Source organism: Onychostruthus taczanowskii, unplaced genomic scaffold (assembly GCF_017590055.1).
Source record: "Onychostruthus taczanowskii isolate IOZ18803 unplaced genomic scaffold, ASM1759005v1 scaffold8, whole genome shotgun sequence".
NCBI lineage: Eukaryota > Metazoa > Chordata > Aves > Passeriformes > Passeridae > Onychostruthus > Onychostruthus taczanowskii.
In genome coordinates this window covers 16,359,770-16,431,426 of record NW_024505892.1, presented here as the reverse complement: position 1 = coordinate 16,431,426, position 71,657 = coordinate 16,359,770, and the positions used below count along the sequence as shown (strand labels likewise).

At 41.5% G+C, this 71,657-nt stretch overlaps 2 protein-coding genes across 4 annotated transcripts in view; one reads left to right on the top strand and one right to left on the bottom strand.

Annotated features, from left to right (window-relative positions):
- HECA (hdc homolog, cell cycle regulator) overlaps positions 1–19,024 on the top strand; it is a 24,153-nt gene extending 5,129 nt beyond the window's left edge. The window contains exons 2-4 of the mRNA XM_041423707.1: positions 7,763–8,833; positions 11,952–12,106; positions 14,733–19,024. Of these exons, the coding sequence (XP_041279641.1) occupies positions 7,763–8,833; positions 11,952–12,106; positions 14,733–14,897 (1,391 nt within the window). The 3' untranslated portion in view covers positions 14,898–19,024. The remainder of the gene's footprint in view (positions 1–7,762; positions 8,834–11,951; positions 12,107–14,732) is intronic.
- A 10,757-nt stretch (positions 19,025–29,781) lies between these two features.
- Positions 29,782–64,448, bottom strand: TXLNB (taxilin beta). Of its 3 annotated transcripts, none has more exons than XM_041423802.1 (10): positions 64,286–64,448; positions 59,010–59,426; positions 56,993–57,084; positions 53,078–53,248; positions 47,356–47,550; positions 45,687–45,806; positions 40,613–40,687; positions 35,534–35,626; positions 34,880–34,975; positions 29,782–33,807 (listed from the first exon to the last, which is right to left on the bottom strand). In XM_041423802.1, exons 2-10 carry the CDS (start codon positions 59,410–59,412, stop codon positions 33,025–33,027), a joined length of 2,028 nt encoding a protein of 675 aa, XP_041279736.1. In that variant the 5' UTR covers positions 59,413–59,426; positions 64,286–64,448; the 3' UTR covers positions 29,782–33,024. The 3 variants fall into 3 exon arrangements, with proteins under 3 accessions (XP_041279736.1, XP_041279735.1, XP_041279737.1); XM_041423801.1 differs by lacking the exon at positions 64,286–64,448 and adding an exon at positions 61,093–61,151; XM_041423803.1 differs by lacking the exon at positions 64,286–64,448 and having other exon boundaries at positions 56,993–57,171; positions 59,010–59,145.
- Positions 64,449–71,657: the final 7,209 nt, after the last annotated feature.

Sequence of the window (71,657 nt, the reverse complement as noted above, 5' to 3'; positions counted from 1 at the left end):
ATGTTCAAAACACATTAAGGCCCACCAGTCTTGAGATAATCATTAATCTCTGCATTCACCATCAGAAGTCATCAGAAAAACCCACATGGTGCTGAGGAGTCTTCCTGGCTGGGCCATGATTGCTTGTGGCACAGAGAACCAATTGTCTTCTGACCTGGCTAAACCAAATCAGAGCTCACATAGGAGCATTGGGGGTGCATAGTTGTCCTGGTACTGATGCAGGTAGAGGCTTAGGTCTGTTCTCTGGGGATATTTCCAGTTGGATCCAGGTGTTACAGCACAAGCTAGGGCAAGATTTCTCCTATACAGAGAGGGTCTGTACATCCCAAGCAAAAGCCAAAGCTTTTGTTTGTGATTGTTTTCTGTATTTGAACAACACATATTAAATGGAAAGAAACTGGCTAAGTTGGCTAGATGATAATTGTACAGATGATGATGATTTCTACAAGACCATACGAATTCTCATGTTGGGTTTCAGCAACGTAGGCAGTAGGTTCAGCTTGGAGCACAGATGGCTGTGTAAACAGGCTGCAGAATTATTGTGCACATGTAAGTGCCTATCTTCCTTAGTTTGTACAGTTTCAGTCTTGATTTTCTGCTTTACTTTGGTGAGGTGATGGTTGAGCTGGGAGTGGGTGGTTGAATGAGAGCTGCAGATAACTGTATCACATGCTGGTAGCTGATTTCATAAACAGGCATTAGCTCAGACTGTGCTGTTAGTTAGAAGGTGTTAATGTGTCAGATATGAGTTAAGCCTTTATGATTTCCATGGTATCTTCCTGCTGCTGTGAAGTTGCTAGGTGTGTTTTTTTAATTTTTTTTTTTTTTTTATTGTGAAGAGATTGCCTTGGAGGTCAGGTGTGAAGTTAGCAAAAATGGAGCATGAAGATGCTTCTAGTAGCTAGTGAGCCCTCTGGGAGTCTCATCACCTAAATTCTCAGCTGAACCAGGGTTTAACAGCTCCAGATTACTGGAAATCTTTTCTAGGGGAAGGTGATCACTTCATGTTACTACTCACTTAATAGAATTAGTGACATCTTGCACATGGGTAAAGTGTGAGGGAACTGGGCTGCTTATGGCTTTGTTCTCCTTAAATCCCTTCTGAGTAGGTGTTGCCTGCGGCTGTGTGGTCCTTGGGGACAGGATTGAGCTCTGGATTGGCGCCTGTTGACAGTGTCAATATGTAGGTGCATAACAGATGTAAAGCTATCAGCCAGACTGACCAGCTCCTTATTGCAGTGACACTGCCTCTGTCTGTTGCTTACTGCAAATGGACTGCTGGCCTTGGCTTCTCTTTCCAAGAGCGTGAGGGAGTCTTACGGCACAGAAAAAACCTGTGATGAGAGCGGCTTACCAGGTACTTCTGTCCAGTCTTTTTCCCTTCCCTTCTGGAAGCTTTCGTCTTGATCATTCGGCAAAGATTGCTTAAGAAGTTTTGAAGAGATATCAGTCATCATCAGTGAGTGTTACCAGTATGAGCCCTGAGCTGAGCTGTTTTCAAAGACTTCTCTTTCTGTTTGTCAGCTGTTAGTTGTTGTTGCTGCACTGAAGATCCAAGCCTGCCTTTCGGATCAACTTGTGAAACGTTTTTTCTGATTACATTCTGCTGCTGCTCTTAGGCTTTTGGAAAAGTAGCCACTTATTTCTGTATTGCCATATTATTTGTGCTATTTAACCAGTTATGAGTATGACAATACCATTTTGTCACATCTTGGTAATCTTGGAATATTAGATTATATTACAAGGTTCTACAAAGCAAATACATCAGACACTTAATTCAAGTTTTCTCTTTCTCTCTTTTTTTGTTGTGGTAGTGGTTTATTTTCTACAGCTGCATTACAGTATTACTGCAGTAATATTGTATGACATCAATTAAAATAAAGCTATGCTGATGGCAGAGGAAATTCAGAAGATTCATGCAGATGGTTGGTAGGGAGTGGCCTTCGCCAGGAATGACTCAGCTCTGGTTCAGGCTGGCAGAGTGAACTGAACAATTCCTGGCTCTGTAAGGTTGTGAAGAGAGCAGTGTTCATGGGAAAGCAGGGTAGAGGTTAAAGTGCTTGGTTTGGAAGGTATGTGTCCCACAGGAGCCCTTCTGGCCTAGGTGATGTGCTGGCAGCCAGCATGTCCTTGGCACAGACAGAGAGATGCTAGAGTAACAGCAGACCAAGAGCAAGCCACAGTAAGTGTCTTGCAACCAATCCGGTGCCAAGACCTTTCCCTTTTATTGGGGATAATTTCTTTTTCCAGATCCCTCACAGCCTCCTGTTGCCTGACAGTTGTATTAAGATGACAGCAGGGCCGTCTCGTCCAGCCGCCACCGCGCTTCCCTCTCCCTCTGCCCCCGGCCTCACATGTTTAACACCTCCCCTGAGTTTCACCAGAGATGGCAAATCTGTGCAGTGAGCTGAAACCTATGCCGACGACTAGGGGAAATAATTATCTGTTTCTGTCCACTGACTGAAAAGCTGTGGTGCTTAACACAATGGATAATGTGGGAGCGTAGCAGGGGAAGAGCGAATTTTGCTTTAGGCACCTGCATTGAGGGCTTGGAACAAATGAGAGCAGTCACGAAACTGAAGCCATGGAATCATTGCATTTGGCTTGCTGGGTGCATCTTTGGTTTTATGATGGGTGTGCAAACAGAAGTAAACAACATTCTCCTTAATATACTTCACCAGAGGGGTGTTCCTCAGGCAGCTGTTGTTCTGCTGCTTTCATTTGGGTCACAAAATGGGAAGGATGGTCTTCATATACTGCCTTTCTTTTTTGTGAAAAGGTAGAACCAGTTCATGTGGGAGGATTTTTTTGTTGTTGTTGAAAGAAGTGTTTTTCAGATGTTTTGTTTCTATTCCTATTCCTGGCTTTTATGGATGTTTATAAACCTGAACAGAAAAAATGAGAAAAAGCCAGAAAAACCAATCCAGGTTCATTGCAGTCTTCTGTCATATTCTCATTTTCAAAAGAAAAATTAATTTTATGATGACTCTGTCAAACATAAAACACAACCTTGTTTAAACAGTGAGCTATCTTTGCACCAATGTACGTGTGTTTGGAATGTCGTATGTTATTTCTGTTTTAGAAGACATTTATGTACTGCTCCTTCCAACTATTTTCAAAATCACTGTTCCAAATCACTGCAGAGGGATATTGAGAAAACATTTATTTTTTTGTGTGGAAACATAATGTATTGAAAGAAGCAGCACGCGCTTGTAGTTGCAACTTGACAGCCTACGTTGAAGCTGTTCTGCTCTACAAAACTGCACACTGTCTTGTTTTGTTCTCTTTGGCTGTGAAACCCATCTTGAAACTGAGAGTTAAATAGAAATTCTTTTATTGTTATTTTGGCATTAGTTTGAAAGGAGTTGCTGGGAGATTAGATGTTGCTCTGATACCATGTAATCTTTCATTTTCCCTGAAGTTCAGTTTCATAGCTTTGGAAACCAGAAACTTGTTGAGTTGCTAGCTACTTGGAAGCAAATTATATTTAGGTGACAAACCAACTTGGGGTTGTAGGTGTGGATGGGCAGTTTGGCTGTGTAATTTCTATTTGCTTCCCATCATAATCTCTCTTGACAGTAATCATTAATAGAGTCATCATTAAACATAAGGACAATGATTCTAGCTCTGACCTTTTGAAGAATATCTTAAAATTTATTTCTAATTATGGGAAGTAAAAGGCCTTGATAACAAGAATTTTTAAAGTCTTATAATACTGAAAAAAGTGCTCTGTCTCATTTATAAAATGGTGATTAAATAACCCAGACCACTTTGAAGGGTGTGAATTGATGGGAAGAGCTCTTCACATTACCTAAAAGGAGGCTCCCATACTAATCTGAATGCTGTCTCTTTTGCTTCTAAGGCATATGTGTTGCCATGAACTGGGAAAATTGCACAAAAATTGCTGTTTTCTGTTTCTCATTTATTCTTTATGCAGGAACATGTGGCATGGTTATGTTTGGCAGGACACATGGGTACAGACAAGTCTGCAAGGGATGTTCGGTCCTGCACAGTCTGTTTTGTACAGATAATTTGAAATGTGTGGCAAAACCAAATGTTGGCTTGAGGTTTTTTTATGCTTTTCAGGTAGTGGAATTTTATGCTTTCTTATATACAGGAAAACTACAGAAAGCAACAGAATTTTCTACTGAGACAACTTAAATTAGCCATGCTGGACTTCTCAGTTTCTGTTGTGGAAATACTGCAGCAGCTTAATCAAGGCCTTCTCCAAACTGATAAATAGCAAATCTGCATCAGTGAAAGCAGGTGCTTTGACTAGCATGGCATAACCTGTGCAGTGGAGCGTGGCAACATGGCAGAGAGACCTCTTAGCTTTCTGGAGTATTTCCTATGCAGCTACAGCGACAGTAGTGAAGTGTCAGATGAGTCCCCAGAAGAGGTGAATAGACACCAGCTTCTCCTCTTAGCAATGATGTTTTCCAAAGCAATCTCAGTGCACCATTTAACAGTTTACTGGGGTCTTTTGTATGATGGAAAGCTGTTGTTAATTCTGTTGCTGTCTTCCAGCTGCTCTAGACGTGCTTTAGCTGTGGTGATGATGTGCCCAGCCAATTCACACTGTGTGGATAGCAGATCAGATGAGGGAAAGTGTGAAAACTTTGCAATCATCTAGTTAACTTAAATGTTGAATAAGACATCGCTGTCCAGAACTTGCAGCTTTGCCTTTTCTTGCCCATAGTTCCGCTGTGTGGGAAGTTCCTCAGGTAATCTGGTGTCTGTAAATTCTTAAGGAGAAACTGGAGAAGATCTTATTCCACAGTATTTCCATTGACTGACTAGGAAAAGGGGAAAAAAGTCTGTTGAAAGTTGCCTTTATTTTAGCCTCTAGACCCAGTACATGATCATAATTAAGTAATTGCAGACATAGTCTGTGGTGATAGTTTTTGTATTTCAGTCACTTATTTTATTAATTTCATTTTTTGTCCACATAGTGAAGAAGAGTCTGTAAACTTCTCAGGGAACTAGAGATCATGTGTTTTTGCGTACGAACTCAAAAATGTGTTCAAAGGGTGATCAAGGAAACACTTTCCTTTTTTAGTCAGGTAACCATGCTGGTATGGATGAACAAGTATAGTGTCTGTATTCAATTCTAGACTTGTCTGTGTAGTACTTTCTCAGCTGTCAGCTATAATTATACCTGCAACGCTTAGAACATTTACTCTCTGAAACACAGTGAGAGCATAAGTGGATTTTTGGCATGTTCTTTTTTTTTGCTACCTTCTTGTAATGGTGGAAAGAAATATCTACCAAAGTAGATGAATAAAGGAAATACATAGCTGAGAATTGTTCATATTGGTGCCTCTGTTACCTTGCCTCATAAATGACTTGTGACGATTTGCCTTTCATGGGTTCAGTTTAACTGGCCTCTCTGAGGTCAGTTGCACAAGGATGCTGTAATTGTGAGCTATAGTTTCAGACCTTAAATATGATGAAGGAAAGACTGACAACAAAGAAAAGCTTTTCACGCTTGCTGTGGTGGTGTGACTTTAATCGAAGTCTGGGAGAATGGGTGGGAAAACTCTGAAATGGTAAACTGACAGATTTTGTTTCAGAGCAGATAAGTTATTGCTCACTTCTTCTCTTGGCCAACAACATTATAGTAAATAATAGCAACATTGTATTTAATAATACTCAGTAAAAGAGTGGAGAAATGTTAGTCACTGGTAGCCAATACAATTGTTGCTTCTCAAAGACCTCTCCAAACTTGCATGTTTTTAGCGGGCTTTTCAGAGATGTGAGACAGCCAATAACAAAATATTTGTCACATTATAGAAGGAACTTCCAAAGAGTCTCTAGGGAAAGCCTCTCTTGTCTCTCTTCTTTACAATTTGGTAATTTGTTTTTAATGACTGAAAAGTCCATATTTTGAAATGAAATAGGCTTTTTCTTCTTCAAAGGAAAGCTTTTGGGAATGTGTTTTGCTTGCAATTTATAGGCCACTCCCTGAAGGAAAGGTATTGCAGAAGAATTCCTCTTGCAAGTGTGCCACTTTTGGCATTAGAAACAGAGACAGAGAAATTAAGTGAAGGATGTGGCATCTTCCAGGAAATGGCTCAGAAAAGTTTTTCTGTGTAATTTGTGCCTCTTTCTTTGGTATAAGTAAGTTTTAAGAACTTCAATAATCTTGAATTTACTGAGGATAGCTTTGAACATTCTGTTTGTTTATAGCCTTTTCCAAAAACTTGCTGGGAAAGGGACCAGTAGCACAGCAAAGATCTGTTGTTGCAGAGCATCTGATTTATGTATTACTGCTGTAGGACAGGTGATGATGGATAGTGTGTCTCATACTGAGAGTCAAAGTACATCTAGGAGCATAAAACCTCTCCTTCTACTGCAAATTATGTAGTGTTATTTGTGCAAGCAGTGATAAAAATGGGATTAAAAACAATGCAACAGAGTGGTGATTTTTTTACCTGTTCATCAGGTAGAAGTTTGAAGTCCTAAGGGGAAAAAATTTCAGTCATGGCAGTCTGTGTCCTCAAGGCTCAGTGCACCTCTGCCATAAATCCTGGGGCTCTGGTTGAGACTTCAGAGGAACTTCAGGAAGCTGATTGATGTGTTTTAGATAGGGTGAGGCAGCACTTGACCACGGAAGACCTGGAAGAAGCCTGCTAATATTTGAAAGCAGCCATACAGAGCTTAAAAGGCAGCCTGACTGCCCTGCTGGAGCAGCACTTCCTGATGAAGTCGAAGAATAGGAAGACAGAAATACAGAGGAGTATTTGTAATGCTTGAGTAAGCATCTGTGGTAGGGGTCAACCTGCTACAGCATATAAAAATTCTTACCAAAACTCCAGTAGAAAATTTCCAATCTCTTTTGAGCCTCTCAGCTGCAACAGAGCAGCCAGCAATGGGAATCATATGTAGTCTGTGGTACTTTGGTGAGGAACTGGAAAACGTCATTGGTTCATAAATGCAGAAAATTCTTTTGCAGAACATTTTTTTGTGTAGAAGCTGAGATTGTTGCTGTGAGATAATTGAAGTAAACTGTTCTTTGCTCAGGGATATAGCAAAGGTGCTACTTTGTTGATAAAATATCATGTTGCATTTGGATTTTTTTCACCTGTCTGTGCTGCAGACAGGCTTGTTTGGTTTGTGAAATTTAGCTATCCAGAAGGTCAGCGGTGGTGATATAGTCTGTATTTGCCTAAGCAATGTAATGAAGGCCCTGCTTTCTCTACTAGGAACATAAGCTCTTTGTCATGCTTTTCAAAGTTCTCGGCTCCCTCCTTCTCTCCCTAGCTGTTGTCTCTTGCTCAGTCCCCAAAAAAGAAATTTATTTTCCCTCAGGAAAGATCAATTCCTGCCTCTCCCCGTGATTGCAAAGCTGGGCTTACTTGCTTACTTACTTGTATTGCTTACTTGCTTTTCAAACAGGCATCTCTGTGTGTTCTCCCCATGTTGCCTCTCAGGCTTCAAAGCAGCTCTCCAGAAACATTCCCAATGCTTTCTCCTTGCTTCTTAATGCCTTGCAACGGTATCCACAAATACTGGAGGAGTGCTAATGCTTCTGAGGTGGTTTGGTTTTGAGTATTACACAGACTGTGGTGTCATCTTTTTTCTTTATTTGTGCATTTCCTTATCTCCTTTCACATGCTTATTTCTTTTTGGCAAATACTGCTTTTTTGCATTGACCCAGAGCTGGGGCTTGTGGCCCTTTAGTATTACAGTTTGTTAGTAAGAACTTGGGTGTGTATGTCACAGTGTTTAAAGAAAGTACTGCAGTAAATGGGCCATGAAGTTATTAATATATCTGTTTTACCTTCCACAGAAGCCCCTTGTGCTACTCCACTGATCTGTAGCTTTGGGAGGCCGGTGGACCTGGAGAAGGATGACTACCAGAAGGTTATATGCAACAACGAGCACTGTCCCTACAGCACTTGGATGCACCTTCAGTGCTTCTACGAGTGGGAAAGCAGCATCCTTGTCCAGTTCAATTGCATTGGCAGAGCCAGGAGTTGGAACGAAAAGCAGTGTCGCCAAAACATGTGGACCAAGAAGGGATACGACCTGGCTTTTCGGTTCTGCTCCTGTCGGTGCGGGCAGGGTCATTTAAAGAAGGACACAGACTGGTACCAGGTGAAGCGAATGCAGGATGACAAGAAGAAGAAATCAGTGTTGGAGAAGAGTACGGGAAGGTCCATGGCAGAGTCAGCAGAGGAGGCCAAGAAAGGCAGGCCGGCCAACAAGCCGCAGAAAGGCTTGAGTAATGACCTGCAGCGAAGGCACTCTATGGACAGGCAGAACTCCCAGGAGAAGGGCGTCATGGGGGGCAGCTACGCCGTTCGCTCGCCTTGTGTCTCTCCTGGCCAGTCCCCGCCCACCGGCTACTCCATCCTCGCCCCCACGCATTTCAGCGGCCCTCGTTCCTCGCGATACCTGGGGGAGTTTTTGAAGAATGCCATTCACCTGGAGCCCCATAAGAAGAACATGGCTGGTGGGGGCATGTTCAGGAATGCACATTTTGATTACGGGGCGGCTGGCTTGCAAGCACATAGATCAGGACACTTCGATACCCCAGTGCAGTTTCTGAGAAGGCTCGATCTATCTGAGCTGCTCACTCACATCCCCAGGCATAAATTGAATACTTTCCATGTGCGGATGGAAGACGATGCCCAGGTGGGCCAAGGGGAGGACCTTCGGAAGTTTATCCTCGCTGCTCTCAGTGCCAGCCACAGGAATGTTGTAAACTGTGCTCTGTGCCACAGGGCGCTGCCAGTGTTTGAACAGTTTCCGCTGGTGGACGGGACCCTGTTCCTTAGCCCATCAAGACATGATGAGATTGAATATGATGTTCCCTGTCACCTTCAAGGTACAGGTTGTCTGTCAGTCATGCTAGGTTTCATTAAATGATGGAACTGCCTTCTGTGCCCTGTCCCTGCCATTACAGATTTTCATCCCGGTTCTGCATTTTTAAGCAGTTCTGTAAAGCTTGAAGTGATGTCCAAAATACTCACGTGGATCAGATCGAAACACTTAGAAGAAATTAAAAAAGATGCTGTATAGAAAGATCCATGCCTTCTATTTGGGCTTACAACTAAACAAGTTCTAATCCGATTTCTAGGTAGACCATGGGAAGGTTTTCCAGACAGTCTGTTCTGGAGCTTATGCATGCTCATTTATCACTTGGGAACATTACTCCAAGATGCACACCAACCTTTTAAAAACCTTTTCAATTTAAGCATGCTGTGCTGCAGCCTGGCTTAAAGTTGTATTTGTACCACTGATGAGGGTGAGGCACCTCTCATCGGCTTTCAGATTACAGAGTATCAGTTTTGTTTTATAGCAAAGTATTACTTCTTACATAGGGAAAAGGCTGTAGTCTGGCCTGTGATAACACAGGCCTGGAGAGGATGGATGTGGTGAGAGTAAGCTTTTAATATGGTGTGTTAAAGCAGCAGTGTAGCAGTGAAGGTTTTATACTTATTTCCAAACTTGCACGTGCTTGAGCTATGTCTTCATTATGTCCTAACTCTCAGATGAGTTGAGACCATAGCACGTGGGGTTTTTTTCCTCCTAGAGAAACAAATGAACATGGGCCAGCATGAGCTTCACCTCTTCCTGAAAGCTGTGGCCCAAACTTAAGTCATCAGGTGGGTGGTGCATGGCTGGATGTGCCTGTCCTGCAGCCTGCTGGCAGGCAGCATGGCTAAAATAAGTCAGAGAGAGTATTCCTTGTCTGGTGGTCAAAAGCACAGAATTATGTGCTGAAAAGTGTGTTGGTAAGGGATTAACCAGAGGTATTTTAACATTAAAGTTTCTCACCTTTCAATAAAATATATTGTATCCCATGCATGGTCATAAATATGTGTTATGTAACATACCTTTGCTCAGTACATTTTGTATTTTATTTTTTTCTTTCCTTAAATCACTATGCACTAAGTCACTAAACTGTACTCATGCTAACATTATTTCTGTCTTGCCTAATGTACTTTAAGGAGGAAAAGCAATAGGCAAATATACAAGCCAGAAAAGTTCCAGGATAAACAGAATATACCTATGTGAGATAACTATGCTTATGTGCTTCGATGGGGAATCACACAATGTGCTTGTGATTTTATCAGTACAAAAAGCTGGTTTAGTAATAATAGTGAAACTCATTGTTTGTTAACATTTGCCTCTAAGAATGAAACTGTGAAATGGTTTTTCTTTACCTTAATTATTTTTAACTGTTGGATGATATATCTAAAAACTTGTTCAGACAAGTTGCTGTGTATAATTAATTGTTAAAATTTTGCTTTCTTGTCCTGAGTAAGGTGGATTCTTACCAGAAGTATTCTCTGAAAAGAAATTAAGCTGTAAGGTGCTATTCCAGGTTGTTATTTTTTTTCAATACAGAAAATCATTTGTTACTTCAGGCATGTTTAAGATACCAGCTGCCTCTTTTCCAATACAAAAAGTATCCTGAAAATTAAATGGTGGGGGAATGTAGTATTTTAAAGTGCAGAAATGGTGCAGAACTTCAGATGGGGAAAGATATTTATCTTACTGCTCAACACAACTGCTGTGCATGGAGTTGTTTGAACATCACCAATCTTGAGTGTTCAGTTTAGGAACAGAGTTAATTATATATGTTATGTGTATATTATATACATTTTAGTTTCATCCCATCATGTTTTCTAGAGCTGAACATGCCAGTGTAGAATAACTCAAATTTTACCAGCTCACACTAGTAAGTGTATTTTATATGTATGTTTTAAGAATAGTCTGTTTTTTCTTGTTTTTCTAAAATAGTTGGCTTAAAAACCAAAACAAGTAAAAAACACAGACTATTAATTTTGTAAGTGTCTGGTATAGACTAATCATAAATTATTAATATTTTGGTACCATTTTTGTAGAAGAGTTGCAAGATGTGTGTCTGTTGAATTACAGTTTATGATGTGTTCAGTGCTTTGATGCCAAAGAGCACAAATTGCAATCCACGGTGAACAGATGTTGAACACAGTCCTGTTTTGTGACTGATCTGTAACTTCAGTACTGCTGAGCTCTGTCTTACATAGCAGTGCAAAATCTGGTATGTTACAAGATCAGTACTTGGTATCAGGCCACTTCTCATAGCCAACTATTAAATTGCAAATCAGTTTAGTCACTACAAATCAGGCATAATCTAGGTACCAGATCTTTATAATTTATGTAGGGATTTTGGTTTTTTGTGAAAGCTGGTCTCAGATTTTGCATTGGTTAGTTCAGTCACGTGTATGTAGTGAAAATATTTGATTTCCTAGTCTGAGCCACTTGTTTTTTATGGACATAAATGTAACTCAGGTTTTGAAAGCCATTGTGCATACAGAGCCCAAGGTGATGATAGAGCTCATTATATTCATAGTTCTGAACGGCATGTTAAAGTCTTTGTATGTGCAATATATAATGTAAATATACTTGTTGTTAATGAACAGTCAGAAGAAAGTACATTAAAAATTTGCTCTTCTGACTGTTGCTTTTTTCCCATGGGGACTGTTAATTAGGTCATTGGTTCCCTCTTTGCTGGAAGATACCAGCAAGTTGTTAAAGGAATCTGTACCAAGTTTGCTAATAAGCTTCAGCACTTTTCCACTTCTTATGTCATGTGGGGATGAAGCTAGGGCAATATTCTGGTTTTGGAAACACAGCAGCTGATCTTACAGCTTAACCTGGCATCTCTTCTGGGAGGTTTAGCAGCTCCTTTTATAAAATATTCTGCTGAGACCTACCAGCAAATGATGTAAGGGAGAGTGGGCAGGGTGATGACTAATTCCTGAGTTCTGCCTAGCTTCAGTCAGGCCCTGTGTATTTCCTATAGAGAAGTACTTTTATCTTTCACTCTTTATAAAGAAAAAAAAAAGAAAAAAAGACGTTATTTTTATCCCTGAAGGTCAGATGCCACATGGCAGAAAATGTCTGTTTTAATCTTCTCTTTTTGGCTCCTTAAGATGTGTCTTTTCTGTCCACAGGAAGGCTTATGCACCTCTATGCTGTTTGTGTAGACTGCTTAGAAGGCGTTCACAAAATTATCTGCATTAAGTGCAAGTCCCGATGGGATGGAAGCTGGCATCAGCTGGGAACCATGTATACCTACGATATTCTGGCAGCATCTCCCTGTTGTCAGGTTAGTACCATACATAAGTAAGTCTCATAAGGTGAAATTTCAACTGATTAGATAAAGTCAAGGTTGTGTATCTTTTCTTCCTTTCCTCCTTCCATCCTTGTTTTCCAGCCTGTACCTATGAGTGCAAGACAAGAGGGCTGACGGGTCTCTGTCCCTTTGTTTCCAGAGGTACAATGGCCTTTAGCTAGGCTCAAGTCATTGGAAGGGTCAGTGGTTAATACACTTACATTTTTAAATAAAGCCCCCATTAAATGTATTGTTAATTAAATCTGATGCTTCATCATTGGCATTCACTAGTGCCAGGTATAGTTCCACATTTTGAGCAGATGTTTCCAGGACTTTTTAGTTCATAAATTGTGTTTTATCATAATTAAGGTGCCAAGGGAACAGAAAGGTCCAAAGTGTCTTTGTGCTTGGAGAGCACTCAGCTCTCCTTAGTCTTTGTTGTGGCTGACCCTGGTGATGGCACTCACCCATCACACCCTGAAGCAACTTTGTGTTCATTAAATGCTCACCTCATCTATGCCTTGAGAGAGGAAGATCCAAGGCCTGGGGCTACTCCAGAGTGTGTCTGAGACAGCAGGATTGTTTGCATTCCAGAGAATTAATTGTCCACATGATGGACAGAGCACTTCTGGTGTGCATGTAGGGGTAGACAGCTGTGAAAAAAACATCTGTCTGGGAATGACTCTGCTCCGCTCCAGGCGCTCGCTGGGATGCACAGGTGGTGGTAGCAGGTCAGGACAGAAGCCTTGCAGAGATACACCCATTCAAACTGGGATCACTTCATGGTAAGGTGCATACTTTAAAGCCATCTGAAATACCAGTTTCTCAATATGCAAAATGACAGTTTATTTTAAATTTAACGTATTTACCAAAATGTGTTGCTCAAAAGACAAGTGGTGTTGCTGCTGCTGGTAAAGGTGACATTGGTAGCAATTACAACTGCAGACTGATACATTACCTCCAAATTTAGCGTCTCTTGAGGCTGTAACTTTTTTTTAAAAATAAGAACTTTTGAAAGTGAGGAAAGCACTGATACTAACTTGGTACCTTCGTAAAAGTCAGCAGCTTCAAATCTGAATTGTTTCTGTTGAATGTACAAGAAAATATTTAAGAGCTCATTATACAAGAGCCTTAATTACATGATTAATGGACAGTGTGACAGTACCTGGTATAAAAATTCGCTGTAAAAGCATTAGCTGCAGTGACTGTGATTGCCAGATAATAAGCATTATTGTTTCACTATGATTGTTACAGATGATTCTATGCATACAGAAGAGTGGCATTAAATATGGTATATAATAGAATTCCAAATTGCCTTTCTGGATTTATTTTGAATAATTTTATGCCTTACTTCAAAATATTTAATTCTACATCACAAATTTGCAGTAGAATAACAAACTGCAACCATTGTCAGATTACTGACTGTCCAGCACATCACTCTTAGCTGATGTGCTGGACAGTAGTAAAGGAGAAACCAGAGTTCCATAAAAATTCATAACCTAGTAGATTGTATTTCTTAAAATTTCTGCTTTTCAAGCAGAGCAGTGAAGCTGTTGATTTGTTTCCTTTTGAGTCTGGTCTCAAGGGGGAGAGTACTTTAATAATTTCCTCCTCTCCTTATCCAGGAAAATCCCTTAAATCAAGATGACCTACAATACTTCTTGTTCTTTTAAGTGGAGAGCTGAAGCTTTCATTAGTGTACTGGGCTGTCAGGTTAAACTATGGTGCAGCTCAGATCCTTGCTGCTCATTTGCCATTTTTACTCTTTAACTTCTTTGCAGTCTCAAATTCTTTCTGCTTCTCTTGATTTTTCCAAAGGGCTTGCTGAGCTTTCATGCTGCCTGTTGCTTTCTTTGTATCAGATGGACTGTGTTTCTCAGCTGGATTGCTTCTGAAGTGTCACTTTTTTGCAACAGCTGAATATTAATAGCTCTGTCCGTCCTCACCTATGACCTTGAATTACTTCTCATATCCACCCAGTTAATGTTGCTTCTTTGTCAGTTGGATTTTGTAGGATAGTTTGTGTGTTGAAGTGATGTTTAGTTTGTATAACCTGATATGTACTATAAATGTTTAAATAGGCACTTAAAGTGACACAATACCATGTTGTGCTGATAAAGTAGATCAAGTTATACATTTGTTAAGCCTAAAGATTAAAATGCTGATATATTTCATAGACAGATGATGTTCAGACCTCAGCATAATTTGAATTACGTGGCACAAATATGAAATTTCTCTCTTCGCTTTGATGCTTCATTAATGATTTATTGAGACACCACTTCTTGTGCTGAGAAATAAGGAATTGATTCAAAGATTAAGCAGCACAAAATAAACCTTGATATTCTCTACCCTCCATCAGTCAGAGTGGGAGGTGACCCACTCCCCAGAATTTGGTGGTGGTCTTTAGTCTCAAAGGCATGGTGTGTGCGTGCGAGTTCCAGTCCAGGTAAGGAATGTCCCTACCGGCACATCCGATTACTGCCAGTTTCCTGACTGACCCCTTCTCCTGCTGGGGAGGACAGGGGACTGCCTCTGGCACCTCTTTTTCCAGAGGTGAGAAGCTGAGGGGGAGTGTGGTTATTTCAAAAAGTTTTTTTGTTTGTTTCTTTGTTTTTTGCAGGCTCGACTGAACTGTAAGCACTGTGGGAAGCCAGTAATAGATGTGCGGATTGGCATGCAGTATTTCTCTGAATACAGCAATGTCCAGCAATGTCCTCACTGTGGAAATCTAGACTACCACTTTGTGAAGCCATTTTCTTCATTTAAAGTTTTGGAGGCTTATTGACGAAAGCTTTGCTTTAGTAATAGCTATTTTATGGGTATTTCAACTTTATTACATATCTTTTTATAGGATTCATTCTGTGATTAAATTTCTTTTCTAACTGAAAAAGCAGCTTCTTTGTCACTGTACATATTAATATGTATATATACATGTTGTTAAACCAGAATCCTCCTGACAAGATCTCTGTGAAGGTTGGAGACAAGCCAATTTAATGGCCTTTCAATATATCCCGTGTGGGGTAAAGTTCAGCTAAAAATGACTTGGGTTTATTTTTTGTATAGTTGTAATACAGTTTATAGGAAGGCTGTGGGGAGACACAAAGGACAGAGAAATACGTCCAATTGGAAAATGGGTAATTGCATAGGGTTGTTCCTCCAGCTTGGTGGAAATGGGAAATCCTTGGAAAGAAACTGTTACTGGTGAATTCATTCAGCCTTTTGCTTTGGTTCCCAGGGGTGCAGGAGCTGGCCCTCTGTTGCCAGTCCCCTCAGCAGGCTTTCTTTCAGATTTCCCATGACCGGGGTAAACTGAGGTATCATGACAAGTGAATGTAAATGTGTGCCAGAAAATGCAATCTTGAATGAATTCTTTTGGCATTGTGTCTTCCTGCTATGTGTGTTTGATGTGCATTGCCCTCACTGAGTTACAGTGCAGGCAACAGTGCTGCTTCCAACAGGACTGTCATGGGTCATCTGCTCATACCAAAACAAGCTGGAGATCTTAAAATGCTTTATTTAAAGGTGTTTCTTGACAGACATTTTAGGGAAGGAACTGGCTGAGCTGAACGGGGATGTGGTTGTATGTGCCTGCTGGGACTGAGGCTTTGCTGTCTGCTGCAGGCTTGTGTGGCTGGTGTGGAAGGAGAACCATAAAGTGGGGTCTGGGCCCTCAGACCTGTATGAGCTGAGAGGTACTGAGTGCAAACAGGTCATCACTTTTTAAAACAATTAATTGCTGCACCTTTGTCTTTCAAAATTGTGTTCAGTCTAGGATCTAAAAACAAGGAGATGTTTTAAGAAAGCAAATTTAGCATATTTACTTTCTACATGCCTTTGTGCTGTACATAATAGACTGCATTAAGCAGTGAATTTGTATCAGAGAGCTTGGCCCTGTAGACTCTGCAGTTGTTGTTTCTTGACTACCATTTCTCCCTTCCTTAAATAAATTTTTCAAAATAGGTATTTCATCTTTTGCTTGGTTTCTCAAATCAGTTGAGATTTAAGGGACATTTGTTTTTTTTGCTTTTCTTGATAGTGTATTTACAAAGTGTTTGTCCACTGGAGAAGTGTGGGGTTTGTTTCTGTTTACATGGTGGGATTGTTTTTTGCTCCTTCTGAAACCTTTTGTTTTCCAAATTAGAATTTTTTAGAGTGTATATGTTGAAAATCACGTCTTGAAAATGGCCCTGATAGTCTGCCACCCTGGAAAAGAAAACAAGAAAGTCAGAAGCCAAAATAGTGTTTTTTCCTGTGTTGGACTGAGAATTACACTTTCTGCTGAATTAAGAAATTGTCATGCACATAAACCTCAAGCTGAAAATCCATGTTTCTTTGTGTGTAAAAATGCCAAGTTCAGAGTTTTATTTCCTGGCTATCTCCACTGCAGAATTAGCTCCTTTTAGCATTAGCTACCCTTCAAGTTATACCCAAGCTGCACAGAGTGTTAGCACAGTTCGAGTGGCAGTGTCCTTGGGTGCCACCCAGCTCATGTGGTCCAGCGCTGGTCTGAACAGCCGTGTTAGCAGGCTGTGGTAGCCTTCACCACTGGTGCTCCTCTCCTTCTGTGCAAGTTCCTGGGCTTGGTTTGGGTCTGGGGCACATTCTTGGGGTTTTGTGCAGTTGTCCTGTTTGCACCAGTTTTGGGATAACCTGTTTCTTCTTCTGGCAGAATGATGGGAAGGACTTTGGAGACTTCTAACACTGTCCTTTCGTGGCGAGCACAAAGTTACACCAAGCCCAGCTGCAGTGGGACCAGCAGTGCATCCATTGTCCACAGGAGCAGGAGCTGGCCTTGGGCATACCTGGGCAGGAAGAAGGTTTCTAGCAGATAAAACCTAATTAGCTGTGCAGTGTAGACTTGCCTTGTGAATTCTAATTTGGATTAACTCCTCTGGAAGGATGAGCCCTTCATCTTTGATGATGTGTTGAGCAATCTGCTGGAGTTAGGGTGGCTGACAAGGTTGGAGTTGTGTTGCCTGGCAGGACCATGAGAGCCAGACTAGACAGAAAGCAGCAGCTGTCACAGTGGCCTCAAATCACGCAGAAAAGACAAAGCTCCTGTAATTAAGAAATTAAAGAGAGCAATTAAAGCATACATCTCATACTCTAGGTTCAGTCATGAGTGCCAGTCACACGTAATGAGTCCGGGGTGTCAGTTCCCACCTAGGATACATGGCATTGTGTGCTGTTTTTCATGCAGTGTTGGGAGGAGGTGTCACTGTACAATGCACATGGTAGGGGAGAAGTGGCATCTGGAGTTGTCCTAGATACTTGTTTGCTTGCTTCCCTTAGAGTAGCTTAATTTATAATTCTGCTCTTTAAGTTCTTGGATGCCTCTCTAGACCTGTGTGTGTGACAATCAGAAATGAGTAGACATGGAATAAAGGAAATATGGTCAGCTTTAAAAATAAGTATTTGAGAGATTGTGTAATACATCCAAGTCAAAACCAGGAATGGAGCAGACTGAGAAAATGGGAAGGGAAAAGCACATTTAAAGTCTTAACACTGACAAGGAATTACATACAAATCTATCTAAGAAAGCAGTTTAGTTCTTTGCCAGCTTTTCCTTTTAATTCTGCTGTTGAGTCTTACCTACTGCTTGAGGAATACCTATTTTCTTGTGAAACACATCTCTCAACTGGAGGCTAGGAGCATACACAGCACTGTAAAAATGATCCTCAGTGGAAACTAGCTGAGCTACAGAAAGGTTCTTCCGAACTTTCACTCCAAAGTAAATTATCCCTCATTTGTAAAGACTTTTCCTGCTTCTTGTTGGTACTGAAAGCTGCTCTTGGGTCACTGGAATAACATGCAGATTCCAGTCAAGCAGCCAGCCCTCACCTTTGTCCAGGAGAGTTTCCTGGGCTTTGCCGAAGCAGAAGTGCAAATGCAACTTCTTTAGGACCTGATGGCTGCTTTGGAGGTTAAACTAGACCACAGTTGCTCTGCTTCCTATCTTGATAAGCACTGGAAGTAGTCATGAGCTTACAAATGCATCATAAGGGAAATTTCCTCCCAAGCTAGGGAGCTGCTTGCTTTGCTTATTTGGCTAGTTTATTCTTCATTACCTTTCCTTTCTCTGATGCTGTGTGTTCTTTTTAAGCTGGCCCATGGTCAGGTTAAATTTGCCTGCAATATGTTTTGTAAATGAGAATGCAGTCCTCTGGATTTGGAGGTTCATTCTGCTCTTCTTAAGTGCACGATACTCCTTGTGATAGTAATAGGAGTTGCATGTGCAAATGCTTTTCTTTCCAGTAATTAACTCTCCTTTCCATAGGAGAGGCTTGCATTTAGGTAGGCTTCATATTTTGGGTGTGTAAAACTGAATTCATCCATCAGTAAGATGTCTACAAATAAATTTTGATAACCATAACTAACAAAATTGACATCTTTTACATGCTGATGTGTAATTTGACATCTACCAACATGAACAGCCTGAAATTGTTGTTCTGTCTTTTGCTGCAGAGTCATTAAAACTACAGTGTTTTATAGCCAGACCATAGACTATCCTATAGTCTATTTACATTAACATCTCCAGTAATGAGCAGTGTATTCATAATGAGTTTAGTTGGAAAAATAAGGAATATTCCTGCAAGGGAGGCATCTAGCCCAATATTTTTCTTTTTTTCCTTTATTTTCCCCCTCCCATGTGTTCCTCATTTTGCTGTACCAAGTAACCAAGGACAAACATGTTGTAAGGCCACTGGTGAGAAAACCCCTCAAAAATATACTTGTCCATAAAGGTTTCTTGTTGAGACATTCTTGGATTGCACTTTTGCAGATGGAAGAATATGTACATAGCAAATGAATGTTGATGAAATTAAAATAATTGGTTATGATATCATTTATGTGTGTTGTTAGAGAATATTTTGTTGTGAGTTCTCTGTATTAAAAAATAATAAATACCAGACAGCTAATGGTGTGGGTTCTTCTTTCCCTGTTCTCTGGAGTAGTTTCTTACACTTGCTCTTCATAGAGTTACTCCAGTTGCCTTAATTTTAAAAGGCACAGTAAAACCAGGTTTTTGTGTCAGTTACAATGGAGTTTCGTTGTTATTTTAAAGATTGTTGTACTACAGAGGTCACGGTGGGGTGTGTGTGATGTGTCACCTTGCCAAACTGAAGTCCTGTTCACTTTGTTGATGTCAGAAATGCTCCTTCTGTAGCGCAGTGAGTCCTGCAGGAGCAGTTTCAGGAATGCCAGTCTGCCGAGCCAGCTGCTGCCTGTGGGGCTGAATGGAGTGCTGAATCCTTCACTTCTGGTGGAGTCTGTTAATGGAAAAGTACCCTGTGATGCCTGTGAAATATCAGAAGAGCTTCTGGAGGGAAGAACACAAAAGGGTAGCACCTAGGGCAAAAGGGCTTCCCACGTTATGACAGAGCACTTCATCTCTAAAACCCGGCTGCCAATCTTTGCTCCTGCCTAAGGTTTCTCAGCAGACTAACTAATCACGAAATTACTCATTTTAGCAAACCTTGCTCCGTGTGCTTATAGCGTGATTTTTCAGCCTTTATATATTACCACAGAGAAGTTCAGGAAGGATGCAAGTGATCAAGGCTATCTGAACATGCAAAAGGTAAAGCAAATATTTCTGGGGTGGAAGGAGTGCCACAGTTCAGGAGGCATGAGGTGGGATTTGGAGATTTGGAAACACTCTCTGAAGAGCCCACTGTAGCTGTGCAGGTTTAATTTTGGAAGCAGATACTGCGGCTGGTTTGAATAACCTTGGAACTGACAGCCTGTATGTGAAAAGCCTTCTGGAGAACTGCTGCTTAAAATACGAGTATCTGCTCATGGAATGGGAATGTAAATAAGCTGCCATCAGCTAATTACAAGTAACTGCAGTGATTCCATATTGATATTTTGCTGAAGGGTGTTAGGTCATGGTTTAAGCATTAAGCCAATGTGGGAAAACTAAATGAGAACTAGTGTTTTGTAGAGTCTGTTCCACTAGCATAATTACTGCAGTCTTTGGTACTGAGCACTAAACTGCAGAATTTCAGGTTTGATCTGCTGTGTTACTGTGTTGCTAAAAGAAACTGAGTAGCACTGTGAGAATGTAGAGGAAGGAAAAAGTCATGGAAATAAAAAGATTTTCAAGCCAGTACATGATACAGCATGTAGTTAAAAGGGGGGTGGCACAGGCAGATTGGGTTAGGAGCATGCCTGGGCTCATTTTCCTCTTGAAGGCTTCCCTGATTGTGTCAGAGGAGGGGAATGAACTATTCAGGCTGCATATGTGTGTGGGTGTGTGCACCTAAAAATACATGCCCAGGTTTCACACAAATAGATTTGTATTTGATTTCTGTTCTGACAGTATTCTGAAGTGATTTCTCTTGGTCTGAACCTGACCATATGAAACAAAGCAGCTACTGCTGCAGTATTCTAGGTACATGAATATTTTTTGGCCTTAAATACATCTGTTAGTCACTGAGCTTCCTGCACGTTTGCTTTTAATTCCGTAGTGACCAACCAACATCAGTGGGATGTGGAGAGAAGCTAAAGCAGCTGGTATAGCTCCTTAATGCACAGGCCACCTGATCTGAAACACATGTGCTAGTTTGCAGAGCCAAACCAGCAGTGGTGGCATCCAGGAGGGACTCTCAAGTCATGTTTCAAGAAGATATTTTCTCCTTCCTCACATGAAGAAAATACTTTCCTTCTTGTACCTTTCCTAATGTACCTCCCTCAGGTGCTGTATGTTCAAGAGTTTGCATTCAGCTCCACTATAGAATGTAACCTGGAGCTACTCCCTTTTGTTAAACATGCACTGTACTTGTTTTCTTGTGAGAAAAATGCGTGTGCAGATCACATCCATCTTACACTTTCTGTGTCCCATTTTCCTGGCCACATACTCATTTAATAGGCAGCTGAAAAAAGTAAAAGGCTATGGCTGAATCTTTTCAAAACAAATTCTCCCTGGTTATCCAGATAGAGTTACAGAATAACAAATCAATGCTGCCTTTGTGTGATGACTGCATGACTTATTAATACAAGAGTCATAACTGTGGAATGGAGTCTGTGGAGATAGAAGATAATCCAGCCATAATATCAAGGGACCTTAATGTATATTGCCAATTGCCAAATACTTCAGCCTTTTCCCCATGATTTTTTTTTTTTCATTACCTGAGCTTTTAAATGAGTCTGGCTCCAACTGAAGTAATACTTTGTGTTTGCAATGTGATTGATGTAGGCTCAGTTTAATTGCTTGAGACTTGTTCTGAGAAACATCCCTGCTAGCTGATTACTTTTATAATATTTGCGAACGTCCCAATCCCCACTCAACAACCTGATCCTTTTGTATTTTTATATTTAGGAAGCATCATTCTGTTGGCACAAATCACAAGTCCTAGCTGAGGATACTTGGTGTCTCTGAGCCGAGCTCTTCCATGTATTTTATAAGACCTGGAGACAGACAGCACCTCTGAGGTCAGAAATGAGGAAGATTGAGAAACTGAATCAGAATCTAAAATCAATATTTTAATAATGAGGGAATATTTTCTTTAAAGCTTTGTTTAAGTGATTGCTATGGTTACAAGCCCTGTAACAAGGATATTCCAGTTATACAAATAATTGAATTTAGCCTGCTTTTAAATCTGTTTTCTGCCAAAGAATATATTGAACTGTGTGGAAGTCTTTCCTTGCTGTAGGTCAGCCTCTCCATTTGGTGCAGTCATGCCTAGTTTGTCTGCCAGGTTGATGGCAAAAGGGGATCAGGCTGCAGACCTCAGCATACCACCAGGTGGAACAGGGAAACGGAATGGTTGGGAGCACAATAACACACAAAGTGTAATCAACTGCTGGAGGCAGTGCAGCAGCCAGGTTGGTTGGAGTAAAAAGTGCAGAGTAAGGGCCATTTCCAGACATAAGTTTTACAGCAGTTCTTCCTGTTGATTTTGTATTCAGTTCCTCACTTAAAAATTGGCAATGCTTGTGCCTTGTTGAATTTAACTTCCTCTGCCTCTGGCTGGAAGAGCCCCTGTTCCTTACCTCTGCTGTCCCACCCGTGCTGGAGTTGAAGAGATGCTCACAGCTGGGGGAATGATGGACCTGGCTCCTTGCAGACCCACTGACCTGGCTCTGTGCACCTTAGTGCTTGCAGGTCCAAGATGCAGTGTGGGGAGTTGGAAGTCTTGGAGAGGGCCAGCATGGACATGGCTGAGCTGAATTGTTTTGCTTCTGCATTCTGCCTTGTCATCTCTGATATGCTTGTGACCTTCTTCTGAGAACTATTTATCTAAAAGGCTGTCATGGAAAAGCAAGGTAAAAATCAGCAGCACTTAACCACCCCTGTTGCTATGTGTCAGTGATGTGAGACCTGTTACACAGGGAACCTAGAGCATCGTGAGCCTGCTCAAGTTCCCAGCACCACACAGGTGGAGAGGGTCTGGAGAGGGTCCTTGCTTCGTTAGTCATGCACTGGAAGATTGGTGGGAGCACACTGTCACTACCATGGTGTGTGTGAGTGCTTAGTGCTCATGGAGAGGGAGCAGCCCAGCTCTGCAGCAGGTGGAGCAGGATTGCCCACCCACCTCTCTGCTCTGTGGGAAGATCCTAATAGAAGTAGGTTTCAGCAGCTGCCTCTTTGTGGCTGGAAAAAGTGAGAAATTAGTAGCTTGTAGCAGATCTAGGAAGCCAAGACAGGATTTTGGCATGCAGTTGTCCTCTGTCTCCTGAAGTCTGTGAAAATGGAGTTGTGCCTGTTTATGCCAGATTTGTGCTAGTGCTTTGAATAATTGATGGACACCAGAATTTCAGAGTACAGGTATTGCTGAGAACAAGCACTGTACAAATTAGCCTAGTCATGTGTTTGGCAGATCTCTCATTAGCTAGGAATTCTTAATAAGAATTATAGTATTAATGAGAGTTTATCTGCTAAATCCCTTTCACAGGAAGAAAAGAATCAGAAATCTGACTCAAATGGTAAGGTGAGGACATTTGGCTGAAGGCATAGAAGAGGTGATGGGAGAATTAACATTGCAGTTCCTCTCTGGATTGTGTACAGCAGAGCAGGGCTGGAGCGAGAGACATTCTGACTCAACAAACTGGGGGAGAGGTGGAATTAGCACTTTGGTGAAGACTAAGAGAGCTTCACTCAAGCTGTTTGATGACTCATTTAGTTTATTTGCAATATACAGGTTTGCTGGTGAGAAACCTCGTTCAAATACAAAGGACTTCCTCTGGTCTCTGTCTTGTCATTAAGGTCACCAGAGCTGGTGGATTCACCACCACAGCAGTGGTCACAGCCTAATGCAAGGACACCATGGGAGGGGAGTTTGTGGGTTGCAGTCAGCTTTTGCTGAGGATGGTGTCTGCATGCTAGCACTCTCCTCTGCAGTGTTTGCCTTACTGGAGTTCTGTTATTTGTGTAGATTTTGATGTGCTTCATGTCTGGCCTCTGATGAAAATGTGCTGGCAGGAGAGGAGTGCTGGAGGAGAGGAGTGCTCTGCTCCTGGGTTGAGAGCAAGGCTGCCCTGTTGTCCCGTGACCACTCAGCTGCCACCTCGGCACAAACACACACCTACACATAAAGCAGCTGGGCTTTCTAGTTCAGATTACTGCTGAATCCTCTCTTCCCTCTGTGCTCAGCTGCTGAGTAGTGGAAATGTAGTTTTGTGAGGTAAGCCAGAGAAATTAAGCCAAGTTTTAAACTACATGTGTATAATTTTCAGAAAAAATACTGAGTAACTGTGAACTTTCATTTTCTTCTGATTATTTTGATGGCTGCCAAGGCATGATAAATGCACATGTGGGAACTTACACTGGCTTGACCGTGTCAATTTGAAAATGCACAGGATCCAGAAATGTAAGTATCACACCTTTGGAAAGCTGTAGTGTGGCAGTGAGGACCCCAAAATAAGTCTGACTTTCCTCTGCGGTACTGTTGCTCCCTCTGACTGCTGCAGGTGCACACTGCAGCAGCACAGGGGAAGATATTTCAGACAGGCTTTTTTGAGTCCTGGAATCAGTAGTGCTAGGGCACAGACCACGTGAGAGCTTCATCATATTGACTTAACCTTGTCCCTGTCTTTTGGGACCAAACTGATGCCTCACAAATCCTTGCAGCTACGTAGTTCATCAGCCATGACTGTTAGCTAAGTTGTTTCAGCAGTTTTCAAAATACAAGTACACATCCAACAGATTTCTAAAGGGTTATCACACATATATCATTCACACTTTGGTGGTTGGAGAACCTCTGGGAGATGCCCTGTAGGATCTGTTCATGTTTAATATATATAAAATTATCTGGATACAGCACTTGATTGTCCTGTTGGCAGGTTTGCTGATAATACTCAACTGGGAGGTGCTGATGACTCTGGAGGGAGGAGAGGCCTTGCAGAGGGATCTAGATGGATTGGAGTACTGGGCAATGATTAATGGGATGAAATTAAAGAAATCCAAATGCTGGATTCTGCACCTGGGACACAATATATAAATAATATAAATAAGTATAAATTGGGAGAGGAGAGTCTGGAGAACAGCTGTGCCAAGAGGGATCTGGGCGTGTTGGTGGGCAGCAGCTCAGTGTGGATCAGCAGTGTGTGCCCAGATAGCCAGGCGGGTGTGTATCAGACACGGCACCACCAGCCTCATCTTGGGCACTGTGAGCAGTTCTGGGGCCCACAATTTAAGGAGGATGTGAAGGTCCTTGAGTACATCCAGAAGAGGGCAACAAAGCTGGTGGAAGGGCTGGAAGGCATGTCCTCTGAGGAGTGGAGAAGAACTTTGGGCTTGTCTGGTTTGGAGAAAAAGAGGCTGAATTTTGACCTTGTTGCTCTCTGTAGCTGCCTGAGGAGGGGACATGGAGAGGGAGGTGCTGATTTCTTCTCACTGAAATCCAGTGATAGGACACACGGGAATGGTTAAAAAATGCAACAGAGACTGGGTATTAGAAAGTTTTTTTTTTTTTTTTTTTTTTTTTAGCAAGAAGGTGGTCAAACACTGGAACAAGTTTCCTAGAGGAGTGCTTGATAGCACAAGACTGTCCGTATCTAAGAGGCATTTGGACAGTGCCATCAACAAAGTTCTTGAGTTTTTGGGCATCCCTGAAGTGGCCAGGCAGTTAGGCTAGATGACCATTGTAGGTCCCTTCCAACTGAACTGTTCTATTCCATGCTGTTCTACTCTAGTCTAGAGTGGCTTCTAGGCTGGTGCAACAACATTAATGTCTTTACAAAACTGACTTAAGCTTCTTCACCTTTAAGGATTAGAAAAGATTTTGGCTTGTTTTGCTTTCTCTGTTTGAACGTAGCACGTGTGGGTGTGCTTTAACTAAGTTCTTGCACTGCTGCATTTTTCCTCTTCTTGATCCTTTGTAACATTTTGCTTGGCAAGCAGGAACAGTATGTGTGGAAAGTTCGTACACCTGTGTAAATGTTGTTAACAATTACTGCTCTGCTGAGGACTCAGAAAGTTTTGACAAAACCTCAGGAGAAAAGCTCTATCAAGCACAGGAGCCTGAGCCTGTGGGAATTAGTGCTCAAGTAGCTGTTGCTGTGCCACTCATCTGGTGGGAGCTGCAGTCACAGAGGGATGAAGATTTTGCATTCCCAATGGAGCTGGATGAACCCACCTGTTGGCCAACAGTTTTTTCTCTGCTCATCTGGCACAGCTGTCTACAAAGTCATTCCCTGAGCAAAGCCAATTCAAAATGATTTGGTTTGCTCAAGCATTTTCATAACAATCTAAAGCTGACTGAGGCATTTTCACCAGGTTGGATTAGAAAATGATCACCTGAGCTGCCATGCTGGAAAAATAGGTGAGCGTTTCCACTGTGATGGAGTTCATGGTGAGGTACTGGGAAGACTGGTGGATGAATGGGAAGTGGTGTCTGCTTTACTTGGATAGCAGCAGTGTGAACAGACAGGGAATGCACTGCTGCAGTTAAACATGTACGTGGGTTCTCTTGCTATGAAATGAGAATGTCCTATGTCATCTCAAGGGCTGATTTTGTCCATCCTGGAGAAGGCTCAGAGGGAATCTTGAACTAATGATGGGAGGCTATAGAGAAGACAGTGATGCATAATGGCAAAGAGAGATGCAAAGGACATGGGCTGCACCAAGGAAGATTAGACAGAAGGAAAAAAATTCACTGTGAAGAAAAATCAAATACAGGAACAAGTGTCTGGAGACATGCAGTCTCTATCCTTGGAAATGCTCAGAACTGACAGGACCTGAGCAACCTGATGTAGTTTCAAAATTGATCCTGCTTCCCTTAGGAAGGGGAGGTGGTCTCTAAAGTTCCCTATCAATACAAGATATTACATTATTATAATTTTTAATGGCATCTTAAATTAAATGAAATTAAATTAGATGAAAGCAATTAGTGTTACTGAAGAGCAAATGTTACTTGCACTCAAAATAATTCACAACCACATTCACTACCCACATTTTACAAGCAGCAATACGGGGCAGAAAGGTCATTAATTTGTGTGAGACACAAGGTCTCAAGAGCAGAGATCATAGTGCAAAATTTTCAGGAGTTCCAGGTGTACCACCACCTGATGTTTGCATTCTATGTCTCCCCCTGCTATCCACTGGTACTTGTGGGATCCTCCAGGGTGCTGCATGAAACCCAGGGCCTCTCTGGAGTAGAAGGAGACCAAGCAGAGCAGCAGTGTCCCTGTAGCTGTGATGTTGCAAGGCTTACACCACTAAAATGTCTTACTACAGCTCTGCAGGTCTGTAACAAAACACCTGCTTCATTCGATATGTTACATTAATACATAATTAGGATGTCAGTGTGATATCTGTCAATTCACCCGTAACTGTGGCTTAAACTGTGCTTCATTAGGAATCTTTATTGTTATGTGTGTAACAGAGACATAGAAATAGATAAAAGCAAACATAATAAACTAAAGATGTGGTGGGTGGGTTGTCAGCTGCTGTTCTGCAGGCACAAGGTCACTGTGATCTTTTACAGAAAGACAAGTTCAATCTTCTTTTGTCCTAGCTTTGTCTGGAATAGGGTTAATTTTCTTCCTAGTAGCTGGTACAGTGCTGTGTTTTGAATTCAGTATGAAAATAATGTTGATAATACAATGATGCTTTAGTTTTTGCTCTCTAGTTCTTATTTTAAGTCAAGGAATTCTCAGTTTTCTGTGCTCTGTCAGCAAGCAGGTGCACAAGAAGCCGGCAGGGAACATGGCCAGGACAGCTGACATGAACTGTCCAAAGGGTTATTTCACACCACAGAGTGAAATGTGCCGTATATGAGCTGTGGAGAGCTGGCCAGGAACTGCTGATCACTGCTCAGGGACAGGCTGGGCATCAGTCAGTGGATGGTGAGCAACTGAATTGTGCATCACTCATCTTCGGTTTTATTCCTCTCTCACTCTTTGCTATCTCCTGTTTCATCACTATAATAATAATAATAATAATAATAATAATAATAATAATAATAGTTGTTGTTGTTGTATTTTAATCTATCTCAGTTGTTAAACTGTTCTTATCTCAGTCCTTGAGTCCATGAGTTTTACCTTTTCTGATTTTCCTCTCCATCCCACTGTGGGGATGAGGGTAGTGAAGGGGTGGCTACATGGTATTTAATTGCCAGGTGGGGCTAAACCATGACACCTTTCTGAAGAGACAGCTGAACATACCATGCTGTTGTGAACCATGCTTGTAAACTGCAGTTATTTTCATCTAAAGTGTTATGGGTGTATTTAATGATGCAGAAAATGCCAGGTGAGATAAATGGGTTGACCAAGGCAAGTGCAGAGATCTGCTGCTAAGACATCTTTCATGATGGCAGGTCCATCTCTTTCTGATTGTGTCAAGCCACTATTTCTGTCATCAACACTTTTCTGAACAGACTCTCTAGCTGTGCAGAATAGCACCAGTTAAAGGTGTGGGTTTGTGCAGTGGTCTGGCAGTCTAGCAATGGTCTAGAAGCACAAACTTAAAACTGTCTTCAGTTGATGTAATTCAAATGTGACCTTGGATTTCAGGAGGTAACACTGCATTACCAGCCCACAAATAGAGGCTGCTAGTAAAAATGACACAGACTTCACTGTTTCTCTTCTTTCTGTGAAAAAAATGCCTCATTTTTTTTGACATTACATTCAGCCTCCAGTGTAACAGAAGCAGAGTTTTTTGTTCTGGGGTGCTGTGGTCTATAAACTTTGATTTAATAACATTTTGTAAGAGAAGAGACGAGAAGAGAAGAGAAGAGAAGAGAAGAGAAGAGAAGAGAAGAAGAGAAAACTCAGTATATGCATATTTCTGAGTAATTTTGCCAATTAGCCTCTACCACAGCGAATGGGACCAGAGACGTGATCCTTGAAGTTTGAGTGATCACCCTGCTGCTGGCACTTGACCTGTTCTCCTGTATGAGATCCCAGGTGTCTGTATGGAAGTGTGAGAGCTTTCTTTGTGTGCAGAATGTAACACACAGTTCCAAAACCTGCAGCTGGTCATTACCATTGTGCATTGGATATTGTGTCTTCCCTGTCTTTTGTGTGGGGTCAGACTGAGATTTAAAATACAACTTTCCAAATTCTGTATTCGGTCCAAGAGATGTCTGTTAAAATAGTCAATGGAAAGGCTGCGATTAACTCTGAGAACAGCATTATACTCCAGAATTAACATCCAAATGTGTGGATTCCTTTATGAGCAAAGGATGGGTGGAGTTCAATTAGCAGTTACGGTGACCAGAATTGAGGTCATGTTTCCCTAGATACCATCAGAACAAAAACCCAAAGGGATCACTGCAATGATCTGAGTTAAAATTAGCTCTTCTTGGTGATTGTGGTGGTGTATTTTTAACCTGAATTGTTTGAGTGACCCAATTCAAATGCAGCCATGCAGTGGCACATTGGTGAGGGCAGCGGGTGCAACGTCTGAGTGGGACTGATGCCTTGAATGGGGGCACGGGGGACAAGATGTAACTCACACTTCTGCCAGAGATGGCATTTTGTTTTTATTTCTCTGGAAACTGGTGTGAAACACATGGGAAGAGATAGCATGATGACTAGCAGCGCTTGATACTTGGGACTTAAGGTTCTTTTCTGTGTAGGATTGACTGTGACACTGGAGGTGTGTTCAGCTTGCAGCTTTGTTTTTCAGAACCTGAACTAGCTGGCAGTGTGCAGGCTGAAGCTTTCCCATGTCAGCCATAGTGCACCTGGACCACCTAACCTGAGAAAACAGAAATTCCAGAAACCAAATGAATGTCAGCAGATGCTGATTTTAAAAAAGCTATTAGTGATAGCTAGATGGTAGCTAGATGGTAGCTATTTCTTCTTAGGAAGAAATAGCTACAATCACCACCTCTCCTCACCCCCAAATCTGTGCCTGAAGGTAAGGGAATAACTGTGTGAAATAAAAGCAAGACTAAAGGAGGCAACCACAGAACACACCAGGACTGATGAGAGTGTCAGATTAGAATAATGATGATCACAATGAACACTTGGAGGCAGATCTCACTGCCACTTACTGCCTCCAAATGAGTGTTGAAACCTACAGAAGTGTGGGTTTCTGTGCCTTCAGTACAGAGGCACCTGGGGAAGGACAGCAGAGCTGTTGTGCAGACTGCCATCCCAAAGGCTTTTCACAAGGATACTGTGCATAGTCAGTTTTATATTGGGTACCAGTGGAAGAAAAGAGCAAGGGAGGCCAGGAATTAATGTTGAAGAAGAATGAGACAATCTAGGTTAGCACACAGAAATCTGTGATGGTGATTTAATCTTCAAGTCTGGTGCAGTGGATGATAAAGAGGTGCTTGGTTATATTTTACAGATTTTCTACTCCTGCTGAGGGTACTCCAGCTTTCCACAGCTCTACAGGCCATGAGATTATGCATAAACCATCTCCATAGTTTGACTCTAAATACTTTATGCAGCTTGGGATCAGTCAGAATTTTCCCTATAATTCTCATCTCTTGTAAACACATGAAGCCAAATCCTGAAAGTAAAAGTTATGGAGGTCACTCTTCTGTGCTTTCAGTATTGTATGTGTGCATAATGAAACACATTCAGTATACATACTGAAAGTGAGGAGGAAACTACTGGGATAAAATTCACTTGGTACTTGAGAGAAGAAGAGGAGCAACAGGTATGTGAGAGAAACTCATAGTAATAGGAGCTGCAAGTATGTGAGTGTTAGAATTTTGCAGTGTTAGAATTTCAAGGGCAAAAATGAGGAAGGTGGAATAGAGTGGGAGTAATTTTCCCAGAAGGCTGTGTATTTATTCATGAGGAATGATGCTGTAAGAATAAATCATAACTCTGTAGGAAGTTTTTATCTGCAGGATCCTTGTCTCCCTGCTTGCTGAAGTTGGGAGGTATGAGACATGAATTACATAATTAAAGATGTGACCATAATGATTATGTAAAATGGAACCAACCTAAAGTTGCAAGTTCATTATTATTGCATTAAATATTTGAATGTATAAGAAAACATCAACAACTGAAGGCTAGTTGAAGAAAAGGTAGGGCGTATTTAAAGACAAAGAAGTCGGTTTCATGCAGGTGGTTACTAAAATGGCAACAGAATCAAACAAGATCAAGAATTAAAACCCCCAAAATATTAACAAGTATATAAATTGCATTAATTTTAAAAGTCACCTTGATAACAAACAAAACTTGTAACAGAAACTATATTTCTACCAACTTAAGTCAATGGAAACTAAAAGAAGTGTATCAGGTGAGTATAACTTTTTATCTTAGGATACAGATTTGTTATAGATTAATGTTTTCACAGGCACATAACTACCTTGGTTTTCAGAGATGGCCATTCACTTAGGGCTTTGAATCTGAATATTTGATGGAATTCATGTTGCCTAATTTAGATACCGAACAACAGACAAATTAAATTTAAATTAGTTGTCTTAGGCTGGCTCTCGCATCTGAAGGGAAAGATCATCTCCAGAGAGGAAGTAATTCCTTCTGGCTTGGATGCCAGCCTTATAATGGGATAACTTGTCCTCAAAAGATGCTTTTCCTTCTCCACTGTTTATAAAAGGAGCTTAAGACAACTAAGACTCAAATTATCTACTTTCACATGATTAAAGACATGAGATTAATCCTGTAGGTCTTGTTATCTAACATGAGGCATTCACAATTGAAAACTGTAGTCATGATAGCTACAAGCCATATCCAAACAATTTTGCAGTTATACTCTGTATACCCCAAGGATCAGCTCTGTAACCAAGCAGTTCACGGACATATTTAATCAGGATATGGACCATGTTGGCAGTAAGCAAAGATTCAAACCCCATTTTTGGAGGGTGATATGCTGGAAGGACTGTGTGGCCACTGTTTCCCACAGTGTGTCAAAGATGGCATCTTTCCTCTTGGCTCACCTGTATTTCAACTTTGGCTTGAACAAGTTGCTTTGTCTTCGGGGTCTTTTTGGGATGTGTCTATAAACATGGGTTTCTTTGATTGTAAGATTTCCCTTTCCAACCTCTAAACATCTTGTTTAATTGCCCTTTTCAAATTCTTAAGCTGTCCAGCTAAGACTCTGAAAGGCCTCGGTGGAATTCAGAGGAAGGAGATGAGAAACAAGGAATGTCCCCCAGGATTATTTTAACCTTCTTTCAAAAAGCTTGCTTACTCTCCTTGCTTGAGACTGTAAAGCTGTCTGGGTAGGTATCCTCCCTTGCCTCCTTCCTTCTTCATTTCTGTTCTTGGCACCAGCATAAACCAGTTTCTGACAAGGTGGCTACATTATTAAGCAATAGCTGTTGGCAGGCAGATGGGAAGAGCCAGTTAGACAAGAAAGGGGATGGGAATGTAGCCAGCCCCAGGAGGTGTCTGTGAGAGGCATTCCTGCTTTCCTGGTTCCTCTTTGCTTCTGGCTTATTGACTTGTGCTCTGCTTCAAGAATGGGGAGACAGGTGAGTCCTCATCCTTCTCCTGGGAGCATTAGCACATGCAGCAGTGCCAGGAGGAAGCTGTGGTTCATATGGCTGTAACTGGGACGGACAGCACCATCCAGAACCATGATCCCAGGACTATTCTTCTGTATTCTTCTGTATTCTTCTGGAATACATCCTGGTACCTTTCACTCTTCTTTTTGCTCCTTGCCTAGGAACTGGGATCTGCAACCAGCTTCTGAACTTCTAACCTCATTTGTGAGCTGGAAACAGGCATGATCCCCACTGTTGGCCTTGTGATTCCAAATAGTAAGAAAATGTAGCAGTTTTCTGTTGGGTGTAGAAAGAGAGTTGTGACCCCTACCTTGGGAGTTGCCATCAATTTGAAAATTGCTGTTGTTTTCAGTTATTTTATGTAAATCTAGAAAAGCTCTTTTCCCTTTTCCTGTAGTTCTGTTGAAAACAAAACCTATTCTAGAACACTGAGCAGAAAAGACCAATGAAAGGTAAGGCTGAAAGCTTGTGGGTGTTTAGGTTACAGTGCTGAGTGGTCATTTCCTTGCCCAAAAATTCACCTCTGGTTGTTGCACTGTCCCTTGGATATGGCTGACCACATTTACGGTTTCACTATTTTACTTTGTAATTACAGATTCCTTTCACCTCTTTTATTAAAATCACTGTGTGTCCAAGTAGGCCATCTTTTATGTAATGTCAAAATAAATAGAATTAATTATGAGTCTTTAAATATATGCATGAGAATTGCAATGGTTTTTGAAACATGGAAGTGCAACACTAAAATTATTTTCCTGAATGAGATGAATCATCATGCCTGGCAAAAAAGATTTTGTGATTTCATTGTATTTCCATGTCATCAAGAAAATATTATACTTCAAGCAGATGAAGGACTGCAAAATTTGGAGACCCATTTTTACTGGATAGTGGTAGCAAAGAGAAGTGCATTGTATTTGCATACAAATACATGAGTGTTTTAGTAATCAACTTTTGTTTCTTTAAAAAAAAAAAAAAGGTATCTATTTAGAGGACAAAGCAGAGCTCTGGTTTGCAGAAGACAAGCCTGGAGACATGGTGTCTTCAATCCACTGCTTCCATGTCTGTGTCCCCTGTTTGCTCCACAGACTGACCCTGGACAGATCTATCTGCTGGGTCATCCACACATTCTGCAGCTTTTGGTGGACCCTGAATGGGTACTGGCATATTCCCAAGGGAGATGGGTGTGTTTTGTGTGGGGGTTGGCACGTTTTCGGGGGTTGCTGGCATGCTTTCAGTGGGTATTGACATATTCCCAGTGGGTACAAGCACACTCTGAGGAGGCATTGGCACACTTTCTGTGGGTGTTGGCACCCTGTCTGGAAGTGAGGGTGTGCTTTTGGTGAGCTTTGTCACATTATCAGTGGGCACTGTCATACTTTCAGCGGGTGCTGGTGTGCTCGTGCTGGGCTGCTCAAAGTTTTTCCCAGCCTCTGAATGTGGAGTGAGAGGAGCAGGAGGTTCTGGCACCAGGATGGCGTTACATATTTGAGTGTCACAGGTCTCTGGATTGCTGCTGTTGCTTGGGAGGGAGTCCTCTGCCTTGTGGGACACCCTGAAAGCCTCAGCCAGCTGCTTCAGCATCCTCTTGTCACTCTCATGCAGCTCAATGCTTGCCTGCTCAGAGGGGGAAGGGGTTGTTTTAGTATCATCTTCTTCATCGTCTTCTTCTTCTAAGATGCCATTTCCATTCACCTCTTCTGAGAACTGTGCTTGCTTTATTTTTTTGTACAATTCATTTCTCTCTTCCTGCAGAGCACGGCAGAGGTTCTCTAGTCTCTGGATTTTCAGCATGAAGCACTCATATTCCTTGGACCTCATGGCTTTCTGTAGTCAAAGACATCAGGCAAAGGTACAGGCTCAGTTTGGGTGCATGCAATTCATTAGTGGAACTGGCAATTAGGAAATTATTTGAGCAGCCTTTAGAGGATGCTGCCAGGTGGCTGGCCAACTGCTCTTCAATAACTATGGTGTTTTGGACCAAAGCTTCAAGAGGACCTTCATCCCTGTAACTACATTCTGGATACATATTCAGATAAATTTCATTCAAATATATTTGCAGGAATACCTGCTGATGAACTGGAGAGATGGAAAAGCTTAGTGGATGTCCATACAGATAAGCAACCAAAAGCCTGCTTAGACATTTGGTTGATATGGATGTGAATTTGGAGGCAAACAAGCTGCTTTATTTTTTTTTTTTTGTTTATCTTGCTTCTGGGCTCTGTAAGAGCATCCTGAATTGGAACATTTTCTACACCCAGTGAGAAACAAGAGATACAGAAATCCATAAAAATAGAAATAGCAATAGCACAAAGCTACAAAGCTAACCAGAAAGATCTGGTCCAAGTTCAGCTTATGTTTGGAGTGAAACTTCAGGCAGCCTCTTATCTTCTTTGAATGAGTTCCAATGTGCTTATGAACTTCCTTTGCAATGCCCCTGGGACAGCACATTTAAAAGTATGGTGAGACACAGTACTTGCTTTTGACTCTTAGAGTCTGACTACACAGGAAGTTAATGAAAGACATGATTTTAAAGTTCATTAGCTAGAACATATTAATTCCCTGTGTGGATGCTCTTATGCAGAGAGTTGCATGAAGTGAACTAATGCCAATTTGCTTGTATGGGAGAGCATTGAGAATCACCCATTTTTAGAGCACTTAAAATTCAGAGTTACATAATTCAGTTTCTCATGGATGTAGTGAATGTCTGCACAATATAAAAGCACTATCACTTGGGATTTTCTTTTTCTCTAAAGACATCAAATTATCAAGGTAGCTTGAAAGAAAGACCCTTAGATTCAATAATAAATTTTTCACTGACTTTTGGGATTATCTCATCTCCTACTTAAAGCTTTATGTGGGGAAAAGGATGCATCTTGAGATGGGAAAGACTGCTCACCTCTTCAATCATGTCCAGTAATGCTCTGTTACAGTTCTCAAACCTGGATTTCCATGTAGCAGTATCCTTTTCTAACTTCTTCATTTTCTTTGTCATCTATAGAATCAGGAAGAAAACTCCCATTCGTTACAGGAAATAAGAAACCCAGCTGCAAGGAAACAGTATCTTGGACTCTTTCCACATGGTGTGAAGGGGTTGGTGGGCTTCAGCTGTGCCTACACACTCTAGTGGAAAGATGTGTAGCCTATGTCAAAGTCTCTGTACCAGTGTCAGTCACCCAGAAGGTTCTGGGCACTCCTGGGAACATGGTCTGATAAATGTGGCTCCAGACTCCCTCTCTGGTATGTCTTAGGGATCTGTACCCAATCAGCACATGATATATTAGGTAAAATACTTATTCTTCCAGGCATTTTCAGTTTTAGGTGAAATGGAGAGCTTTCTAGTCTCCTTTCTGCTGTTCAGCTTGTAAAGCTGAAATCTAACCTGCTGTCAGTCATGGCTGAGTGTGTCCTAAATCTTATTTGAATGTTGATGAAATGATTCTTCAACGTGTGCAGAGATGGCCCCATCTCTGGTAGAATTATTAGAGTGAGAAATATCAAAATCTAAAAGAAAAGTATCAATTACAGAGTTCAGGCATGAGCTCCTACTCACTTTTTCCATCTCCTGTTTGAATGTGGCAAACACTTCATTGCTTTTGGCCAATGTTTTCTGAAATTCTTCAAATCTTTCAGAGTAGAGAGTGATCTGTATTAAGAGAGAGAGAGAAAAAAAAAACTCTTCACTAATTTCTGAACATCCAGGATGGTGAACTTCTACTTTGGTAGAAGATAATAAAATAAGTATTGTGTTTGGACATGGAAATTAGTTTCTCTGTGGAGACCATGGAAGAACAAACATCAGGGAACAGAAACTCTTTGCAACTGTTTATGGTTGGAAACTATTATGATTCCTCCATTGCAGAAAGATAAACTGAGTAAGAATAGAAAGAGCCAGGCAAGTGATTTTAAAAAGACCTGGGAGTTACAGATGCCCTACTCTCCTGAATGTTGCAGCTGCGGTATCCCCATACAGGTGTCCAGAAGAAAAGTAATTCTGTAGATATCAAGACTTCTGAAAACATTTCCCTAGCCCATCTCCATGGGCAAGGACTAACCTGAACTGGTCCAACCACTGATGCTGTGCAGGACCATTCATGTGATTAACTCAAGGTGAGAGCCAGCTTGAGCAGAGCTGTGCCTGAGCTCTTAAGCTCTGCTTCACCATGCAGATGTCCCCAAACCCCAACTTTAACCTGGGGGTTTCAGCCCTGACAGAGGAGGCCAATACTGTGTGGCTGCCTGGCTGTTCACCTGCCTCATGGATTTCTCAGAGTGCTCTTCCAGCCAGGCTGGGACCTGGGTGCTGCTCTGGCTAGGATGCTTTTGATGTCCAAGTGAGCTGGGGGAGAGGCATCCCCACACCATGCTGCAGTCATGGTTTCCCTTCTTCCATCTTTCCTCCTGGTGGCTCAGGCTGTGGCCAGGAGCTGCTCAGGCAGTGCTTGACGTGCTTCACTGCGCTCCCCTGTTGAAGAGGCGTGTCACTGCTCACTTTCTATGTTACCTGGCATGTAAACAAAGCCCACCCTTCACTTTCACATCTGGATTCCTTCAGGATGCGTCCTTGGACCACAGCTTGAGCAAGCTGAGAGGGCACCTTATCAGCTCTGTTTTGGACTGCAGATGTAGGCAAGGCCAACAAAGACAGAGCAAGCCATTCCCAACCAGCCTCTTCTTCCAGCTTCACTTCACTCTGTGAAGCAGAGCAGAAGAAAGTTCTGTTGCAATTTGCCAGATGTGCCAGATTTCAGACTACCAGGGCTCCATATTTTGCTATCAGTTTATACCTGGCAGCCATGTGAAAGTTTATCAGTGTCAGTGTCATCATTACAATTTTTTTTGTATCTAAAATAATCAGATGGTTTTGAGGCAACAAATGTTCTAAAGATCTGAGGTTAGTTTTTCTGTAAGATTTTCTTGTTTTTGGCTTTTCCTGCATGGTTTGGTTTTTGTTGTTGTTGTTGTTTTGTTTGGTTGTTATTTTCTGTTTGTTTATTTTTTTGTTTGTTGGTTTTTTTTTTCTCTTTGGAAAAGAAGACCAGCTCCAGCTTGTTCCGTTCCTTCTGGTGCCAGAACATTCCCAGCAGTGTTTCAGTCATCAGACATTTCATCTGTCCAGCCTGGCAGCTGTTAGGAAAAGTGATGGTGTCACATGTGGTGGCTGAGGCAGCGTGGCTGCAGAGCACTGGGAGGGTCAAGAGCAGCCTGCAGTATTCCATGGGTGGAATACTGGGTGGAAGCTAGTTGCCCTCTCTTTCCACACCAGCAGGGAGCTGGATAAAGGATGACCTAGGAGCTTTTCTTCAGTGTAGTGCCAGCCAACTCACCCCCTCCCCTGATACTACTGTGAAGTTACTGAGGAAAAGAAGATTTAGAAAATGTTGCTAATAATGGGGTGGGTTTAATTCAGATTTTGAAATCAGGTACAGTTATATTATGTATCATGCTTGTTCAAGCTAGTTGTTATGGTGCCCCTTGCCACAGCCACAAATGCAGGGTTCCAGCCAGGCATACCCTGGGCTGTAAGAGCCTCGGAGGCTGAGAGGAGGGTACAGGCTGCAGCCCTTCCCCACGGAGCTGGGTGAAGACACAGGAGGTTAACCCATACAGAGCACTCCCTGGTGCCAGTATCAGAGCTAGCTGACACGAAGCTTGCATGTTTGCATTTGTACAAGGCTTCAACCTAGGCACAAGTAAAAACTCAGAGGGATTTGTTTTAGCAGCCCAAGTTCCACAGCCTAGGTGGGACACTGCTACCAGGTGTAGCAGTGGAATGTTGACATTTGGAAAGATGTCACAACACTAAGGAGAAATGCCTGAGCTTCCCAAAGCCAGGTGATGGAGCACAGGTGGGAGTCAGAGAACTGAGGCTCCTAGCCCAGATCTGCTTTAAAAAAGCTCACTTCAATTGTGTCTCTTTCCCTTCCAATTTTTGCATATTGTTTAATTAGGTCAAAAACATTTCACATTTGAACAGGGCAAGCTCTGACCTCAGCTGAGTCCCTAAGGAGCACCACAGCACTAAGAATAGCTTCTGCAATTTAAACTGAACAATAAATGAATGTTTTCACAGTGGCTGGGAACAGGCTGTGAGAGGTATCACTCACTGGGAGCATGCACTTGTGCTCCAAGATCAGGGAGACAAGGATTGCCTTGCTGTATCCAGTAGGACTGTGTGAGAAAAGAGGGCAGAGACAGCACTGCTATGAGTGCAAGGCCTTGGGAAGTGGGGGCTCCTCAGCACTGCCATGCTGAGTAAGTGCTACAATAGGGACACTCCTTTGGCCTTGTTGTTTTTCTTGGTTGCCATGGTTTAGTGGTTGCCCTGTGCTGGCTACCAAACATTAAAGGTCTCATCTGGCATCTATCTTTTTATTTGGTTTCAATGTGTGAAGCTAAAATAATCTGCCTAAGCATCATGCCTGGGGAGAGCATGCAGCATCCTGGGAAGCACCACCACAGTTTGGGTGTTTCTCCTCAGCTGGCGCCAGATCCCTGTCACCATTTGGAGTGTCGGGTTTGGCTGTCTCTGGCACATTGTGCCATCCACAGACCGGCTGGCATGAATATGATGTCCCCAGTTCCTTCCAGCTCAAGGAAAAAGTGGGTGTTCATCACCTCCCCTGAAACAGAGTGATATCTCACTGTGAAGGTTATATTATGGCTTCTCCCTATTTCACTGACCCAACATCATCTTATAAATTTCCATTGCAGCTGTTCCTCTGTTAAGCATAGAATCATAGTTTGTTAGAAGGGACCCCAAAGACCGGCAGGGACACCTTCCACTAGACCAGGTTGCTCAAAGTCCCATCCATCCTGTCCTGGAACACTTCCAGGGATGGGGCATAATATCAATTTATTGCTTTGTGTTGTTTGTATTAAAGAGCTCTTCATGCTCTTTCTGTTCTGCACAACACCTTGCATTACAGCATCTGGTCCATGAGGAAGTCCTTTGGTGATACCATACTTGAAATAATATGATGATACCATACTTGAAAAAATTTTAAAAATTATATTAATAATGTTATTATTCCCAGTAATTCCAAATTAAGGCTGGTGTGTAAGTGACAGAGCTCTCACTTGAGCAACTTAACTGCATATTTCATTTCAGAAAGCAAATCACTAAATTTTTGTCTGCACAAGTCTGTGAGGAGCATATGTATTCTCAATGCTTTTACAGACTTGACTGGTGTTTTCTAAAAACACCTTTTCTTTTTCAAATATTCTAGTTTTTTATCAATAACTCCAGCTTCATTAAGCTGGCTATGGAGGTCTGCCTGCATAATTTTTTTCTTCTGGTTGAACATAAAAGTTTAATTAAAACCACTCTGAGAAAATTGGGAGCAGGTTTGCAGTCAGGACAGACTCAGAGGCCTTGGAGGTTTCATTGTAGAACCTGTCAAACTATTGTCAGCAGCAGTTTATATGATGTTCTTAGGTGTGCTACTGGCTTATCTCAGCCTCTGAAAAAACACACAAAAAACTAAACGCCTCTTAACATGTGTCCATGTTATTAGTTTAACACTGAAATTTCTTGATGGCTCAACAGTCATCAGTTAGACCATCTGCAAGGAAAAAGCTGGGACAACTGATACTCTCTCTTTTTGATGTCATCTAGTGTTCTCACTCATTGATTCAAGGCCTCACTCGACTATTCAAGGTGATTATTGTATTGCTCCCAAAGTATAGTATATTCTGCCTATGTCTTGGTTTTACTGCCTTTCACTTCAGTTTGACTCCTGGCGTAATTTTGGCAAGTAATTTATTTTATTGAAGATTTCAAATTACAGTTAAGCACTGAAATCCTAGAGACTCCTCTCTATAAGCCCTTAGTAGACAGAATTCCTGTTAAAGTGAATGAAAATGCTGCCTTTGCACCCCAGTTCATAAAAGCATATGGGCACAGCAGCTCCAGTTTGGTATATTTGTTTCCTGATATGTATGTACTGCAGTGCTTTGCTGTATAAGACACCTGCCTGAAGGGTAGTTATGGTGAATAATCAAGGCACACGAGTTGTTCTGTGGTTGAGCACTGTAGATACTCATAAATCAGCACTTTAGAATTATTAGGGTCAGAAGGGACATTTAAAGATCAAGTGGTCCAATCCTTCTGCCTTAGGCAGGGGCACTTTTCACTGCAAGGTTGCTTCAAACCCCCTCCATCCAGTCTTGAACACTACTCGGCACAGGGCATCTACAACTTCTCTGGGCAACCTCTTCCAGTGTCTCACCATCCTCACAGCAAAGCATTTCTTCCTTATACATAAAATAAGTCTCTCCTCTTTCACTTTAAAAGTGTTACCCTTTGTCCTATCACATACCCTGGCAAAAAATCTCTCTCCATCTTTATAAACCTCTTTTAAATACCAAAAATTTGCAAAAAGGGCCTTTTCTCTTCTCTTCTTTAAATTAAACAACCCACATGTCAGATTGTATGATTTGCAGTATGGGCATTACCTTACAGTAAGGTAACCTTGAAAATAACCTGCCTCCTTTGCAATAGTCTGTGGGATGTAGAATGAGGCTAGAAGGAATACACAGAAAGTAGTCTGGATACTTTACCTGGGATGTGCCTCATGGGTTAAAAACTGGCAAACAAAGGCACACCATGCAATCACCTCTGCTACGTCACCTGTGCCTGTAGGACAGTCTCTTGCTCCTTTAACATTTTGGCCTGGAGCTTCCATTCTGCAGCTTGGTTCAGGAGCTGTGTTTTGGGCAACAGAGAAAAAAATGTTAGGTGTCTAGATTATCAGTCGGAAATCCTCATCATCCAGCTACTCATGTTACTGTGACAAGGAGTGATCTAACTTTCAGGTGAATATAGTTAGAGCAGTTAGGTAAGGCAGACTATTTAGTTTTATCCTGAGACATGGGACAGGCTATTTACATTCCATAGGCATATTTGAATAGGAGTTCAAAACCTACTTGGAATGAAGTGTGCAGTACAGTGGGCTATAAAAAGTGTGGTATTTAACCTCATCTTCACCAGACCTCTAGAGAATGGTTATGATACTTTCTGGCACATTCATTTCAGCACAGCGCCAGCCAAATTCCTGCTCTGCAGTGAATGGCCATCTTCCTTTCACATTAGCGACCATGAGTTAGCATGTGGGGATGGTCACAGTCAGACCTGCATCAAAAAATCTGGGAGTTTTCAGGAACCCAGTGCATAGCAAATGTCATACATTTACTTCTGTCTGTTATCTTTGGACTCTGTTTGCACTGGCAAGTGGAGAATTCCAGCTCAGGGTGATAAATGTCTCAGGTTAAGTAGGCAGTCCAGGAGGAGTTTGACTGCAATTTCTTTCCTGGATTCTCCTGGGAAGGTGTGCTTCCCTACTCCAAGGTGTTTGGCAAAATCACATTCTGAAGTGCAGGCTGCAGATAAAACAGGTGGAAGATTGGTCAAGGCTGAGCAAACCGTAGGAATGAGTTTCCTGGCTTCAGTAGCTTTCCTGGCTACAGTTCTGAGTCAGCACTTCCAAAGTACACAGTAATATTTTAGCAATTGGTTTAATCTAAGATCAGGAAACATTTACCAGAGTGTTAAAGAAATGTCCCTGTTGTCTACCAAACATTTATAAAGTGTTTTATTAGTCAGGCCAAATATATTTTAGAAAAAGAATGCTAATGATAGCTTGAGAAATGAGACATAAAGAAGTTATTTTACCACAGGATTTTGCTCTGTTGGATTAAATTGAACTCTAATTGTACTGTAAATTGTATTTCAAATAGCACAGCTGGGCTCTGAAAATATATTGATAATTAAAAGGACTGTGTATGTCAGTGGGTCTTATACTGGAAGTGAAAGGCAAGTAGAAGCACATGCAGAAAATATATTTGATCCCCAGTAAAAACTTTTATTCTAACCATTTTATTGGAAATAACACATGTAAACCATGCAAATACCACCTGGTAAAAGAGCTGAGGATGAACCTTAAAATGCTGACGGTCTCCAGCTGTTTGTGGCACAGAGACTGTGTGAATTAGACTTGTTACATATATCAACATATGTATATTGTCTCTAGAAAAATATTTCTTCCATCAATTTGGCCCTTTGATTTGGACCCACTGAATTTTTACCATCTAAAGTTTCCTAGACAAGAATGTTTTACAGCTCAGTTATGAAAAAATGATGTGTTGTACTTATTTTATACCTGCCTCTTAATATTTATTTTGAGAATTTAATTTGATGTTTGATTCCATGGAGATAAATCAAGTTCTTTAATTCACGTCTTGTTGATTAAAATTTCAAAGAGGATATGCCATGGCCAGTAAAAAGAGTTAGCATGGGTTAAATGAGCATCAGGTTTTGCATTTATTTTCTCAAAAGAGTGTGCGATTTACATGTACAAAAAAAAAAAAAAAAAAAAAAAAAAAAAAAAACAAAAAAACCCAACCAATTTAAAAAAAATCTGGATGAAATCTGGATTTTAAAATTTCACCTTTCTTTGATATCTACTTTTTTAGACTATCTTTTAGAATTTATAGGGTTTGAATGATTTAATGAAAATGCTTTGAAAGACTTCAGAGCTACCCAGTCCTTAGGCCAGTCACTACTTCTGAGGACTGGACTTTTATCTGAATTGCTTTAATCTCAGCTAGGGTTACCTTCATACCCAGTGTGACTGGAATAATGAAAAGGTCCCACCTCCTCCACCATGTCTTTGGCCACAGTACAACAGATGGACAGAGAAGGCAAATAAAAGTGCTTTTTTTTGCCTCTTAATGAAATCCCTCTCTCTTATTGACCCACATAACTTCTGCAGTCAGCAAAAATCCAAGTGTTAATAAACTCTTCTGTAATGGAAGCAAGCCACAGAGAGGCTTGCTCAAATTAGCACACGTTCTTATGCAGCCTGAGGTCATCTGCAAACACCAAGCTGGGAGAAAATGAATCAGAACTGATACATTTATTAATAGACTATGAAGTGGTAACAAGGAGGCTGAAGTATCAAGAAACGAATAAATATTGCATGTGGTGTTTACAGAGCAGCACTTTAGTGAGGGGTGGTGATGCTACACTCTATTATTAGAGCTATGATAGCTGCTGGAGGCCCAGACAGTCACAGGGGCTAGCTTAGTGAAAATCAAGCTTCTCTTTTTGCCGTCAGACTCTGTAAATTCCAATTATGTAGTGCTGACCAGTTGTGGGATGGTGATAAAATTGCATCCTTAGGTCAAGCTGTCCCTTTGTGGAAACCATACATTAAGAACCACTGCTGCTTCAATAGGGAAATGCATTCTTTGATGCATATGTAGAGTGAGATGACCTTCTTTTGAGGTGTACATGCTCTGCAAGAGGGATCGTCTTTCATTTTCTGAGGTAAGGAAGTTTTGCATCAGGGCAAGGATTCCCACGTGGAAGAAGTGCATGGAAAGGCATCAAAGTGAGCCTTCAAAGAGTAATCAAATAGATAAAAGCATACAATAATTTTCATTTAAGAACACTTGCAAAATTCTGCAGCAAAGGTCATGCACAGGGATGAGAAAATTCTATGGAGAGAAAGGTTGTGAAAGCTGTTCTAACTTTGCACATTACTGAGCTGGAGAGAGTTATAGCTAAGTGAGAGAACTCCATCAAAAGCACCTTGATTTCATACATACATGTATATACATTACTCCCACAGACACTAGCACAATAGCTGGGTGTGTGGGACTAAGAGCACATCAATAGAATGGAGGTGGGAGCCAAGTGTAGGCCAGCTCTCTGGGTGCTGGGCTACCTGTGGTGAATCGTGACATGCCTAATTATGCCTTGACTCATTGCATGGCTTTTGGCCTTAATTTCTGCACTTGCTTGGAGGTTATGTTAGCCATACATCACCAGCCTACCTCAAGGACAGAATTTTTAAGCAGTCATTTGGACAATGGGAAAAATATTCGTTGTACACTGTGCGTACCATTATACACCCACTGCCTAAAGGTTTTGTGGCTTGCATTCAAACCGGTTATTTCTTACACACAGCAAAGCCCAAAAGAAAATCTTGGGCTCCCAGTTGTAGACAGTGATGACTTTCAGTGCTTTAAAAGAAATGAAAATACCAAATCTGTGCATACCAGTTCTGGATAATACATACAAAGAAGTTTTGGCTAAAACAGGGACAGTCAGAGAAGACAAGCAGCCCCAAAATTTACGTTCTGAGAGGTGCAGCATGAAAGGTCATTGACACAAGGCTGTATATGCCAGTTTTCCACAGAGACAATGCCTGGTCTTTTGTATCTTCTGTTCTGAGGTTTTTTCTCCCCCTCAGTATTTGAAACCTGGTACTCATTAGCAGAACTCCCAGTGATATTAGTAAAATAAGCTCATATTTGCTTTGCCATTGTAAGTGATTTCTTCAACATCTGGAGATTTCTGGAGTTTAAATCTGCCAAGAATCAATGGTCATGAATGAAATTTTGAGGTTTGGCTTTATGTAGATTTCAGAGTGAAGGAGAATTAAGTCAGCTGGACTACAAATTGTCATGCAGTGATATGCAGATTTGCACGGAGAAGCCCCAGCTCCTTTTCACCCTCACTCTTTAGCAGGGAGTAAAACAGAGCAGGAGTGGGTGTTCCACCTGCAAGATAAGTTCAGAGAAAGAGGATAAATGCTCTTATGGGCTGTTTTTGGTAAGAGGTGTATGCTGTGTTTCTATTGTGCTCTAACCACAAGACTTAAAGCCCCATATTTTCATCTATTTTGAGTATTTTAAGATACCCGTTAGAGCCATGCTTGTGCTAATATATCTGTTTCCAGATATGGGGAAGGGATAAATGTCCTCTCTTTATAGAAATCTCTCATGCTGCTCCTAAGTTAGCTGGAGGACTGGTGAAAACTAAAGCTTTCTTCCAGCTGATGAGAGCCTGTCACTCCCTCTGAGAGCTGCTGCCTCCACTGAGAAGAGGGACTACGTGCCTGCACTGAACTCTGATCCTTTGTAGCTGTGAAAATAGCAGGCAGTCTGAGAAAATTAATTTTAGTCTGATTGAGTCACAAAATGTGTGAGACTACAGATGGAGGAGTGTCCTCTTTCCATCCCAGCTGTGCCTGCAGAGGACAGCCTTCCTGCTTTTCCCTGTCCCCCTGCTAAAGATGTCTCCACTTCCAGAAAGGGAGGAAGAGCAGACAAAGCTGCTGAATGGATCCAGACCCTGCCTGCCTGAAAGAGGCACTGGCAAACCAGTACAGGGAGGGAAACAGTGAAGGGGAGGCTTTGTAAGAGCAAGTGGCTCCTGTGGATTCCTCCATGGCAAAAGTGGATCCACGGCAGGATGCCTGGGGAGCCTGGAACCTGGGGGAATAGCAGCCTTCAGCCATTTCACTTCAATCCCACATTCTTGGTCTCCTCTCTGATGGCTCAGATGTGTGCATTCATTGTGTGGGGAGATGGAGTATCAAGTACCAGAGACAAGTGAAAACCCATGGCATCACCCAACCCAATATCATGATGCACCAACTGCGCAGTAACAGTGAGTTAAGCTGAAGCAGTCTGGGCTCTAACACACTGCTCTGCAGCATGCCTCTAAAATGGTAAAAGCCAATGAAAGCAGCCTTTCAGAGGCTGTTCCTTTGCGCTGAACACTGACAGTAGCAAAAAAAACTTCTCTGCTACTGTACACCAGATTGCACCTGCATATATTAGTGAAATAGCAGGCAAGGCTTGTTTTGGCCTAAAGCCAGATAAGAGACAGACAAATTAGAAGGATAGATACATACATATTCCTTCTCTTTCTGGTGTCGCTCCTCAGCTTCCTTCATCATTTCCTGAGACTGTTCCAACTTGGCATCCACCAGTTTCTGTTGAAGTTCTCTGTGCTTAAATATTTTGTCAAGGTGCTGAAAAAAAAAATCTGCTGAATGTGCAGGTTTGATTATCTACATAGACCTTCATGTTTGTACATGTACAGCTATTTACTGGAACAATTAAAAGACAAAATCATCGCAAAACAAGAAGACACTCCTATTGCAATTACTAAAAAGTTACAGCTCTGATAACAATAAAATGTGCCAGAATTAGCATGAGAAGGGAAGCTGGTGTACATTACCAATTTTGATTTATTGGAAGAAAAAAAAAAAGCCTTAGAATCTTTGCCAGTTCTAACGTCTATGTGTGCGGTCATCAGTACAATCTAGTATGACCGAAGATCAAATAATTGCTCATCAATAATAAATATGCTAGAGATACGCTCTTTTTTTAGCTGTTAAATGGCCAGTGGATCTAAGCCACAGTGTGGATGATGGTGTAGACACATTGCACCTACCTGGGACCATGTGCACAGCTCATGGCATCCTCTGTGTAAATACAAGCCCAGCACATCCCCTTTGGTCTGGACATATCTGCGTAATGGAAGGCCTGGGTGACAGGGCATGAGTGGGGATCTGGAGCTAAGACCAAACAAACCAGAGGCCTCCTCTAGCCTGTAAAATGTCTGCCTCCATGGTGACTTTCAGGAGATAAATGTTGCTGATAGCCTTCTTCACCCTTAATTCACTTAGATAAAATGCATAGGAGCAATTACTCTGTGTGTGTCCCTCTGGTTTACATTTTCTTCTCATAGACACCACAAGAGAGGAATGTACATTTCCTTCATTCAGTATAGGAATTCATACATGATTCAACAGATTTGGAAAAGCAGGTATTGTATCAGTCATTCCAGATTGTAAAGATAGATGACTTATGTTTTATTCAGCATGATAATATTGTCTGATTGCACTAAGGCTCACAGTAAATGTATTTAGAAACTATAAAAAGACCCATTGTGATATTTGTTGATGTTTGCCATAAAATAAAATAATAATAAAAAAAAAGGTAGTTTGGGATTTTACTGGAGGACATTTTCTGGTGTCAAAATTTTAAAAAAAAAATCTATTTAAATTCAAAGGGTCTACTTTATCTGTCATCCTAATTTTCTGCTTTTGGGAAAGGGTCAAATAGTTTACATCAGAGCCCTTCTCAGCAACCTGTTTCTGGAGGGAACAAAATATATTTGTTGTCACCTGCAGATCAGGCTGCCCAAAGGAAAGGGAGCTGGGATGTACCCAGAGGGAACTTAGTGGGAAGGAGGAAAGGGATGTTGGGGGAGGTCCGCAGGGATTCAGGGAAGCTGTGACAGGGCTGGGCCAGCTCAGCAGTCAGCTGGCACAGCTTGGGTGCCTCAGCCCCTCTCCCCACAGCAGCAAGGCTGCTGTGGCTGTCCCACTCGGTTCCATACCGCAGAGACCGGAGGGCTTGCTGCAGGCACGGTGCTGCTCAGGGGGCAAAGCATGGTGGGGGCTACCCTGTGAGACAGCCGAATGATGGCCAGGCTGCTGGCAGTGCCTCCTGCTTGCCCTGGGACTGCCGGGTGTGCTGCCCGTCCCATCCAGCATCCAGGGCGCTGCTCACCTCTTCCCGCAGCTCATACTGGTCAATGATGCTCTTCAGCTTCTCTGCCAGCTCCGTGTTCTCCTGGCAGAGCTTCATGTTCCTCTCACTCTGCTGCTCGATCTGAGCCTGGATTTCACTCAATGTGCCCTGGAAGTGATTAGTTATTTCTTTCCTCTTCTCATCTTCCTCCCGTGCCCGCTGGATTGTCTCCTCCTGTTGTTAAATGGGAGAGAACACAGTAAGTGAGAGGCATAATAAGCAGTTCCAGAAAAATACTGTTTCAGAGTAGCATAAGGCTTCCCTTTGAAGGATTATATGTGTTTGCATTCCTCTTTGGAGATTTTCTTGCTTTCATCTGCTCCAGCATTAGGCAAGATTCTAAATTTACAGAGCCAATTACACAGTGGCCTTGAAAAAATTAGGGAACTAAGAATTTGCATTTATAAAGATGCATGTAGAGCAGAGCTTCAGGTCAAAGCAAGCCTGAAGGAGAGGACATACATGCATGTCTTGATTCATGATACTGCATCACACCTTTTTCTTTGGAAAAAGATATTTAGTGGAAATAGTCAAAAGCTCTTTTATCAAAATTCTCTTTGACAGAATTTAAAAATTACCTTTTGCAATGCCTCGTTTTAACAAGGAATCTTAATATCAAATTCATGGCCCTTAGGATTTAAATTTTTAAGAGAAATCCATCACTTGCTGAAGAATCCCTTCCAACTCCTCAATTTTCCTTCCCTAATTTTTTAACTGACATAAACATTTGCACTAATTTACTAGCTAGTGAATTCAAGGAAAGCTTTTAAGTTGTTTCCTACAGAATTAGAGCAGACATTCAGATTTAATTTTTTCCCTATTATTGAATTTCTGTTTTAGATTTGTTTAAATAAAAGACAATGCAGAAAGGATCTGGATTCATTGCTTTGGATCCAGTAATGCAGACTATTTTTATTCCTTCCTCATTTTCTTTCAGGGCAGTCTGCCCTTCTGGGGAAGGTAATCCTGATATAGAATTGCTAGACTATATCTGCTGTAGTTACAAATCAGGCCAAGACCATGTTAAAAACTCACTCCACAGCATGCAAATGTCATCCTCTAATAAGGTTTCAACTATCATAGTAATTTGCATAAAAATCTCTGGTAATACTGCATATGGATATTTTCTATAAATATATTTGAATAAAGCCTTAGCTGACTCTAATAAGGTATAATTTGTATCATGAATGTGACACAGCAGGCGGTGATTTGGGCCCTGCTCATAAAGTAAGGTGAATACCAAATGACCCACTTTCTGCTTAGCATGCACAACACGAGCCTGATCTAGGACAGCTGCTGTTCAAGGTAGGGAATGTTTGTCCTTTCGCTGTCCGGGGAGCGATAGGGATGCCAACACCTTGGATGATGGGAGGAAAGCAATGGAGCCATTAATAACACCCTGGTGCACAGAAATTAATAATACCCTGGTGCACAGAGCCCTGCTGTGCTCTGCAGTTCACACAAGAACCTGTGGGTATATTCATAAAGAGTAATACAAAGTGTGAACCCAGACGGACTCTCTCTCCTAATAGGAAGGAAAAATTTCATGTGGAACTGGGCAAATGACTTGGGGGTTTGGTCCTGGTTCAGTATCTGGCTTGGAAATTGGACTTACAGAAAATTTGCATCAAGATGAAAGAGAAGCTCTACAATTTTTCTTTTCTCTGTTGGTGAGAATGATTTTGAAACATTTCGCTTAACCAGCAATAAAGCTGTTTGTAGGTATTTTTTGTTTAAATCCTTTAAGCAGAAGAATGACCTTCCAAAATAGAGTTAAAAATGCTGCTCAGAAGACGTTTTTGATCTATTGCTTTAGCATTCCCAAAAGGAAACATTTAATTTTTGAAAGGGCATGTTTACAAACAATGTCATCCTTTTTATTTTTATTTGAAACTTTTTCTAAATTTGACTTGAATTCCTAGGTAGTTTAGGTTAAGTCATAATTCTATTTTATCTCTGATACACTGTTTAAAAAAACTTCTCATGTCTCTTAGTTCTCCATTACATAGGTGCAGCCCTGAGCAGGCAGAAGAGTGCAGGCGCTTCACTTCCAGAAGTCAGAGTGAGAAATTGAACTTGCATGTCTGAAGTTGTCTTTCTGTGGCTTCAAAACATCCTTCCTCAAAAACATTTTATTGTTATAATGCAGGTAGCCTTATAATGTGTCACTACTGTGATTAAAGCTCTCCAGAGTAATAAGTCCATATGAATATAAACCAAAAAAGGTGGATTGTGCATATGTCACACCAAACAGTTCTGCTACAAGGTGAAACGAGACATCCTGAGACTACCAATCATTCAAATGTAAAAAAACCCAACCCCCTGCATACATCTTGCTCAGAAGATCTTATTTCCTGCCCTTCTGAGGTAGAAAAATGATACAATACAGAGCACAGAGCACCATATGAAGATTCATGGTTAAAGACACTGAGCCAGTAAGCATTTATTTGCAGGATGTAGGATTTCTCTGTATCTATTCTGCTTTGGAGAAAAATATACTTGAGAAGGATATTTGCTTGGGGATGGGGTCTGGTATGTATCCTGGGGAGCTCCTCAGAGGCCCTCAATTGTTAAATCCTTTAGATCCCAGTCACAGGTTAAGGGGAACTGGCTGAGCAGGACAACATTGTGGCTACAGCACTGAGCAGAGACCAGACAAACTCTTGTTCTCTTTTCTCTGCCCTTTCTGAACCTTTGCACTCCCTGTTTACTCTTTCAAACATATGTTCTTGTCCTAGTGCAATACTGCTTTTGCTCTCATGTTTTGCTGCCAAGAATGTAAGAATGCATTGAGTAAAACCTTGTTAAAATTAAGACAGGATATTTTGCAATTTGGGATTTAGCACAGGAATGTGAGATCATTTGTGAACAGAAGAGTGTGATTGATACTGGAGTTGTTCTCGTGCCTCTCTGGGGCAGTTCCAGAAGACTATTGGTCTGCTGAAGCCATATCAGCCAAGACAATATGAGCGAGGAATCCTTTTTTCAATGAGCTGTGCTTTTCATTCCGAGGCACCACGGTCCCAGCCAGTTTGGAGCTGAGCCCATAACTAAAGCTGTTGACTTTTGTGACATTTGTATGAAAGTCATTGCTTAATGCCTGGTGGCAGGGAGGATGAAGGACCTGAGATGTTCACATTGCTACAAGATGCTAAGTAGCTACCAAACTGTCAGATAATTGGCAGAACATGAACTCCATGCAGAGAAATGAGTTGCTGTTGCTCTTAGCAGAGCTGCTCTTTATTGCTGTGGGAACACATTCCACTATTTCACAAACCTTTATTCTGCTTTTCTTGGAGGGAGAATTAAACATCTGTGTAACTGCAAGGAAATAATCAGAGTAGCTGGACTCTGTATGTAAGGGAGAATTTGAGGCTGGTTTCCAATACTAACCAGAAATTTTTCTTCTCTGATCTGCCCTGTGGATTTTCAATGCAGCTTTGCATTGCATATTCATCACCACTTGGCTGCACGGATCTGCAGTTAATGGGAATTCCACACACCAGATGAGTGAAGATGACATTTACATGACATGATGTGCATATAATGTACCACATGGTAAGTCAGAGGGGGTTTCTGATCTGGGCAGTCCAGCTTCCTCCTTTGCTATTGAAATGACACAATCTCCTAGCTTCTATTTTCCACGTTTTGAAACATAATCAAACTGCTAATCCCAAGCACTAAAAAATTATGAATCTCTGTCGTGCCAAAACAAAAATAAAAATATTTAAGCATAAGATTTTAAAAATACCATTTGATGGATTTTCTGGTTTTGGGCCCTCTCAGTACAGTCGTAAATGAAAGAAAATTGCACTCAAATAAATAGAACATGAGTTTCTGGACATTCGCAGATTTCCAGGAGCTAAGGCATAAAGGCATATATTCCAAGAACTATGCTAAAATTCTTAGACAGACAAAACTGGATAAAGATAATGAATGCCTTTGTTTCTTACTTTATTTCTCATGCATTCTGCAAGTGTATTTTGTCTTACTGTCTTATTTAATTTTGGGGTTTTTTTTCCTACACTGATAGCATGGGAACGAGAGGAAAGATAGTATTCTGGGTTTCTTAAAAGGTGTCCAAATTCTTAGAAAGAAGTGATGAAAATTTGAACACTTCTTCCTAATACCAGATCACCTCAGGCATATTCCCTGGCTCAGCCAGCAAAGATACACAATGAAAATAAGAACTGAGCCTGAAATTTATAGGTTAGTTTAGAGAACCTAGTCACAAAGTAAAGCAGTTCAAAAGATGTTGAAAAGAGACTTTCCTGATTGTAAAGATGAAATGTGTAAGGAAGTAGTTATATACAAAGAGAATGAAAAAATCATGCTTTCTAGTAGGAAGATTAATAAGCATAAAGTAGCTGGGAAACTGTATGAGGAATTCAACAAAATTTGTTCCAAATATGTTTTCCAAATAGGATTAGTTGCCCCAGTCTTCACTGATTTGTTCCATTGATATGATTTGCTTAGGAATATCAGTTAAGGTTATGCAAAGCACTCTACACTGTATCCTTAATTCACTTTAAAACTGGTTTGTATTTCTTCTGAAAGATTTTACCCACAGGTGGCCTGGTAAATCACTGTGGATCAATATTGAGGAATAGCTCAGGTCTAATATAAATGACAGGCACAAATTTAATTTTCACTACCAGTTCTGCATGACTATAACTGAGCACAGAGCTTCCCTATGTGTTAAACTGCTTTTATCCTTCTACTAGGGCATACACTAGTTTGAGTGTATGTGTGACTATTCCCTCTCCCAGCTGTATTCTTACCAGCACACAATGAAAGTCAGAGCAAGACCCTGAAGGCCCACTCCTGAGCCGGTGGAAATGAATGAAAATACATTACCAGTAATAGAGGTTATATCAGGTGGAATTCTTGTTGCTGACAATTCCTATCTGTAATTCTATACATAACTATATCCCCATAAAGAAAGGGCTTGAATAGATCAGAGCAGAGGCCTTTTGTATACTAATACCAACACCATCACTAATGTGCACTCAAAAAAAAAAGTTGATCACAACAGAAATATTCTTCTTGAACATACTTTTTTCCAAGGAGCATAATAATATTATAAATTTCACATTTAAATGGCATGATGCACCAAGCAACTGGCAGACATGGTGTATGGATCCCAGCATTTTGATACTCCCGAAAATTTTCTCTTTTAACTCATTCTCATAATCCAAACAACTTCCACAAATAATGTTGGCATTCTTCCCATCTTGACGTTTGGTGTCTTTAGACAAATGTCCTGATTGACTGATCACTTGAAAAAGTGCAAGTGCTTGAATTACATGAAAACACCCACCAGCTTCTTGTGAGTCCACTCTGGAGCAAAGCTGGTGTTCCTGCGGTTCTGTCCATGCACGTGCACTTGCATCTGTACTCTGAGGGACGTGGTCTGTTTTAGCCCTGCTGCTCTCCTCTGCACTGAGCTCCCTAATAATGCAAGGAGGGCTTAGAGCTTAGTGTGGGCAAACCCAGCGTCCAAAAGTGCTGGGATATTTTCAAATGAGAAATAAAGGGGTCTTGGTGTAAACGGACCTCAAGATCAGAGTGTACATGTAATTATTATATATTGCATGTGCAGATGCAAAAATCCCTTTGATTTGGTACTAAAGGGAGATGCCAAGGTGTCAACATCATCTTTCCCCTCACTGCTGGGTACTGTGATGAGGCTCCCACTCACCTTGAGGTTCTTGTTGTGCCTCTGGAGCTCCCGGCACAGGCTCTCGAGCTTGCTGCGGGCAAGGATGGCTCGGCTGTGCTCACTCTGCAGCTGGTCCTTCTCCTTGGTGATCTGGGCCTGTCTCTTCTGTAGAGACTTCAGCTTTTTCTGCTCAGCACGATGTTCTTCAAGCTGGGCAAAACAGGGATTAAAACAGGGAAACACTGATTAAAATGAAACAAAGTGGGACAGAAAAGAAAAGAAAATGAGCTCTTTTGGTTTGGGGAAAGTCTTCACACTTTCTTAACCTCCTAGGAAATCTTTTCTGTTTATCATCTCTAATGTGATGGGAGAGAAGAACCTGGAGATCCCCAAGCCTGCTTGCTGCAATAGTCCCAATTGTGCTGTACTGTGGGTGAGTGAACATAGTTTTTAACATTCTTGTCACCCATTTTAGCTCTTCCTTCTTCGGTTTGAATTTCTTTGAAGGACTTCTGTGAGGTTTTTATTTTTGTTTCTACATTTGGAACTAGAGGAGTCAGTAGGGCTTTACGTGCTGAGATTTCTCCAGATCATTAGGTGGTACAGCAGTTGCTAATTCTATTTTATTTTTCCTGAAAAAGAAGCAGTTTCCTAAATATCCGGGAACCTGCTGGACAAAACAACAGAAGAGGAGCTGGAGACCAGGAATGCTGTTCATGTGGGGGCTTTGCTGCTGAAGGAGGAGAATTCTCTTCAGAGAAGTTTCCCAAAATGACACCTGCCAGGCTCCTCTGGCTCACAGGACCATGTGAGAGCATCTGTCAATTGTGTTTCTGAAAGTTCTGTCATCAGTGGGAGTGAGTCATGGTACATCAAACCTCTTTTGGGCTCTTTGTCTTCATATAATTCCTGCAGGAAACACAGACAGTCCCTGATGCTCCCTTAGGAGCCTGCTGTTCTGTGGGTGCATGACTCCTGCCTTCTCTAGAAGGCTGGTAGGGAGTAGGGTGTATTTAGAGGGGGAAGATTATATTGAATTGATAATAGTAACCCCTGCACAGTCTGGTTATTTCTTTTGATGCGTGTCTGTCACTGGATGTTTGGAAAAAAATTCCTGTACTGTAAATTAACACCCTAACAATAAGGTCAAAGAAGTCTTTCATCTCTGAAGCTTTTAATGATTTCACCTTCTGTTCCAGCACACAATAACCCTCCTCACTGTATCACAGATGTGCATACATTGCAAGGTATTTCTGAAGTCCAGATGTTTTCTGGTCAAAAAATGGTAGCACATGAGCTTAAATATGTGAACCTTAATAATAACAGTTGCTGTTAGGACTACATTATCTAATAATATGTTACCACTTGTACTAATTAACCCCAGTATGACTGGGAAAGTCTGTGAGCATTGGGAAATGATGTGCAGCTCAAACAAGACAGTCAACAGCATCATATTTTACACTTTCATCTGTTTTCTGCAGATGTTCAGTAATTTATGCTTATAGTTGAGAGGTCTTTGCATTATTAATCAAATCACAGCTAAGTGTGCCACAAAACAATGCCCTCGTCAGCTTGGAGTATATTTACAGTTTATGTTCAACTTTTAACACGTATATTGTCTACTTTTGCTCCTGTAGATCACAACATGGGCTTTTGCATCTAATCAAGCTGCACTAGCTGAAATAATTTTTCTAGTATTGTAGGAAAAGAAATTTCTTTTCTGTAATTAAGGCTGTGATCTTTTTTCTTCATAAGTTTGTTTTTGTCCCCTTCCTCTTTGTGCTGAAAAACATAAAAAGTGTTATTTTTGCTCCGCATTTTGCATGCACAGCCTGTGCTCAGTGGATAATGATTTATCCAAATTTTATGATTCGCTCAAACTGTGCTTGAGATAGAGGGCTCAGAATAAAGTTGGTCTTAATCATGGTATGAAAAGTCTTCCATGCATTTTTTTGCCTTTTTTTCCCCCCATTAATATTACTTGCACTAGAAACTTATATCTCAAAGTTCTCAGGAATATCTAAGACACGGTGTTACATTTGCAATGAAAAAGACAATTCACTGGTAAATAGGAATGCTGAAAGGGTCCCAAATCATAAATTTTTAAGAATAATCATTTAAATAGAAGCTAAAATTAACTGCAAATAGGAGCAATTTTGATTTTTGAAAGCTGTCCTAGAGAAATAAACAGTCAATTTAAGAAAAAAGTTCTATCTTGATCCCACTGCAGACAATGTCAGAGCTCATATTTATTTTTTAGCATATTGTTCTTGCACCCAGCACTTGTGAGACTCGCAGGACCTCTGAAAATAATCCAGTTATAAACAATTCTGCAACAACTGTTTGTAAGCTAAAGCTGTTGTAAACCACAGTCTTCTTTGCTAACCCAACGCACCGGATTATTCACCGGACAATGAATGAAATGTTCTCTGTTGGCGAGTAGTGTGGCAGAGCTTGTGCCCAAATGGCTGTGCCATCCCACTTCCCCATCCCTGCTGGTATGGCTTCTACCTTCACCAGCCCATGCTCCAGCCTGCAGTGTACCCACAGTCATACAGGCTGTGCCAGAGCACGGGCTGGCAGGGATATAACATTGCTGGGTGGCCTCTTCAGCTGTGGCCAGCCCCAATGCTACTTGAAGCAGGGGAAGCCACTGCCAAGCACCCAGCTCCATCACATGGCTACACCTTCCCCTGAGCTGTGCTACAACAAGTGTTTGTGTCACTACACGGCTCACCAGACCAGGGAGCTGATCTGGCTGGAAAACAACTCAGCAAAAGCAAAATGTGATCTGAAGTGTGTGATGGGGATGGACAAGAGGGAGCAGGGAGAGTGGTCACAGCTACAGCCAACTGCTGACAAGCCATTAATCACCACATACCCCTCAGCCGCTTTGAGTGAGCAGGGTAAGGCTGTCTCCAACAAGGTTTTTGTTGTATTTAAGGAATGATTTATTTCAGTGACATTGCACAGTATGTCAGAAACAAGTGTTCAGTACTTTTATTTTAGCACTTTCTCCTGCATGGGCTACTGGCAATAGAGCCCCTGTTTTATACAGTGCTGCAATGCCATTTGAATGCAGTGGAGAGTACTTTGTAGAGAAAGAAGACCCATTTCAGTTAATCCATGAGCATGAAGTCCCTTTAAGCATGAGATAAACTATGAACAGCCTGAACCCAATTTATGAAATCAGAGGATTTTACATGAAAAATGGAAAGCTAAATTTCACTTCACACTATGATGAGACATGGACACATCTGTGCATAAAACCAATTAAAAATCAATGTTCTGCTTTGCATATTTTTCAGCACTCCACAAAGCGTAAAATGCTGCAGCCTTGTCAATGGAAGATTTCCACAGCTTATGGTCATACAGTCCTCTGACTACAAAGGAAAATATCCCTTCATCTGAAAATAACCCATCTTAAGTGTGGAAGGAACAGTCAGGTAGGTGGCATTGTTACAGGAGTGACATTATGGTGGTAGGGGCTTTGATTCTTCATTTCATTGTGCTGTGGCTTCTCTTACAATTAGTCTCAGTTGTCTATTATCTGCTTCCTAATACAGAAAGCTTTATACTAAATCCTGTATTATTTTCATTTTGATGAAATCATCAATGCATAATTTAAAGCACTACCTGCAACAGAAACATGCAAAACTCCTGGCAGGAGGTGAAGGCAGGAGCCTAGACACCAGCCTCCAGTGTGGGTCAGTTTGGTAGATTTGCCTTTAGGTACAAATATTCTGCCTCATCAACTTTCTGGCCCAAATCTTCTTTTCCTCACTTTTTTTCTCTTTTTTACCCATAATTATCTGACCATGACAGCTGTATTGGGATTCACTTATCAGGACAGATGCTACTGGTATGTGAGGTTTGACCATGCTTCATGTAATGTATTTTTTATACCTTCTTGTGTAGGCAGTTTGTACAGAAAAGAGCCAACATTGTACTCACGAGCTCAGCATACTTCTTAAACAAGAGGTCCAGCTTCTCTTCTGGAGTATTCAGCTTATTCAAACTTTGCATCAGTAGAGTGGCTTCTTTTCCTTAGAAAAAGAGGAAGCAGGGATTTGATGCTAGAGATAGTTTGTAGTTGATGTACTGGTATAAAATTGATGGTTTGATGCATGGGTCTGTAAAAACACAGGGTGAAATGAGGCATTTTGGAAAGAAAGGAATAATTTTTACTGTAAATTTCTGAGTTTTTCTTTGTCTTACAAGAACAAACATGCTAGGACTTTCCTCCATTTCAGACCTCAGCAATGGGCTTTTTTCTAACAAAGGCATTGTCTGTGAAATGCTTTTGTCCTGTGTAATTTGATTTTCATTCAATGTCTTTGCAACTTGATTAGGTCAGACATATGGAAATTTGACTGAAACAGGACTGAAAGGGCCTGGACCCCAAAGGTTCAGGAAAAGCTCTCTTTGCAAGTAAAAGTGGATCAAATCTGGGGTATTCAGCTCCTTTGCTGATAGACCCACACAAGACATCAAGAATATTAAGTCAGATATAGAGACTATGTTGTGGAAGTAAACAATCAGAGAGTTGTAGGTGCTGCCACCCAGGTCTAGGCTATGTGATGCTCGTGTAAATCAGTTCCCTGACTTGGTGGAGAAAACTTGTATTTCAGAGAGAGTCTAATAACTCCCTGGGCATGCAAAGCTAAATCACTGCACAGCCATTTAGTTATTGCTTCTCCTCTGATACCTCTTGGTTTTCATTTCAGCCCCAGGTATGAGCTGCAGCTTGAACACTGCTTGCTCATCAAATACAAGGTATCCCTGACATCCCTGGAGATAAGGTTGTCTGTGGTCCCAGGGGCTTGGACCTGCTTTTCCAAATACTCCTGCTTCCTGAGACTGTTAGACAAAATCTGCTTTCTGCTTTGGGCTGGACATTTTCTATGTTTTTAATTCTAGTGCAGCACAGGAGTACTGTCTCTGGAGAAAATCCTTTATTTCACACTAAATTCTCTCTACAGCATCAGCAAAAATAAGTGGAAGTGAGCTAAAATCAAATCCTGGTGTGAACTGTCACAAGGGCAGATGGAGAACTGTGTGTCGGTAGGGTTCTCACTGAGCTTGCTGAGGTACCAGTAACAGCACCAAAGCCAAGGCAGTAGAAACAGGAATTTTCTTCTGGACATTCAAAGAATTTTTTGAGGAAGAAAATCCATGCCAGGTCCTATGCTTAGTCCCTTGCCTGTAAGAATGTGCTGTAGTGATTCCAGTACAGGCTTAGTCTGCATTTGGGTTTGGGTTCTCAAAGATTGGCTGGAGTTAAATGCAGGAAGGGAAATAATTTACATCTATATTAGATTAGAATGTAACTACATTGCTCTCTAGTGGCTGCCCAGCAGAAAGTACATGTATACGAAAACTTGCTAAGACTTCTTTCTAGCTCAGCTGGCAGCCCTGCCAGGGCTGAGGTGTTAGAGAACAAATGTATAGGCTTATTTCATATATATTATATGATGAGTCCAGGGGTTTACTAAATGAAAAATAACCTGGGCATGACAGTAAATATATTCTACAAGTCCCCATACCACATAGTAGCACCATTATTACTGTTGTGACCAGTGAGTAGTCATATCTGAGCAGACAGGAGAAGAAAATATTCACTAAGGTACAGATGAAAGGCTAGGTTTTCCTTCTTCTAAGTGACTTTGTACAGTGTGTCATTGCACTGACAGCTTTGGCTGACCAGTGTGGGTGGCCCAGTAGTGTATCAGTGTTGTGTGATACAACTCTTTTTTTTTTTTTTTAAGAACTAATATCTGATATAGGCTACATGTTGGGTAGTGTCAAAAACAATTAGCAGTTATGGAAAAGTTACAATGGTCACTGTCATTTTCAGTGGTAGCTGGAGGTCCCTATCATCCATACCAGAAACTTAACATGGTAAAGAGCAAGGACCAGGGAGTTCTCACCTGTGTTTGCAGAAGGGCTGTGTGAGTATGTGAATACTTACCTAGTCCCTTCAGGATTTTCTTCTCCAGCTTCTGTTCCTTGTTGCCACTGGGTTCCTTTGCTTTGGAAGCATCCCCAGGAGCCAGCTTCTCTTTCTCACTCTCTTCATTTCCATCTTCATACTCTGCATCCTCCAAGCTGCCTGGCTCTCCTTTCTCAGGCCTGTCTGTTCCTGTAGCAGTGCTTTCCTTCTCCATCAGACTGGTGGCAGACCCGTAGGTTTTAATAATGTCCTCCAGCTGCCGGCTCAGCTCCTCTGAGATGTCACACACGGCTGCTTCAGGCCAGCTACGTGGCTGCTGCATGGGGACTGGAGCAGGGGATGGCAGGCCAGGTGCAGGTTTGTCCCCACCCTGCCCCTGGATGTCCTGCCCAGGTGAGGAGGAAGACTGGTCATTCTCCATGCTTAGTGCAGCACCTGACAGAAAAACAAATGGAGGGTTAATTTAAAGGCATAGAACTAGCCATATAAAGAATTAGACATCAAGTTGTTCCCAAAGCTTGGCCAGCATGTGAGTGATTTTTTGTGAAATTTGGGATGGCAGCTTATCCATTGGTTCTGGCTTGACAAATATGCCACACTTAGATAAATAAACAAGGTGATTTTCCTGCAAGGAGAAAGTCAAATTATACACTTTCCGAGAGAAAAGCCTACCCAAATCTAACACTTAAAAATGAAAACCTCTAATTCCCAGCAATGACACATGAAATGACACCCCAGTCACTTATACCATTTTCCTCCTTGAATAAAATATTTGCCACATGTTTACTTTTCTTGATCTGTTTACTGGCAACACTGGCTTCCAATATAAGCAGCTTCACTTCAGAGGCGCATTAGTTTCATTTCCTCTTTCTCTCCTGTTGACACATCTTAAGTCAATAATCACAAAAAATATTTTAAATGAAACTGGTGCACTGAAAATTGCACTGTGCCCTTGGAAAGCCCAGCATGGTTCTTGATCTACAAGAGACGTGCTTTGGTACCATCACAATAACAGCAAAGAATAAGATTAACAGCTATAAACCACCCTTCTCTTGTACTTGCTGCATGCTGCTGACAGCTTCTTTGACAAAGTACAAACTACAGAATAAATCACAATGAAATAAACCCAACAACACATAACAGTTTGATAGCCCATGGTGTTTTGTGGGGTGAATTTCAGCTATTTTTTTCCCAGTTTGCAAAGGGAAGCTTTTGTTTTCTCAGGTTTTTGAGCAGCTATGCTCAGCCAGGCAAATACAGAGTCCCCAACATATCTGTGTTCCTGCTCTGGCTTACCCAGGATCTGGTAATGAGGTTGTCAGCAGGAGCATCCTGGGCAACAGGAAAACTCAGAGTAGAGAAGGCCCTTTCCCTCTTAGAGGGAGAGGCTGCTGGCACTTCTGTGTTACCCTCATGAAGCAATGCAGAAGTGTGGGGTGCACAGCTGGACCTTGATCTGCAAATAACCCCCACTACTGCTTGACTGCAGATTCTGTACTCTTTCCAGCCATGAGTCCTTTCTCTCTCTTTTCCAGACTGATGTTTTCTTCCTCTCTTTAATAACATGATTTATAATGGTGCTAGTGGGGAGGAGGGGAAGAAGCTTACTTGATTGGTTCTTTCCAGCATCTGAAGTGGTTGCTTTCTTATTTTTTTAAAAGATTTTGAAAACATGGAGCTAATTGGGAAGCATTTTGTTCCCTGTTCAGACAGGCTGCAACATATGTTTTCGATAGTACAGTTTCCAAAAATGTAAATAAAATGACCAAGGGCACTATATGATAAAAGAGATGTCATTTACTGTAATAAATAAGTCAGTGTTCTTAAATTCTCCCCAGTCAAAGTGATGTTTGGAAGTGCAGTGATGGCTATCACTAATGCAACATTTTTGAAGATTTGATTTTCTAGCTATATGACGAGGCTTGCAGATAAGATAGTCAAATGGGTTATCATCTCTCAAGCAAACAATTGAAAGCTTTGAGTGGGCTCAGGAAGCACTTGAAAACTGTTAGCTATAAATCCATGCCCCTGCAGCTCACCCATAGATACAACTTGTCAGCAGAAATTGCTCAGGAATTCATCTGGACTTGGTCTCACAGACCTGTCACACAATCGCGTCCCATTCTTTCCTCACTCCTTGTGGCATAGCCATCACATCGCTGCAAAATGATTGTAAAATTATAGCCATCTGATTTGATGTCATATCGAGTCTAATTGACATTGAAAAATTAGACCCTGTATGTGCAATTTAAGTAAATAATTCCAGATAGCATAAATGTTAGCCTCCTGTTTGTGATCTTTTTAAATTGGAGTTAATTGACTTCCAACTGATTCAAGGTCAGTAAGAGTATTGTAAAGGATAAGCTAGACACTCCACAAAATATGTGTTTATCTCTCACATGTTCAGCCTAGTGTTTACTGTTGCAATCATTAATCTGAGCTAATTGGCAGTTGGGAATCAATCAGCTAGAAAACCCAGGACTACCAGCTCTTGTTTAGGCAGAATAAAACTCTCAGAAAGTATATCCCAATTCAAAATAGCTATTTTTGTAATATGTTTATCACAGAGGGAGAGCAGGACTGCAAAATGCTCCATTTCCAAATAGTAATTTATTTTCTGACTATCTCCCCCTCTTTGTAAGAAGGCTCAAGCTGATGTTCTCTCTGTACCCCAACTCTCTCCCTTGGCTGCCTCCCAACTTCATCACTTGTGTGATAGCATTCTCTGGCTAAAGTCTTCCTCTTATGTGAATCACAAAGCATGTCTCCAAATACTGTAGGCTTTAAATCCACAGTGGCAATTGATCTGTGCATGATGTGCCTCAGTAACAAGAGAAAAACATGGGCAAATGAAAAAGAAACTGGATTATTAGAATCAAGGACACAAGATGTCTACAACCTGGCCTTGCAAGAAATCTTTGCTAACATACATTCCTGGTTAGAAAGGGATTAGTTATAATCAGTTGGAAACCATGGCAATTCAGAGCTGCTGAGTTTCCATCCACCAGCCCAGAATGGTGAGCAGGAACCCCAGAAATACACAGAAATTAACTTCTAACCCAAAGGTGCCCACCCACTGGGTCATACTAGCAGTTGTATTTACACACACAAATAAATATCCTAATGTTTTATTTTGTTCTTCCTCAGACTAAATCAGAGGTCTGATAACTGCTTCCCAGCACAAACCCAATGCCTGTGAAAACTTCTACTTCTGTACCTTGTTTTGCACAACAGCTTCCACAGCACAGCAGTTTATGTTGAGGGAGTCACAGCATCTGAGACTTGCCTGTTTACAGCCTTTGATGCTGGGAGTTTTTAGTGCAGTTGGCCCCAGTTCTCCCTTGTACTCCATCCTGCTTAACCTTGATGTACACAAGGAATTCTCCCTTATCAGGCCACAAAAGACTTTTGGTGCCAATTTCAGCAAAACACAAAGTGTTTACATGATACTCTATCTTAAACACAGTGATGCCTAAAAATTAGGTGATGGAGTCCAGAAGAGGAATTTCTCGATTTTTCAGACTTGCCCAATTTTAGACTGGCCACCTCTTCAGTTTTGCAACTCCTACTAGCATTACTGTTGCCTCCAGGCACCTGAATTTCCAACACAACCTTATCCTGTATGATGGCAAGGGAGAGAGAGGACTGCCCAGTCTGAGTCTGAGCATTGCATCTTGTTTACTCTTTTTCTCCTGCAGTCCCAAATCCTGGACCTGTTCCACGGCTGTGAGATCAGCACCTTTCTTGGCCCTGGTGTTTTGGATGGAAACTTGACACTTGTGGTTGCTGCCTACAAATAGTCACTGTGGTCCTCCTCTCTTTCAGTGGGGAACACCCCCAAGGGCCAAAGGGTGCTGCTGCCTCCCCACTGTGAGAAAGACTCTTCTCTATTCTCCTTCCTCTGCCAAGAACTTGGGAAAACTCAGGACAGAAATGCAGCTTTCAGCATAGCTGAGCACACAGCACAGCACAGCCACAGGTGCAGCCAGAGGCAACAGCAAAAAGCGTGTGCCTCGGATCAGTCTGGTTACATGCTGAGTTTGTTTGTCTGCAATTATATCCCTCAATATTTCACATTTGCAGCACAATTTGCCTTCACTGTGCTTTGAAAACAGCCAGTATTTCCAAAGTAAAAGGTCAGTATGCCAATGACTGATTTAGCAGAGCTGCAATAGCCATCCCACTGCTGCTGGGAAAACTGTTCCTGTGCTGGGGTTTGCCAGCCCACCTCTCACACTGCTGGGAGCTGACACTGCTGCCCAGGCACCCTCCTGGCATGACCAAAACATAAATTAAACATCTTCTTCTTAGCTTGCAGGCTGCCTTGAAGAGGGTTACAGAATTTTGTTTATCTTTTATAAACAGTGTGCTTCCCCTTCCTTCTGATGGGATTTGCTTCCTGATTTCCTTCTTGCAGCTTGAACTTCTAGAGGGTTTACAGACTGGTCTATATTTAGCTTTTGCATCGCCATGTATTCAGCAGAAGGACACATGGCACCTGCTCTGCAGCCAGGAGCTATTTTAAGCCCTTCTAAAATGGGTGATGGTATTTAGCACTTTATGCTCAAAGTGCACATAAACACACATTTCTCTAAAACAAAGCTTTACATATATTTGCACCAGCCAACACATGCTGATAAAATCTGATTTTTTATCTTTATATAAGACCAGATTGGTCTGCAGTGACACATCAAAGCAGCAAACATTAAACTCTGGAATTGCCCCTGCTACTGTAGCTCCAACCACCCTCCAGAAAAATACAAGTACCTTCTTACAGTCTAGATAGACAGTGCCCTATGTGTTACTTTAGAAAGCAGAGATAAAACCAGCTATATCAGCTACTCACAGCATTTGAATAGCTTTATGATTTATGTGAAATTTTCTAGTACAAAACTGAACAAAAGTCTGGAGGTTTCATGGCAGTTTTCCATACAGGCTCAGAACTAGACTTGGAGAAACTAGACTTTCTGAAACCTCCTGCCTCACATCTCATATGGCACCTGAACCTTGACCATTGTTGTAGCAGACCACACATGGCCCCCTGCCTCAATTCAACACAAGCACTACCAAAGTAATCTTAATTTTTTTCTGATTACTCTTGATAAAAGAATTTCTTACTTTCACTAACAACCTTGGATTTCCCTATTTTCCTCAGATGGCACATGGTGCCCAGACTTTCCTAGGGCTGTTCCTAGAAAATGCAGGTTGATGCTCCCAAAAGGAAGTACTTACATTCAAGCTCTTGTGCCATGTCACCAAGCAGTGACAGCAAGGAAGCTGTTCATCAGACTTACCCGAGCAAAGAGAAGATCTGAGCAGAGCAAAAAAGCCAGGCAGAAAGCTCAGACAAGGGCACGCCAGCAACAGGTTCTGCAATCCTGCCACTGAGGAAAGAGAGACAGGAAGACCAAGTGAGGCGGGAAGGACAGAGTGACACAGGAGGAGCAAATAGTGCGGGGACTGAGTGCGCACTGTGCAGGGACCGTCTCTGATAGGCGCAGGGGAAGCTGCCTGCTGGCTGGCAGCATGAGCCAGCTATGTTGGCTATTCCCTGCTCTGACAGAGATAGCACAAGAGATTAGAGACTTGGGCCCTCAGAAAGAGAACAGAAAGGAAGGATACTTACACAGCTGCTACCTTTCAAATTTAAGTCTTAATCCCTCAATGACTTGAGGCATTATGCTGTGTGAAATTTGTCTGTATTGACAATGGATTGGTCGAACTTGGTTGAATTTTTCTATGTCTACCACAAAGACTGGGATGGATTTCCATAATGTGAACTCCCAGCTGTGACTGCCCTTTGCAGCCTGGGATTTGGGCAGGATTTGTTAAAAACAGATGGATTCTTAATCATAGACTCACTGGCTGGAAGAGACCACAGGACGTCTTTAGTTTAAGCTCTTGCTTGAAGGAAGCTCAGCTGTGATCTCAGACTAGGTCTCTCAGGGCTTTAAATTGGTCTTCAAAACCTCCATGGATGAGATTGCACGACCTCCCTGGCAAGCCTGTTATCTGGCCTGACTGTCATGGCACTGAAAAAGTTTCTCTTTCTACCTAGCCTTAACTTCCCTTGTTCCAGCTTGTGCCTATTACCTCTTGTCTTCCCGCTTTACACTCCTACAAAGACTGTCTCTATCTTCTTGATAATCTTCTCCAAAGCTGTCCCTTTTTCAGGGTGAACATCCAATCTCTCCTGACAGGACAAGTGTTCCAGTGCCAGCCACCATGGTGATCCTCTGTTGAATTGATCAACTTTTCCATTAAGGCAGTGATGCTAAAAGAGGTGACTGATGTAGCTGCCCCTGATCCCAGCAGCTCCCAACAAATATTGTAGCCAAGATAACTTGCCTGACCTACTTTCTGCATGTGACCATGCTGGCTCACGTTGGCCCAAAATTGTTGGTACAAGCAAGCAGAGTACTTCCCAGGGAGCTCAGCTGCATGCTGCTTATGCAGCAACCAGCATTTCACACCTCTGTGACCCACAAGCCACTCAAGCACCATCCTGAGATGCCATATCACCTAAGCACCATCTGCTACCCACTAGGGAGTGCCTAGAAGGAGATGTAGGTCAGTTTAATGCACAGATATGCAAACAATGGAGAAATGATAGGCTGGTACTGGAAGTGGCAGCCAGGGCTATGAGAAGAGAAATGGGACTTTCACTGGTCTCCAGTGGAAAACAAAGAGGCTCAGAACAAAGGGTGGCAAAAACAAATGTATACTATAATGATTTGGACCAATCAGACCAATCCATGGCCACAGAAGAACCAGAAATGCTTTGTGCCTGATTTACAAGGAATGCCAGAGAAAGCAGTGCTGGGCAGCTCAGTATCAAGTACTTGCAGATCAAAAATAGTCTGTATGTTAGCATCATCTCAGACTTTTACTGGAGAGGACTAAAGGTCTTGCTGCATTTGTGGAAACGGTAGGGCAAAAAGTTCACGCTTGAGGTGTTTTATCATTAGTCTTATTTCTCTGCTTGGAAAAGGCAGCTCTTATAATCGGGGGACGCATGGACACTGTGGCTTCAGGGAAAATCAGTTCTTCCAATTTTCTTCAGACACTGATGGTGGCTTGGTAGTGTTCCTAAGAAAGTCACTGATTTAGGGGTAACAAAAAGGAGTGATCTTGCAAGGTCAGGGCTTCTGCAGAAAATCTTTTGGGGAGGGTTGGAAACTGGCTGGATATGTTTTGAGAGAAGATAAAACTGGCGATATTTGTGACAGGGCAGTGTAAGAGATCAGAATACCAGTGAAGATAAGAGTGTTTGTATGGCCTCTTTGTGCTCCTCCTGATTTGACTGAGGAATTCTCCTGTTCCAGTCCCTATTAATTTTTCTTTTGAAATAAAATCAGCTCTGAGATCAAAATGCACAAGTGAGCTACCAAGGAGCTAAGTAACAGCTGAGCTGCAGAAACTTACTCTAGCATATTCTTACTTCTTGGCAAACACAAGGAAAGACAGGTTCAGCTTTGCTGTCTCTCACTGGGGTTAAAGCTATCACGTGTCAGCTCATTTTTGCAACAGCCTCACAGTATGTATGGGAACACTTATCACAGCTCAAATGAAATTATGAGATTCACTGGGCACTGGGACCTTGGTCATGTCCCTGAGACATCAGAGTGCACTGATAATGGGAAATGAGTTGGGGTCATCATTATAAAAATCAGTTACAAGTAATACAAAGCCGTATATTCTGAGTTGTTCCTAAATATGCAATGTTCCTAAATAAAACAGTCTGTGGTAGAGTCAGGAAATAGAAAGGCACAGATAAAATCAGTATTACTAAGTTTGTGGGGAGTATTTGGGTTTTGCTTCAGAAGATTAAAAGGGATCTGCTGGATTTTGGGCTGTGAATTGAAATAACTGTCTTAGAAAAGGTAAGGGAAACTCAGACAGAGAAATTTTGAGGAGTGTGTTGAAACTGCCATGCAGGCAATTTACATGCTGAGGACAACCAGCTTGGACTCTGCATGATGGGATGGTTACATCTGGTGAGCTCAGGAGAGAGTGGACTGAAAGTGCTTTCAGTGGAGCCTGCACAGTGTCTGAGGTCTCAGCTTTTGCAAAGTTTCAGGCATTTCATGTCCCTGTTTTGGGGAAGAGAAAGAAATCATTCCCTAATACATGAAAAAGAGGAGAAATGTACCTTACTCACATTAAAGCTAGATGACTCATTGAGAATTTGCAGGAAAAAATTTAGTTTCTTTTACAGATATGTTCAGCTATGAGCTGGTTTGCATATCGATAACCCCAGGCTCTCTTTGTTGCACAGTGGCATTTCCATGGAGGTCATAGGGAATATCACAAACAAACTATCTATTTCTGGATCAAACATAATCACCATCAGCATAAATCTATTTAAGGATAGACTTCCCAGGGGAAGAAAAATAATTCTTGCATTTGTTATTTGCTCTAGATAACAGTGAATGTGTTAAGCCTTATCAAATGGAAGGACAAGTTCATCATTAAGTCCATACTATTGAAGCTTTTGGGTTTCCTTCCTATCTTCCTCTGACATACCTTCTCCCTTCTTTGCCTAGGCCATTTTCCATGGCTGCAACATTCAGCTCTCATCTGCTCCCTCCTCTCCTCACTCCCTCCAGTGCTAATGTTGCTTTTGGGAGTTTTGTGTGTTCTTTCTGTGTCCCATGGGATAGTTTAGGTGAAAGACTGATGGTCCATGTTTAGAGTCTCCCTCTCAAATGCTCAAGGGCTTTAAAAGATGATGACACTAAAGGCAATATTGTATTGGATAAAACCACTTGAAAAGGTTTTGAGGGTTTCTTTTTTACCACAAGCAATGGCAAGCCTTAGTTGTTCTACCACCTAAACAAACACTTAGTTTCTGCAGAAGACCTAATATCCCCTGGAAGCTGTACTGACTGATTTGTCCTACAGGCCAGTCTTTTGGCAGAAGGCAAAGAGGCTGCAGAGGTTCTCCTGCATTCTGAACTGGCAAGGAAAGGGTTGTCTGCACCCCTCTACAACTTGTAGCTGCTCTCTTCCATGACCCTGCTAGCCAGGAGCAGAAGGAAATTTGGAGACTAGCATTCCCAGTCCTGTCACACACAGGGATGCAGACGTCAGTGGACTGCCATGGTCTACTACTTCAATGCCAGTTCTGTATTAGTGAGAGTATAATTTTTTTATTCTTGTGCAGGAACTTCTCTAAGAATCTGAATGAGTTTTTCATGGCTTTCCTCCTGAACAGTTTTTGGTTTCTCAAATTATAGTGTGCAGGGACAGAACCACTTGCTGTAACACCACTATTTCAGTCAATTATATTATAAACATCATTAGAAGACCAAACACATCCCGGACTGCATCAAAAGCAGCATGGCCAGCAGGTCAAGGAAGGTGATTCTCTTGTATTCTGCCCTCGTGAGACCCCACCTGCCCAGCACAGCACAAAAAAGGTGTGGACCTGTTGGAGCAAGTCCAGAGCAGGACCACAAAAAAGTGGGAGGTCCTCTCCTATGAAAAAATATTAAGAGAATTGGGATTATTCAGTTTGGAGAAGGGAAGATCTGGGGAAAGCTTATAGCAACCTTCCAGTACTTAAAGGGAACTTATAAATGAGAAAGAGAGAGTTTTTACACGGACAGATAGTAATAGGACAAGGGACAATTACTTTGAACTGAGAGATGGTAGATTTAGATAAGATACAAGGAAGAAATTCTTTACTGTGAGGTTGGTGAGGCATTGGAACAGGTTGCCCAGAGAAGATGTAAATGCCTCATTCCTGGAAGTGTTCAAGGCCAGTCTGGATGGGGTTTTCAGCAACCTAGTCTAGTGGAAGGTGTCCCTGCCTGTGCCAGGGAGGTTGGAACTAGATGGTCCCTTCAGACCTGAATGAATCTATGATTCTATGATTTTGTGATTCTATGAAATAGCATTGATCTCTTCTGTTTAAATATGACCATAATATACTTATGTCATTACCTAATAATATACTTGTAACATGATAATATACAGTAACAAGCAGGTATGTAAAATACATAATGAAAGTATAGCGTTGATGAAGAATTTAGAAATGCCTATAAACATAAAACATATAATTTGAATTTAGAAAGAGCCCTCATCACGGACCTTGAGACACAGAAGCACAGTGACATGGGAAGAGTGGTCTAGAAGTCAGAAGGTTGCTGAATCTGGTGGTGGTTTTCTGCCATTGGCACCGTCCTGGATTGCCAAGCAAATTGTATTCTATTTGCTATCTGTATGGCAGTTGTCTTCTGTTAAGTGGGCAGTTTTCCTTATCTCTTCCACAGCCACTCCTCCCTTTGGGGAGACATCTGCTGATAATGGGCTGTTGAATGTCTCTGCATGACTGATAAGAACTACAGCATCCCATTGTGAGATGCTCCACCCAGAGGGGAGAGCCAAGCATTCTACCCAGGTATAATCTGGAGATTCTGGAACACCAGCATGGTTTCTCCATTGAACTTCCCAGAAGAACAGCTGCATCTTCCACTGGATCTTCAGAGGAGGACTACACCCTTTCTCCAGGATCCCTGCTCCAACAGAACCACACCTGGCACTCCAGGAGGACTGCAGCCACAAGTCCAATTGGACTGCTACCAACACCCTGACCAACAGGGCATCAGGTTGTGTTCTGACTCTGTCCGTGTTGTTTTAATTTACTGCATTGTTTATTTTATAATTTTATTTTCTTCCCTAATAAAGAACTGTTATTCCTGCTCCCATATTTTTGCCTGAGAGCCTCTTAATTTAAAATTTATAGCAATTTGGAAGGAGGGGGTTTACATATTCCATTTCAGGGGAGGCTCCTGCCTTCCTTAGCAGACACCTGTCTTTCAAAAACAAGACAGGCACCTACAACTAAATCAGTATAGGGAGAATCCTCTGATTTTTCAATGAAAAGTTTGTCAAGACCAATCTCCACTGGGTTTAATTTACTTGGATAGAAACGTTGTAAGCACCAGGACCAATAGGACATTTTCCATGGCGGTCTCTTGGGAATCATTTCTCCCCTGTTTAGTCCTGTGTTAATGTGAAAAAAAGGAGGGGAGGGGGAATAATATATTTGCATTCCACGCTGTATCAATTTTCTACAGATTTCCTAGCTCCACATCAATCTCAAAAAGGTTGGAAGGTTGTGATTTGCCTTCTAATAAGATTTTATGGCCTGAAGAGTTTGTCCTATACCTAAGGTTTGCCACGTTTTTTTCTTCCAGAGCTCAAAGATCCTGGCTACCAATGGCAGTTAATAACACAGCCAAATTAGCTGACACAGAAAACCCCAATAGGCAACAGACTTAACTATTTTAAGCAAATAATTTAATTCTTAATCTACATCACTAAGAATATAATTTCTGCAGTGTAGCAAGGAAACTACTCTAAGAATCTGGAGGGAATCCCCATGGTCTGCTACTGTACAGTTTTTGATTTATTCTTGGAAAGATTCAAGTCTTTTGAAACTTTAAAAGCTAGCAAAATCAATTATCAGGGTTTCAATTTTCTCCAGGCAATTTCCATCGCTTCAGCTTGCCCAAGAGACAGACTCTACATAAATACATTATGCTATGTGCTACTTGGAGAATTTGGCAGAGTCGAGAATAGCTCCACTTGAAAAATCACACAAAAGGCAAAGAAAACCCTCAGGTGAGGCATGCAGTCACACCTGAATGCATATCAGCAGTTTGAAAATAACTCTTCTCCATATATAAAGGTAATTTATTGGGAAGGGAAAGAGGAGTATTAGCTGTTTCTAGTTATTCTGATACTGCAGTGAAGTTACTGCTGATTTACACCATTATAAGTGAGCACAAATCTAGCATGAAACTTCAAAAAGGTACTGAATCCTGAAACAATCTATTTTTGTCATGTAATTTTATTTTAAAATGATACTCCTCCAGCTTGAAATCATCTTCTATCAACACATGATGGGAACAGAGTTGGGCCAAGTCAACCATCAACCCCAGACATTTTCTAAGCCTGCCAGGGGAAATCTCTGGGCCAAATTCAGATGTGATCGTGCTGTAAATCACATTTCAAATGTAATTTGGAAGTCTTTTAAATGCCAGTGGTATGTTGGTCAAGGGTGAGTTATAGAGAAGAAATTATTTATTCTGGCATGATAATGTAGACTGAATAATTTTGTAAAAGGTACTTGCTTTTGTCTTTTCCTCCCTTTTCTAAATCCTTCCATTTGCTAGTAATGTTCACTTGCATCAGTTTCATTGTCAATATGTATCATTTATTTTAGATTGCTGCTAGAACTGGCTTATAAAAATTAGGAATGGGAAAGACTCATTAAAGGCTCAGTCCTGCAGCTGCTTTGTGTGTGGAGTTGTTACTGATTTCCCAAACAGCACCTGCTTGTGAGCAGCAGAGAGAATAAAGCAAATTAAAATTGAAGGCGTGAATGTCTCAGCTGTATGAGCTGTACATGGGCAGGAGAGCATCTCATAATTGGAGCCAAGCATCTTTCTCTGGAAAGTGCAAATTTTGCTGATAATCATATGGAAATTGTGGGGGGCAGAGGGCTGAACAACACTGAGTTTATGACTAACCTGTCTAGGAATACTGGAGGAAAGATTAGGGCTTGACACAAAGAAAATGACACAGATTGAGATAAATGATGCTTGGAAATCACGGGAACATTTGTGGTGAAAGATCTGTAGAAAGAAGTGGGGA

Excerpts from the sequence above, each read along its gene's own strand:
- TXLNB (XM_041423801.1), bottom strand. The coding sequence starts at position 61,114 with ATGGGACGCGATTGTGTGACAG. Across the intron at positions 47,551-53,077 it reads GGCACAACAAGAACCTCAAG|GAGGAGACAATCCAGCGGGC; the intron begins GTGAGTGGGAGC and ends ATTTAACAACAG. Across the intron at positions 40,688-45,686 it reads ACCAGAAAGAGAAGGAATAT|CTCCTGAACCAAGCTGCAGA; the intron begins GTATGTATCTAT and ends CCCAAAACACAG.